General features: G+C 35.4%; 3 protein-coding genes and 1 long non-coding RNA gene across 7 annotated transcripts; 2 read left to right on the top strand and 2 right to left on the bottom strand.

Moving 5' to 3' along the window:
- Window positions 1-19918: 19918 nt before the first annotated feature.
- On the bottom strand, window positions 19919-29316 carry LOC115982241 (chaperone protein dnaJ C76, chloroplastic-like). The gene is made up of 4 exons (XM_031104783.1): window positions 28785-29316; window positions 21442-21698; window positions 20886-21069; window positions 19919-20691 (listed from the first exon to the last, which is right to left on the bottom strand). The coding sequence occupies exons 1-4, from the start codon at window positions 29142-29144 to the stop codon at window positions 20059-20061; spliced, it is 1434 nt and encodes a 477-aa protein (XP_030960643.1). The 5' UTR covers window positions 29145-29316; the 3' UTR covers window positions 19919-20058.
- A 510-nt stretch (window positions 29317-29826) lies between these two features.
- Window positions 29827-42292, bottom strand: LOC115982011 (protein KRI1 homolog). Its single transcript, XM_031104481.1, has 3 exons — window positions 42097-42292; window positions 39257-41226; window positions 29827-30179 (listed from the first exon to the last, which is right to left on the bottom strand). Exon 2 carries the CDS (start codon window positions 41221-41223, stop codon window positions 39286-39288), a length of 1938 nt encoding a protein of 645 aa, XP_030960341.1. The 5' UTR covers window positions 41224-41226; window positions 42097-42292; the 3' UTR covers window positions 29827-30179; window positions 39257-39285.
- Window positions 42293-50038: 7746 nt separating this feature from the next.
- Window positions 50039-51565, top strand: LOC115978981. The gene is made up of 2 exons (XR_004088910.1): window positions 50039-50242; window positions 50851-51565. It is a non-coding gene; the product is annotated as an uncharacterized LOC115978981 (long non-coding RNA).
- A 7099-nt stretch (window positions 51566-58664) lies between these two features.
- LOC115982881 (ATP-dependent Clp protease proteolytic subunit 2, mitochondrial-like) lies at window positions 58665-61266 on the top strand. 4 transcript variants are annotated; one of them, XM_031105618.1, is made up of 3 exons: window positions 58665-59117; window positions 59303-59736; window positions 61104-61266. In XM_031105618.1, the coding sequence occupies exons 1-2, from the start codon at window positions 58811-58813 to the stop codon at window positions 59722-59724; spliced, it is 729 nt and encodes a 242-aa protein (XP_030961478.1). In that variant the 5' UTR covers window positions 58665-58810; the 3' UTR covers window positions 59725-59736; window positions 61104-61266. The 4 variants fall into 4 exon arrangements, with proteins under 4 accessions (XP_030961478.1, XP_030961476.1, XP_030961477.1 ...); XM_031105616.1 differs by lacking the exon at window positions 61104-61266 and adding an exon at window positions 60628-61063; XM_031105617.1 differs by lacking the exon at window positions 61104-61266 and adding an exon at window positions 60613-61063.
- Window positions 61267-72089: the final 10823 nt, after the last annotated feature.

Raw genomic sequence — 72089 nt, 5'->3', positions numbered from 1 at the left:
TTCGGTTAGAAATAAAACTAGAATTACATTTTTAAATCTTTTCACTATTTTTTTGGGAACACTCCAACCTAGGTCGAGAGAAATGGTACTCGGAACGACATTTTTTTAATTTCTTTTTCTTCATATCTCAGCTCGGTTTGGTATGAAATAAAGGCAGAAAGGTGTTTTTGAATTATTTTAATATTTTTAAGAATTTTTTTGGGAATTCTCTAGCTCGAGTTAGGTTGGAATGATGTTTTTTAATTTTTTGAATTTTTATACTATTTTTTTAGGTATGAATGGAACATGGAACGAAATTTTTTTTTCCCTCTTTCTCGGCCAATATCGGCCTGGTTCAGTTAGAAACAAAACTAGAATGACGTTTTTAAATCTTTTCGCTATTTTTTTGGGAACGCTCCAACCTGGGTCGAGAGAAACGGTACCCGGAATGACATTTTTTTAATCTCTTTTTCTTCGTATCTCGACTCGGTTTGGCATGAAATAAAGGCAGAAAGGTGTTTTTAAATTTTTTGAATTATTTTAATATTTTTAAGAATTTTTTTGGGAATTCTCTAGCTTGAGTTGGGTTGGAATGGAACTCGGAACAAAATTTTTGTTGTCTCTTTCTCGGCTTGTCTTGGCCTGGTTTGCTTAGAAATAAGGCTAGAATGACGTTTTTCAGTTTTTTGACTTTTTTACAATTTTTTTGAGAACACTCTGGCCCAAGCCGAGTAGGAACGGAACTCTTAACGATTTTTTTTTAATCTCTTTTACGGCCTATCCCTACTCGGTTTGGCTAGAAATAAAGCCAAAATGATGTATTTTAATTTTTTGAATTTTATACTATGTTTTTGGAAACACTCCAACTTGGGTCGGGAGAAATAGAAGCTTAAACAAAGTTTTTTTTTGTCTCTTTTTCTTCCTATCCTGGCAAGGTTTGGCATGAAATGCAGGCAAAAAGATATTTTGAATTTTTTTAATATATTTTTTTTAATTTTTTTAGGAATGCTCCAGCTCGGGTAAGGTAGAAACTGTACTCAATATTGAAATTTTTTTATCTTTTTTTCAGCTTGTCCCGGCCTGTTTTGGCTAGAAAGAAAGCCTGATGTTTTTTTTTGTTTTTTTGAATTTTTATATTTTTTTATGGGGAATGCTCCAGCCCAGGTTGGGTAGGAAAGGAACTCAGAACGAAATTTTTTTGTCACTTTCTCGGCCTGTCCTAGCCCAATTTGCCTAGAAATATAGCCAGAATAATGTTTTTAAATTTTTTTAATTTTTACACTATTTTGTTGAGAATGCTCTAGCCTCGGTCAGGTAGGAACGGAACTTGAAACGAAATTTTTTTTTCTCTATTTCTCGTCCTATCCTGGCCCGGTTCAGCTAGAAATATAACTAAAATTATGTTTTTTAATTTTTTTACTATTTTTTTGGGAACGCTCCAACTTGGGTTGAGAGAAACAGTACCCAAAACGAAATGTTTCTAATCTCTTTTTCTTCATATCCCAACCCAGTATGGCATGAAATGAAAGTAGAAAGATGTTTTTAATCTTTTTTGAATTTTTTTAAAATGCCCCAGCCCAGGTCAGGTTGAAACTGTACTTGGTATGAAATTTTTTTATCTCTTTTTTGGCCTTTCCTCGCCCGGTTTGGCTAGAAATAAAGCCAGAGTGATTTTTTTTAATTTTTTTAAATTTTATACTATTTTTTTGGGGAATGCTCTTGCTCGGGTTGTGTAGGAAAGGAACTCGGAATGAAATTTTTTGTCTCTTTCTCGGCCTGTCCCGGCTCGATTTACCTAGAAATAAAGCAAGAATATTTTTTTTTTATTTTTTTTTTATTTTGTAATGTTGAATTTAATCAACCACCTTGTTGGCTTTATTCCGTGCCAAATTTGCTTGTATTTCAACATTTAGTAACCCTGTATTTAGGTGGGATTGTTGTAAGGGTAGTGAGTGAGATAGAGTGTTGAAATGCTTAAGAGTGTGCAAGAAAACAGAGACTCGCAACTTGATCTCACAGGTGACTCGTGGCTTCAAGCCGCCAGAAGCAGCACACGTGCCAAGCATGCCAGAAGTTGAAGCGTCATGCTAGCTGGAGCACTACAGGACAAAATAGGACAACTGGCCGTTCTGTTATCACGCAGCTGGATCTCGCGACTCAGTCAAGCCGTGAACCACCCCTGTTTTGAAAAACCTGACTCTTCACATTCCATTCTCACCCTAGTATAAATACCCCTTATACCCACATAAGAAGGAGAGCTTCTAGAGAGAATTTTGAGAGAGAAACCCTAGAGTAAAACAAGATTGATTCATCTACAATCTTTACATAAGAGTCTCTTCAAATTCCTTAACTCTCTTCCTCTCCAATGTTAAACCCTTAAGAGTTCTTTTACCAAAACCTGTTCTCACCATATCCATTACTGTGAGAGGGCTGTTTGGTGTTCTGGGAAGCACTTAGGAAGGAACCATTCTACATTAGTTGATGCTATGATCAAGTAGCGGAATCCGGGAAGCTAGAAAAGAAATAGGTTCGGCGCAACGTCGTTGGAGCAAGAAGCTTGGAGGGCTTAGGTACACTGGGTAGATTAGGCTTAGAGGGTCTATTGCTGTTCATATATCCCAACTACATTTTCTAGTGGATTACTTACCGCTTGGAGGGCGGTGGAGAGGTTTTACGCCGAAGACTTCGGTTTCCTCTTCGATAACACATCGGGTGTTGTCCTTGTGTTTGCATCTTCCTTCCCTTTTATCTTTGTCTTTTATTATCTGTTGTGGGTTGTGATTTTAATTGGCTTAGATTGTTTACCAATTCTGTTTGTAGCTTTTGTTCATTTTCCGCACACTAGTTGTTTGACATAAAGCTTGAATTGGTTATTTTGTAATTGGGGGTCTAAACGTTCAAGGGTGATATATACACTATTTGAACTTTCAAATTTTTATACTCTTTTTTGGGAATGCTCTTACTCGGGTCGGGTAGGAACAAAACTCGGAACAAAAAAATTTTTCCCTCTTTCTCGGCCAATCTCAGTCTGGTTCAGCTAGAAATAAAGCTAGAATGACGTTTTTTTAATTTTCTCAAAATTTGCACTATTTTTTTAGGAATGCTCCTACCCAGGTTAGGAGAAACAGTATCTATAATGAAATTTTTTTTATCTCTTTCTCTTCCTGTCCCGCCCCGGTTTGGCATGAAATTAAGGCAGAAATTTTTTTTTAATTTTTCTGAATTATTTTAATATTTTTTATGAATATTTTTGGAAATGCTCCAGCCCGGGTCTAGTAGAAACTGTACTTAGTACGAAATTTTTTTAACTCTTTAACAGCCTGTCCTGGCTCGGTTTGGCTAGTAATAAAGCCAAAATGATGTTTTTTAATTTTTTTAATTTTTATACTATTTTTTTGGGAACGCTCCAACTTGGGTCGAGAGGAACGGAAGTCGGAACGAAATTTTTTTTATCTCTTTTTCTTCCTATCCCAGCCAGGTTTGGCATGAAATGAAGGTAGAATGATATTTTTAGTATTTTTTTTCAATTTTTTTGGGAATGCTCCAGCTCGGGTTTGGTAGAAACTATACTCGGTACAAAAATTTTCTTATCTCTTTTTTGGCCCATCCCAACCCGATTTGGCTAGAAAGAAGGCTAGAATGATGTTTTTTTTTTTTTTTTAATTTTCATACTATTTTTTTGGGGAATGCTCTAGCCCGGTTGGGTTGGAACGGAACTCGAAACGAAAATTGTTTTGTCTCTTTCTTAGCCTATATTGGCCGGGTTTGCCTAGAAATAAAGCCAGAATAATGTTTTTGAATTTTTTGAATTTTTATAATATTTTTTTGGGAATGCACTAGACTAGGTTGAGTAGGAACGGAACTCGGAACTAAAATTTTTTTCTCTCTTTCTATGCCTATCCCGGCCTGGTTAGGCTAGAATTAAAGGAGGAATTACGTTTTTTTAATTTTTTTGATATTTTTTTGGGAACACTCCAACTTGGGTTGGGAGAAACGATACTCAGAACGAAATTTTTTTAATCTCTTTTTCTTCCTATCTCAGCCCGGTTTGGCATGAAATGAAGGTAGAAATGTTTTAGATTTTTTGAATTTTTTGAATTTTTTTTAATTTTTTTGGGAATGCCCCTGCCGGAGTCAAGTAAAAATTGTACTCGGTACAAAATTTTTTTATCTCTTTTTTGGCCTGGTTTGGCTAGAAATAAAGCAAAAGTGATGTATTTCAATTTTTAAAATTTTTATACTATTTTTTTTAGAATGCTCTAGCTTGGGTTGGGTTTGAACGGAATTCAAAACGAAAACTTTTTTGTCTCTTTCTTGGCCTTTCTTGGCTCGGTTTGCTTGGAAATAGAGCTAGAATGATGTTTTTTTAATTTTTTTAATTTTTTTGCTATTGTTTTTGGGAACACTCCAACTTGGGTCAGGAGAAACAGTATCCAAAACGAAATTTTTTTTATCTCTTTCTCTTCTTGTCCCAGCCCGGTTTGGCATGAAATGAAGGTAGAAATATGTTTTTAACTTTTTTTTAAATTTCTTTAAGAATGCTCCAGCTCGGTTAAGATAGAAACTGTACTTGGTATGGAAATTTTTTTATCTCTTTTTCAGCCTGTCCTTGCCCGGTTTGGTCAGAAAGAAAGCCAGAATGATGTTTTTTAATTTTTTGAATTTTTATGCTATTTTTTTGGGAATACTCTCGCCCGGGTTGGGTAGGAACGAAACTCGGAATGAAAATTTTTTTGTCTCTTTCTCGGCCTGTCCCAGCCCGGTTTGGCTAGAAATAAAACCAGAATGATGTTTTCTAATTTTTTGAATTTTTCTACTATTTTTTTGGGAATGCTTTAGCCTGGGTTGGAAAGGGACGGAACTTGGAACGAAATTTTTTTTGCCTCTTTCCCGGCTTATCTCTGCTCAGTTCGGCCAAGAATAAAGCTAGAATGACATTTTTTAATTTTTTTAATTTTTATACTATTTTTTTGGGAACGCTCCAACCTGGGTCGAGAGGAACGGAAGCCGGAACGAAATTTTTTTTATCTCTTTTTCTTCCTATCCCAGCCAGGTTTGGCATGAAATGAAGGTAGAATGATATTTTTAATATTTTTTTTCAATTTTTTTTGGAATGCTCCAGCTCGGGTTTGGTAGAAACGATACTCGGTACGAAAATTTTCTTATCTCTTTTTTGGCCTATCCCAACCTGGTTTGGCTAGAAAGAAGGCTAGAATGATGGTTTTTTTTTTTTTTTTTAATTTTCATACTATTTTATTGGGGAATGCTCTAGCTCGGGTTGGGTTGGAACGGAACTCGAAACGAAAATTTTTTTGTCTCTTTCTTAGCCTCTATTGGCCCGGTTTGCCTAGAAATAAAGCCAGAATAATGTTTTTGAATTTTTTGAATTTTTATAATATTTTTTTGGGAATGCTCTAGACTGGGTTGAGTAGGAACGGAACTCGAAACTAAAAATTTTTTCTCTCTTTCTAGGCCTATCCCGGCCTGGTTAGGCTAGAATTAAAAGAGGAATTACGTTTTTTTAATTTTTTTACTATTTTTTTGGGAACGCTCCAACTTGGGTTGGGAGAAACGATACCCGAAACAAAAATTTTTTAATCTCTTTTTCTTCCTATCTCTGCCCGGTTTGGCATGAAATGAAGGTAGAAATGTTTTAGATTTTTTGAATTTTTTGAATTTTTTTTAATTTTTTTGGGAATGCCCCTACCGGAGTCAAGTAAAAATTGTACTCGGTACAAAATTTTTTTATCTCTTTTTTGGCCTGGTTTGGCTAGAAATAAAGCGAAAGTGATGTATTTCAATTTTTTAAATTTTTATACTATTTTTTTGAGAATGCTCTAGCTTGGGTTGGGTTTGAACGGAATTCAAAACGAAAACTTTTTTGTCTCTTTCTTGGCCTTTCTCGACTCGGTTTGCTTGGAAATAGAGCTAGAATAATGTTTTTTAATTTTTTGAATTTTTTTGCTATTGTTTTTGGGAACGCTCCAACTTGGGTCGGGAGAAACAGTATCCAAAACGAAATTTTTTTTATCTCTTTCTCTTCTTGTCCCAGCCCGGTTTGGCATGAAATGAAGGTAGAAATATGTTTTTAACTTTTTTTAAATTTTTTTAAGAATGCTCCAGCTCAATTAAGGTAGAAACTATACTTGGTATGGAAATTTTTTTATCTCTTTTTCAGCCTGTCCTTGCCCGGTTTGGTTAGAAAGAAAGCTAGAATGATGTTTTTTAATTTTTTTAATTTTTATGCTATTTTTTTGGGAATACTCTCGCTCGGGTTGGGTAGGAACGAAACTCGGAACGAAAATTTTTTTGTCTCTTTCTCGGCCTGTCCTAGCTCGGTTTGGCTGGAAATAAAACCAAAATGATGTTTTCTAATTTTTTGAATTTTTATACTATTTTTTTGGGAATGCTTTAGCCTAGGTTGGAAATGGACGGAACTTGGAACGAAATTTTTTTTGCCTCTTTCCCGACTTATCTCTGCTCAGTTCGGCCAAGAATAAAGCTAGAATGATGTTTTTTAATTTTTTGAATTTTTATACTATTTTTTTGGGAACGCTCCAACTTTGGTCGAGAGGAACGGAAGCCGGAACGAAATTTTTTTTATCTCTTTTTCTTCCTATCCCAGCCAGGTTTGGCATGAAATGAAGGTAGAATGATATTTTTAATATTTTTTTTCAATTTTTTTTGGAATGCTCCAGCTCGGGTTTGGTAGAAACTATACTCGGTACGAAAATTTTCTTATCTCTTTTTTGGCCTATCCCAACCCGGTTTGGCTAGAAAGAAGGCTAGAATTATGGTTTTTTTTTTTTTTAATTTTCATACTATTTTTTTGGGGAATGCTCTACCCCGGATTGGGTTGGAACAGAACTCGAAACGAAAATTGTTTTGTCTCTTTCTTAGCCTATATTGGCCCAATTTGCCTAGAAATAAAGCCAGAATAATGTTTTTGAATTTTTTGAATTTTTATAATATTTTTTTGGGAATGCTCTAGACTGGGTTGAGTAGGAACGGAACTCGGAACTAAAATTTTTTTCCCTCTTTCTAGGCCTATCCTGGCCTGGTCAGGCTAGAATTAAAGGAGGAATTACGTTTTTTTAATTTTTTTACTATTTTTTTGGGAACGCTCCAACTTGGGTTGGGAGAAACAATACCCGAAACGAAATTTTTTTAATCTCTTTTTCTTCCTATCTTGGCCCGGTTTGGCATGAAATGAAGGTAGAAATGTTTTAGATTTTTTGAATTTTTTTATTTTTTTTTTTTTGTTTTTTTGGGAATGCCCCTGCCGGAGTCAAGTAAAAATTGTACTCGGTACAAAATTTTTTTATCTCTTTTTTGGCCTGGTTTGGCTAGAAATAAAGCGAAAGTGATGTATTTCAATTTTTTAAATTTTTATACTATTTTTTTGAGAATGCTCTAGCTTGGGTTGGGTTTGAACGGAATTCAAAACAAAAACCTTTTTGTCTCTTTCTTCGCCTGTCTCGGCTCGGTTTGCTTGGAAATAGAGCTAGAATGATGTCTTTTAATTTTTTGAATTTTTTTGCTATTGTTTTTGGGAACGCTCCAACTTGGGTCGGGAGAAACAGTATCCAAAACAAAATTTTTTTTATCTCTTTCTCTTCTTGTCCCAGCCCGGTTTGGCATGAAATGAAGGTAGAAATATGTTTTTAACTTTTTTTAAATTTTTTTAAGAATGCTCCAGCTCGGTTAAGGTAGAAACTGTACTCGGTATGGAAATTTTTTTATCTCTTTTTCAGCCTGTCCTTGCCCGGTTTGGTTAAAAAGAAAGCCAAAATGATGTTTTTTAATTTTTTGAATTTTTATGCTATTTTTTTGGGAATACTCTCGCCCGGGTTGGGTAGGAACGAAACTCGGAACGAAAATTTTTTTGTCTCTTTCTCGGCCTGTCCCAGCCCAGTTTGGCTGGAAATAAAACCAGAATGATATTTTCTAATTTTTTGAATTTTTATACTATTTTTTTGGGAATGCTTTTGCCTGGGTTGGAAAGGGACGGAACTTGGAACGAAATTTTTTTTGCCTCTTTCCCGGTTTATCTCTGCTTAGTTCGGCCAAGAATAAAGTTAGAATGACGTTTTTTAATTTTTTTAATTCTTTCACTATTTTTTTGGGAATGCTCCAACCTGGGTAGGGAGAAATGGTACCCAGAACAAATTTTTTTTAATCTCTTTTTCTTCCAATCCCAGCCTAGTTTGGTATGAAATAATGGCGAGAGGTGTTTTTAATTTTTTTGAATATTTTTTATGAATTTTTTTGGGAATGCTCTAGCCCTGGTTAGGTTCAAACAGAACTCAAAATGAAAATTTTTTTGTCTCTTTCTAGACCTGTCTTGGCCCGGTTTGCTAAGAAATAAGACTAGAATGACGTTTTTTTTTTTAATTTTCTGAATTTTTTTACTATTTTTTTGGGGAACACTCTAGCCTGGTTTGGGTAGGAACGAAACTCTGAACGAATTTTATTTTGTCTTGATCTAGGCCTGTCCCGGCTCGGTTTGCTTAGAAATAAAGCTAGAACGACGTTTTTAAATTTTTTTGCTATTTTTTTGGGAACGCTCCAACTTAGGTTGGGAGAAACGGTATCCAGAACGAAATTTTTTTTTTTTTATCTCTTTTTCTTCCTGTCCATGCCCAGTTTGGCATGAAATGAAGGTAGAAACATGTTTTTAATTTTTTTTGAATTTTTTTAATTTTTTTGGGAACGCTCCTGCACGAGTAAGGTAGAAACTGTGATTGGTACAAAAAAAAATTTATCTCTTTTCAACCTGTCCCGACCCGGTTTGGCTAGAAAGAGAGCCAGAATATTTTTTTTTTTTTTTGAATTTTTATACTACTCTTTTGGGTATGCTCTAGGCTGGGTTGGGTAGGAATGGAACGCGGAACGAAAATATTTTTGTCACTTTCTCAGCCTATCCTGACCCAGTTTGCCTAGAAATAAAGCCAGAATGATGTTTTTTAATTTTTTGAATTTTCTTACTATTTTTTTGGGAATGCTCTTGCCCAGGTTGGGTTGGAACGGAACTCGGAATGAAAACCTTTTTTTTCTCTTTCTCAGTGTCTTGGCTCGGTTTGCTTGTAAATAAAGCTAGAATGACATTTTTTTAATTTTTTTTATTTCTTTTTTTCTATTTTTTTTTTTGGGAACGGTCCAACTTGGGTCGGGAGAAACGATATCCGGATCGAATATTTTTTTTTTATCTCTTTCTCTTCCTATCCAAGCCTGGTTTTGGCACGAAATGAAGGTAGATTTTTTTTTTTAATTTTTTTGAATTATTTTAATATTTTTTGAATTTTTTTGGGAACGCTCCTGCTCGGGTAAGGTAGAAATTGTATTTGGTACGGAAATTTTTTTATCTCTTTTTCGGCTTATCCCAGCCTGGTTTGGCTAGAAATAAAACCAGAATGATGTTTTCTAATTTTTTGAACTTTTATACTATTTTTTGGGAATGCTCTATCCGGGTTGGGTAGGAACCGAACTTAGAACGAAAATTTTTTTCCTCTTTCTCCACCTATTCTGGCCCGGTTCGGCTAGAATGACGATTTTTAATTTTTTGAATTTTTTCACTATTTTTTTGGGAACGCTCCAACCTAGGTTGGGAGAAACAGTACCCAAAACGAATTTTTTTTAATCTCTTTTTCTTCCTATCCCGACCCAGTTTGGCATGAAATGAAGGAAAAAAGATGTTTTTAATTTTTTTTTTTTTTTTTTTTAGGGAATGCACTAGCCCGGGTTTGGTAGAAATTGTACTTGGTACAAAAAAAAATTTTATATCTTTTACGGCCTATCCCGTCCTGGTTTGGCTAGAAAGAAAGCTAGAATGATAATTTTTTTTAATTTTTATACTATTTTTTTGGGAATGCTCTAGCCCAGGTTGGGTTGGAACGGAACTCGAAACGAAATTTTTTTGTCTCTTTCTCGGCCTGTCTCGACCCGATTTGCTTGGAAATAAATCTAGAATGACGTTTTTTTTTTTTTTTGAATTTTATTGCTATTTTTTTGGGAACGCTCCAACTTGGGTCGGGAGAAACGGTATCCAGAACAAATTTTTTTTTATCTCTTTCTCTTCCCATCCCGGGTTAGGTGGAAAATTATTTTAGTATTTTTAATCTCTTTCTCTTCCTGTCCTAGCCCAATTTGGCATGAAATGAAGGCAGAAATTTGTTTTTAATTTTTTTGGATTATTTTAATATTTTTTTAATTTTTTTAGGAATGCTCCAAATCAGGTAAGGTATAAGCTATATTTGGTATGAAAAAAAAAAAATATCTCTTTTTTTGCCTGTCCCAACCCGATTTGGCTAGAAAGATGGCCAAAATGATTTTTTTTTTTTTGAATTTTTATACTTTTTTTTGGGAACCACCCCGATTAATCAGAAGTAGCTCATTGAGTATGAGATCAAATGAGTTGTAGCTTTGTGGTTGGATCTTGGAAGGGACAACCTAGAGGCTAAATTGAAATTACTAATAGTTAAGTGGAGCCACCAAAAAGAGAAAGGGCTACCAATGGGTCAATATCGCTAGAATGAGTCGTCGTGAACGTTGGCTGCAGAGCGTGGTGGTATGTTATGATCCCAGTGTCCAACATGGATTAAGAATAAGTTTAACCATGTGTTTATAAGCTCTTGGGCACCCTCCCCATGCATGTCGGTTTTTTTTTAAAGCCAGTTTTCAAGGGTGAGTTCTACCCACAGGTTGTAACAGGCTAGAGCAGACCTAAAAGATTTAAAAACATAGTAAAAAAACTTTATAAAAAAAATTATGGCTTCATTGCTAGCTGAATCGGGCAAGGACAGATTGGAAAAGCGGAAAAAAAAAAATTTGTTATGGTATCATTTCAGCTAGAACCGAGCTGGAGCATTCCTATAAAAATTTAAAAAATAGTAAAAGAATAAAAAAATATATATATTCTAGCTTCGATTCTAGCCAAACCGGGCCGGGACAAATCAAACAAGAGAAAAAAAAAATCGTTCAACAATCATTTCTACCCAAATTGAGGTGGAGCATTCCTAAAAAAAAAAAATTAAAAAATAGTTTAAAAAAAATCATTTTGGCATCATTCGTAGCCAAACTAGGTGGGGACGGACTATAAAAGAGAGAGAAAAAAAAAATTTTGTTCCGCGATCATTTTTGCCTAAACCGGGCAAAAGCATTCCAAGAAATTTTTAAATTTTGCAAAAATTTATAATTAAAAAAAAAACAAAAATAAACATTATTTTGGCTTCATTCCTAGCAAAATTGGCCTGGGACAGACCCAAAAAAAAAAAGTATCATTTCTGCCGGAACGGAGATAGAGCATTTCTAAATTTTTTTTTAAATAGTTATAAAAAAAAAAAAAAAAAAAAAAAAAAAAAAAAAAAAAAAAAAAAAAAAACAAAAAACAAAACAACATTCTAGCATCATTCCAAGCCAAACTAGGTAGGGACCAATCGAAAAAACCAAAAAAAAAAAAAAAATTTCTTGTTCCGGAATTATTTCTACACAAACCGGGCTGGAGCATTCCAAAATTTTTTTAATAAAATAGTAAAAAATTTAAATAAAAAAAATCATTTTTGCGTCATTCCTAGCCGAACGGGGGGCAGGGACAAACTAAAAAAGAGAAAAAATATATATTTTTAGTTGCGGTATCATTTCTGCTTGAACTAAACTAGAGAATTCCTAAAAAAAGGAAAATAAAATAGTAAAAAAAATCATTTTGGCTTCATTCCTAACCGAATCGGGCAGGGACAGACTCAAAAAGGGGGAAAAAAAATTTGTTCGAGTATCATTTCTACCCAAACTGGGCTGGTGCATTCCTAAAATAATTATTAAAAAAAAAAAAAAACATCATTCTGGCATCATTCCTAACTGAATCGGGGGGGGATTGACCAAGAAAGAAAAAAAAAATCGATATCGTTTCTACCCGTACCAGGCTGGAGAATTCGTAAAAAAAAATTAAAAAAATAGTTAAAAAAAATAGCTTTCTCGCTTCATTCCAAGTCGATCCAGGTAGGGAGACACCAAAAAAAACAATGTTCCAGTATCATTTCTAGCTGAACTAATTTGGAGCAATCCTAAAAAAATATTTAAAAATAGAAAAAAATTTAAAAAAAAAATCATTTTGGCTTCATTCCTAGCCAAAACCAGTAAGGACAGACCAAAAAAGAGAAAAAAAAATCGATCCGAAATCATTTCTGCCCGAACCGGGTTGGAGCATTCCTAAAAATATTTTTGAAAAGCAATTAAAAAAAATCACTCTAGCTTCATTCCTAGCCAAACCAAGCTGGGACAAACTGAAAAAGAGAAGAAAAAAATTTTCATTCCAATATCATTTTTGCCCAAATTGGGCTAGAGCATACCTAAAAATTAAAAATAAAAATAAAAATAAATCATTCTGGCTTCATTCTTAGCCCAAACCAAGCAGGAACAGACAGAAAAGTGAATTTTTTTTTGTTCTGGTATCGTTTCTGCCCGAATCGGGCAGGATCATTCCAAAAAATATTTAAAAAGTAGTAAAAAATTAGGAAAAAAAAAATATATATATATATATATCATTCTGGCTTCATTCCTAGCCGAACCGATGCCGATATCATTTCTGCCTGAATCAGGCTAGAGCATTCATAAATAAATAAAAAATGTAAAAAATTTTAAAATGTAAAATAAAAAAATTAAAAAAAAAATAAAAAATCATTTTGGCTTCATTTCAATGCAAACTGGGTGGGACAAACCAAAAAGGAAAAAAAAAATCATTCCAGTATCATTTCTGCCAAAACCAGGCTGGAGCATTCCTAAAAAAACTTTTAAAAAATTGTAAAAAAGAGAAGAAAAAAAATTTTCGTACCATTACCTTTTTTGCCCTAACCGAGCAGGAGCATTCATAAGAAAGATTTTTAAAAAAGGTTTAAAAAAAAAAAATTTTTAACATTATTATGGCTTCATTCCAAGCCAAACCAAGCCGGAACAGACTAAAAAAAAGAAGTAAAAAATTTTCGTTCAGGTATCATTTTTGCCCAAACTAGGCAAGAGTATTACTAAAAAAATTATATAAAATAGTAAAAAATTCAAAAAAAATTCAAAAAAAAAACCATACTGCCTTCATTCCTAGCCGAACTGAGTAGGGAGAAACCGAAAAAGAAAAAAAAAATCGTTCTGGTATCATTTCTACCTGAACTAGGCTGGGGCATTCCTAAATACAGTTTTTTAAAAAAGTAAAAGAATAAAATAAATAAATAAATAAATCATTCTGGCTTCATTCCTAGCCAAACAGTGTAGGGACAGACTGAAAAAGAGAAAAAAAATCATTTTGGTAACATTTTTGCCTAAACAGGGCTAGGGTATTCGTAAATAAATATTAAAAAATAGTATAAAAAAATCATTTTAGCTTCATTCCTAGCCAGAGCTAGGCATGGACAAAATGAAAAAGAGAAAAAAAAAATTATTCTGGTATCATTTCTGCACAAACCGGGCTTGAGCACTCCTAAAAAAAATTTATAAAACAGTAAAAAAAATTAAATAAATAAAAATGTTATTCTGGTTTCATTCCTAACCAAACCGAACCAGACATATCGATAAAGAGAACAAAAAAATATTTTGTTCCAGTATCATTTCTGCCCAAACTAGGCTAGAGCATTCCTAAAAAAAAAAAAATTTAATTAGTAAAAAGAAAAAATCTTTTTGGATTCGTTTCTACGCAAACCAGACAAGGATAGACCGAAAAAGAGAAAAAAAAAATTCTTTGTTCCACTACCATTTCTGCCCGAATCGGGCTAGAGCATTCCTAAAAATAAAAAATAAAAAATAAATATAAATATAAATAAAATATTATCATGGCATCATTCCTAACCAAACCAGGCAGGGACAAACCAAAAAGAGAATAAAGATTTTTTTTGTTCTGGTATCATTTTTGCCTGAATTGGACTAGAGCATTTGTAAAAAAAATTCAAAAAAAATAGTTTTAAATTTTTTTTTTTTTAAAAAAAAACATCATTTTGGCTTCATTCCTAGCCGAACCGGGTAGGGACAGACTGAAAAAGAAAAAGAAAATTCTTTTGTTCCAGTATCATTTCCGCCCAAACGGGGCAAGAGCTTTCCTTAAAATTTTTTAAAAAATTGTAAAAGAATTTATAAAAAATAAAATAAAAAGTAAAAAAAGACATCATTCTAGCTTCATTTCTAGCCAAACTAGGCCGGGACAGACCGAAAAAGTGATTAAAAAAAAAATCATTCATATATCATTTTTGCCCAAACCGGGTAGGAGCATTTCCAAAAAAATTAAAAAAAGAAAAAAATCATTCTAGCATCATTCCTAACCGAATGGGACAGGGACAAACTGAAAAAGAGAATAATTTTTTTTTCGTTCCAATATCATTTCTGCCCGAGCCAGGCTGGAGCATTCCCAAAAGAATTTTAAGAAATTGTAAAAAATAAAATAAATTAAATTAAATAGAAAAACCTCATTATGGCTTCATTTCTAGCCAAATCAGGCTGGGACAGACCGAAAAAGTGAACAAAAAAAAAATTTAGTTCTAGTATCATTTCGGCCCAAACCGGGCTAGAGCATTCCTAAAAAAGTTTAAAAAATAATACAAAAAAATCATTCTGGCATCATTTTTAGCTGAACCGGGCAGGAAAAAAAAAAAAAAAAAGAAAAACTCTTTCCGGTATCATTTTTGCCTGAACTGGGTTGGAGCATTCCTGAAAAAATTAAAAATAGTAAAAAATTAAAAAAAAAAAAAAAATCATCTGACTTCATTTTTAGCCAAACCGGGTAGGGACAGACCAAAAAATAGAAAAACATTTTTCGTTTCGGTATCATTTCTGCCCAAATCAAGCTAGAGCTTTCCTGAAAAAAATAGTAAAAAAAAGACATCATTCTAGCTTTGTTCCTAGCCGAACTGGGCAAGGACAGACTGAAAAAGAGAAAAAAAAAATTCATTCTGATATCATTTCTGCCTGAACCAGGTTGGAGAATTCCTAGCTTAATCGGGCAAGGATTGACCTAAAAAAGAGAAGAAGAAAAAAATCGTTCAGGTATCATTTCTGCCCAAACCATGTTGAAGCATTCCTAAAAAAAATTTAAAAAATAGTAAAAAAGTTAAAAATAAACATTATTCTAGCTTCATTCCTAGCCTAATTAGGCAAGGACAGACCGAAAAAGAGAAAATAAAATTTTCATTCCGATATCATTTCTCCACCAACTGGGCTGAAGCATTCCTAAAAAAATTAAAAATAAAAATAGAAAAATATCACTTTAGCTTCATTCCTAGCCAAACTAGGTAGGGACAAATCAAAAAAATAAAAATCGTCTGGTATCATTTCTGCCCGAACCAGGTTGGAGCATTCATAAAAAATTTGAATAAATAGTATTAAAAATATATATATTCTGACTTCATTCCTTGCCAAACTTGGTGGGGACATACTGAAAAAGGGGGGAAAAAATTCATTGCTGTATCATTTATGCTCAAACTGAGCTGGAGCATTCCTAAAAAAATTTAAAAAAAATAGTAAAAAATTAAATAAATAAATAAAACATCATTCCTAGCTAAACTGGGCAGGGACAGGCCGAAAAAGAGAAAAATATTTTATTCGTTCCGGTATCATTTCTACTCAAACCAAGCTGGAGCATTCTTAAAAAATTTTAAGAAAATAGTATAAAAAAAATAAAAAATAAATAAAAATCATTCTGGCTTCATTCCTAAACAAATCGGGCTGGGACAGACCAAAAAAATCGTTCCAATATCATTTCTACCTAAACCCAGCTGGAGCATTCCTAAAAGAATTAAAAAAGAAAAAAAAAAAAAGGATTGCTAGGGATGTCCTGATTTGGAATATATGCAAGAGGGTACGTGTTTTCTGTCAAAATTAAGTGCATGCATATCATCACATGACGAGAAATGATAAGGTGAGGATGAAGGCTCGTGGGTGAATCTTTCTAACTCTAGTAGCAGGAGTGGAGTTTGGCAGGACATTTTTGGAGATCAGCATGTTGTGATGCCTTACACCCAGCACATTCAAGTGCTCCTGGGGCTGGCATGCATACTTTCTCAATCAGGGACGAAATCAAGATTCGAATATGAGGGGGGCCGAATATAAACCAAAGTTAGATTGATACTTGTGCCGTGGTGATTTTTCAATTTTCTTTGAACAATTTTCAAAAATTAGGAAATTAATAATAGAGTTTGGCAATGTTTGAACATCAAACATTGGCGTGCAAATTATTTATATTAGATATTTTTTCTTTTGAAAAAAAATCAAACGTTGCAATTCACTTTTTCATAATCTATGAATACCGACAACAACAAAAAAAAAGGCAAACGTATCGCACAAGTCACAATAAAATTAATAATGATAATTTATTGGACTAATCAACAAACAAACAAACATTAAAGAAAAAAAAAACACATTGTCAATTATTAATGTTTATTATGTTGGGTGCACGGTCCATATGCAGTCTAGGCCACACTTTAATATTACTCACATAAATTAGATTGTTGGACAAGCAGTTGAAAAGCTCAATTTCTATTATTTTATAAAAAGAAGTGTGCGTGTAAATAACTTAAGCTTTTTTTTTTTTTTTTTTTTGGTGGGAGGAAAAAGCATGTAACTTAAGCTGAGGAAGAAATAAAAACTGAAAAAATGATAAAGAAAGGCTTGTGTGCAGTGAAAATTTTCACTAGACACAAGTTTGGACACGTGTCCAAGAGTGGACATGTGTCCGCAATCTAACATAAAAAATAAAAATAAAAAAAAAGAGACACCACTACACTAGTGAGAGAGGCGAAATAAACTCTAGGGTCTGTTTGGATAGAACTTATTTTGCTGAAACTGAAAACTGAAAACACTGTAGCGAAATAATTTTTAAATGTGTGAATAGTACCGTGGGACCCATTTTTAATAAAAAAGTTACTGAAAAGTGTAATTTGTGGGTCCGTAAACAGTGCATTTATATACTGTTCACAGAAGACCGATCAACAATTGCGGCTGAAAAGGCAAAAAAAAAAAAAAGAGAAAACGCGTTAGACGCAGACGCAGCACTTATAATCCGAATCCAAACTCCCTCCCAATCAGTGAAGAGAAATCAACTGAGAAGAGAAGACCATACCTTAGCCAATTCAACTCGTGTACAAGTGTGAAAAGTAGACCAGAGGATACCAACCTGAGACAGTGAGCCTGTGATATGCGACTGGTGACTAGTTTGTGGATCTAATGTCAAAGGCAGTGAGGAATGGAGGAAGAATGAGAGCAATAAGACTGAGAGAGAGAAATTAAATGGGTAAAGTTGGGAATTTCTGATTGTTTTGTTTTTGTTTAGACTGGATTTGTGATTTATTTTATAGTTAATTTTTGTTTGTCTAAAGGTTATTAATGTTGTTCTTGGGGTAATTATTTTGTTTAAACCATAAAATTTTCTACTTATTCTTGGATCAAAATCCAACGGACAAAAGGTTGGAGCAAATTTTTTATTTATTTTTGGTTTTCGTGAGATAATATGTAAATATTTGGGAGAGGGGAGCCAACATATATATCTTTTGGGTAATTTTTTTTTTTTCTAGTTTTTTTTTTGGGGGTGGGGGGGGCATGGCCCCCTCAGCCCCAACGTAGGTCTGTCTCTAGTCCCAATGCTTAATTTGCTGATGATTTTGTGGGGATGAGCCTTAGCTAGCTGTTTAAAATAGACGAAATCCAGAAAATCTTTGTTGCAGCCTGGATGATTATGATTTGGAATTCTAGAAATGATCTAGTATGGGATAGAAAAGAAGAAGAGGGCTTACCATTAACAATCATACAATTTTGGAGAGAGAATCAGAGAGGCGACCAGCACAAAGCTCTACTTGGAGTCCCCCTCCCTCATCTTCTTAGACTTACAAGATTAACATTGTAGCAGCAGAAGGGGCTCTACAAGCCTTGCATTTTGCAATCGACTTGGGCTTACAAGATGTCACTTTTGAAGGCGATTGTGCTGCATATATTATTTACTGTACTTCAACAAACTAAATCAAGTTTAGCTATTTTTGGAACATTACAACTACAAGATTTAGAATGGTCATTTTCAATTTCACCAATGGTGTTAGTAAGAGCATCCACAGCAGTGAAATTACTTTATCTATTTTACCTATACACATACTGCAGCAGCAGATCTATTTTAACTTTCAACATAATAAAATAATATAAACATCATAATAAAATAATATAACCACTACAATAAAATAATATAACCAACCACAATCACCTCTACCATCAGCCACACCCACACGCACCCACAACCACCACCAACACCACCACCACTACCACCAACACCACCACCAGTCCACAGCAGGCAAAAAAAAAAAAAAAAAACCCAAATCTCCAATCTTTTTCCTCAACCCAGACCAAACAAAATCACCAATCATAAACAAAATAAAAAATCACCAATCACAAACAAGCATAACGTCAGCGAGCTGGGTCAGCAGAAGGGGTGGGTCGGCGAGCTCCATAGGTTTTGCCAGTCAGGTACCCAATATCCACGAGCAAGCACAACCACGAGCAAGCACTCCAATCAGCAGCGTGGGTCTGAGGCTGATCGGCAACAACACCCACACCCACCACCACGAAACCCACCCGAGCCACCCACTAATGCCTACAAACCCAGCCACAGCCCACCGATACCGACGAACCCAGCCACCCACCAACGCCGATCTACCCATACAACCACAACCACCACCACCACCACCACCACCACCACCACCACACCACAGCCCACAGCAGGAAAAAAAAAAAAAACAAACAAACAAAAAAAAGACAAAACAAAACAAAAAACAAAAAAACAAAACAAAAAACAAAAAAAAAACACAACAACAACAACCAAGTAAGGGCAAGATGGTTGGTGGCATGGATCGGCGGCGGGGTCTGCAACGAGAGCCGGTGGCATGGGTCAACAACGTGGGGGTGGGCTGGCAGCGATGAGAGGAAGTTGAGAGAGAGCTAAGAGAGTTGAGAGAGAGAGAGAGAGAGAGAGAGAGAGAGAGAGAGAGAGGTGAGAGTTAAGAGATGATCAGAATTGAGAGAGAGGTAATATTTTAATCGAGGGCAAGGAATAAAAAAATAAAATAAAAAAATTTCTTTTAGCTCTAAGCTACAGTGCACATCTATGGATAGATGTGCACTATAGCAATGGAGCTAAAAAAAATAGATTTAGCTCCACTGCTGGAGCATCATTTTGGTGTTTGAGGAGGTAAAATATAGCAATATAGCTACACTGCTGCAAATGCTCTAACCATGCTTCTCATGTACTAGCCAAAGAGGCTCTCTTAAGACATTCTGTTGGAATATGGGTGGCGGACTGTCCTCCATTTCTTTTTCTTTTACCATCCTTACATTCTGATAATTTTTTTTTTTTTTTTTATTCTCATTCTGATAAATTTTAATCTTTAAAACTGCTATCGTTTTCATAAAATTTAAAAAATATAATATAATAAAAAACTTTAACAAATTAAATGTATACATGCATGGTATTACGTATTTAAGATCTTATTTCACCAAATATTCGATGATATTTAACTTTAAATGATACAATACTATACATTTTTTATATTTGTGAAAACTAAATTTTCACAAAGAATCATGACCTCTATCAATTTTGTAAGAAGTAAAAAATTTTACACACACAATAAAAATAAAATTAAAATAAAAAAATAAAAAAGACAATTAACTAGGGGAGTAATTTTACTTTACCTTTTATTCAACCACCCTTACCCACAATGGTGGAAATTTTATCAACTTCATTTAGAATTTTATATCATTTTTTTAAAGATTCATGAATATTGACTGCCTAGAAATTAATTGAGAGACAAAAATACATACTGGTGTATAGCAAATGCAAATCTTTCCTTTGTTTCTATTATTGACTAGCATAGGTTGTTCCTTTTCTCATCAAAAATAAAAATGAGAGGATTGTTTAGATGGAACATTGATTGAATTAGTGTCATGGCTTGTTGAATACTATGTGAGAACTGATCTCCAAATAATTTTCAGTACGTAGATATCATATAGTTTAATTAAGTTCTTTTGTATACAAATGGATTTACGTTTACCTTCTAAATCGTTTGAGTTCTTTCCCTATAACCTTCGTCTACTTTGAATGACTTCCACAAGTTCAATTATTACAATCCCAATGATGTACCAAGTAATCCCTGCTAACATAACCTGTGACCAAGAGCTGTTAACGATGTCCAAAGCCAAAGAGCCACCTATATGTTGTTTTAATCCACCAACAGTCCCTTCTCCAACTTGTAACCAAACTATAACTGAAGCAATTGTTGCTGTTATCATTGGAAGTACTCCCCATATTACGGGTTTCTTCTGATTGTCATCATCTACTCTATAGTTTTTATCCTTGTATTCTTTAGTAGGTGAAGAGGATTTTTGGGTAGTTGAGGCATTATAGCTGACGACTTGAGTTGAAGCTGGAAGAGCATGGATTGATGGAATCCAATAATCCTCGTGATATAAATAGTTCGATGAGATTCGACCAATCGTTCCTCCTGCTCGCTTTCTGGCAGCTACTGCTTCTCGAAGCTTGTCCATGCTTGGCTCACTAGATTTATTATGTGAAACGTATGTCAGATTATTTTGTGACGACACAGGTGTGGATCCCCCTCCTGCAATAGGTGATTGCCAGTATAACCAATTTGAGATTGATCTAATTGCTTGAATTGCTGACATTCTAGCTTCTCTTTGGAGGTCTGTTTCCTGAAGGACACACAGAAAAGCATTTTAATTGATTGAATAGTAAAATTATATTTATATATGGACCTAGTAGCTAGCATATATATATGCCATAATTTTAGTTTGTAAATAAATTTCCTTGTTACATTCTGGGAGATAGAAATGGCCTGTAGCCATTGCCCATTAATAATTAATTAGTACGTGGAAAGGAAACTAACCTTGGGGTGTCGTGTAGAAGCTTTTTCCATTGCATCCTCAAATCTGGTCTGGAATTTTTTGACATCTACAAAGATATTTGAGACTCGCGCTCCTGCTGCATTACCCATGCCCACTCTTACATTGCCGCGTGGTTGCTTCGACATTAAGAATTCTAGAGCTGCTAGGTTTGACCTCTCCACAATCCTATATATATTAGCCATTATTATTTTTTTTTTTTAAGATATTAATATTATTCTAAATATAGAAGTACACACATATATATTAATAAAGAAATTCGAATTCCTTTCTTTTCTAACTATAATCTTAATATGTACTAATATTCATCAATCACTATTAATTACAACATATACTTCTTCATCATGTATTAATTACTTCTATCTCACTCTAAAAATCATTATTAATTAATTAAGTTGGTGGAGATTATTATTTAGCCATGATATCATTAATTATCAATATAATGAATGAAAATAGATACTCCTCAAGGCTCAAGTATAAGTTAAAGATCATAACACTTGAGCAAATGAGCTAGGTAGCTGGAGTAAAATATATACTCACGAGATGCAATCAACTGGACATGCTCCTATGGCCTCTTGGATCTTGTGTTCAGAATCAGCCCACTGTGCAACAACCCTGGCTCTTCCATAAGCCGATTCAATAGCAAATGTCTTTTCAGCAAATAAGGCACATTTCAAGCAGCCTACGCACTTGACTTCATCAACAAATACTGCTCTTTGTTCGTTTTCTGATCCAAACCATGCTGAGTATATAGGTTTGCCTGTGTAACCTCTAAGTTCTGCAATTTTGGCTTGCTCCTGCACCATTCCTTTTCAAAGTCAAAAGGAATTCTTAATCATATAATTACCTAAGCATCCACACTATTGTAGACATTTAGACTAGATATACATGCTTTAAGAGTTACTGAAAGTTTCAACATGAATGAGAAATTACACACTGTTTATAGTTTCCAAGATTGTTACATTTGAACTTTTGGTGCTTTTGGCCTATGTTTTGTACAGAAATAGGGAAATGTCTAGGACTCCAGCCACCATTTGTGCTTCAACCTGGTATCTTCCAAAATTACTTCGACTTGCCGTTTCTAAAAGTCAATGTTGTTTCTCATAGATGGAGAATTGGAACATAGAGAAGATTACAAGGTTCAATTTCTCTCTCTCTCTCTCTCTCCAAAAACAACTCTGATCACTCTTTTCCCAAGCTATTTTCATTTTCAACACTTCAAGGAGGGTACTTGGTATGTTATATATATATATATATATATATATATAAAGTCTTTAGATAAAAATTAGATACAGTAATTTATGTACAATATGTTACAGTCCTCAATTAAATAACACTTAGTTATTTTAAATTTAATTATTCTTAGAAAATATTACATCATTCCCAATATAGCCAAATGTTTGAATTCAATTGCAGATCTTAATGTATTGCACCTAATTTATTGTATCTAGTTTTTACCCTTATAGTTTGGGAAAAGTTATGGTTCACAATAATTGTTTTAAATTTGACTATATATTCTCATAAAAAATAGGTTTAAATTTGATTCTTTCTAGTGCATCTTCCATTCCAAGAATAAAAATTGGTGTTTTCACATACATATCCATACCCCAAAAAAAAATTTTAAAACTGATTTTTTGTTTTTCGTGTAAATTTTCCACCAAATTTGGTTTTAACTTAAGTCTTGACAAACCATGCCTTTTGAATGGAGTTATGGTGTACCTTTGTATTAAATCCTCATTTCCCTCTCCCTTGTATGTGTGTGTTTGTTTCTAAAAAAAAAACCTTAAGTCTTGACAAACTTAACCTATAATAGAACTAATTCAATTTTAAACTATTTTTATTTTTTATTAACATTGATACAAAAAGTAGACGAGATCTATGGTTTGTCAAGATCCTTGAATATTTTGAAGCAATGACAAATTTATGAGCCAAAAATAAAAAGACAAACGCCTTGACCACCAAACTTTTGGGTCAAAGGTAAAATTGATTTTATAGACGCATTAGAATTTTTTTTTTTTTTTTTTTTTTTTAAGCGAAGCTCATGTGTAACCAAACTAAATATATAACAAAAGCATATTTTGGATTTTGGTTCTCACCATTTAAGGATAATTTCATTTTGATTCTAGAAAAATTAAGGCAAAAACTCTATTTCGGTCCCTACATTTTGAGGTCACAGTCAATTTAGTCCTTACATTTTGATAACAGTCAATTTGTTCCCTATTATTTTTAACTTATAGTCAATTTGGTCTTTATCGTCAACTCACTAATGGAAAATGCTTATGTGACTAACAGTGTACATAGTTGGTACACTTCACGCCTACGTGGCTTATAAAATATTGTTAATATTTTTTAATAAACATTAAAAAATTCCACACAAGCATTAAAATTAAAAACAAAACAAAAAATTATTTATGTATTTAAAAGATAGAAAAACAAAAATGAAAGATCAATCCCAAATTTTCTTACAATTTCTTGCTAACCAAACACAAAAACAAAAAACTCAAACTGAGATTTAGACTTGATCTGAACGAACTCAACAATTAACAGTCACTCTTGTATGTTTTGCTCAAACAAATACACAACCAATCAACTTTAACACTAAAACAAATTAAATTTATAAATCTCAGACACGAAAATCAACCAGCAACCAAATCAAATTTACCAAAAACAAAAGCAATTTTGAACAAAGCCATATCTATCCAATTGTTAGGATTAGTGACCTTAAATCATATTGTATGATGCTATGTATGACATTATGTATGACTTAATATTGTGATTAATAAAGTTGTTTTATTATTATCTAAAATAATGGTAATATGAATATCTGGACATTATCATATAGCCCATGAGATGCATAGTATGTGATTTAGTCACAGAAGATATAAATCACAACTTCTTTGTAAACTCAGAATTTTAGTTTGTAGTCAGTGATGAAATTGGGCATTTCATCTGCAAAGACTATAACATATCCACTAAGATAATTTGTCTTGATCATAGAAGCAGAAACTTCTAGTTGATATGTTAATATGTTTTAAGAGTTAAGACATATTGAACTAAACCGCTGTGAGATTTATTATTCTCTTAACAACTGTCAAATTAATAATAAATCTCACGACTTCTATCTACATGAACTCTTAATCCTGAGAGAATAATGGATCTGATCATGAAGTGTAGGTTACTTTGATATATCAAGAGTGAAATCTAAAGTCATGATCAAAACATCAGTATGTTGAGCAGCCACATTTAGCATTAATGGAATATATATTCTCAAGATGGAATTCATAATCTCTTAACAGATATGTAAAATATTCTCTTGAGATAAGTTTAATGGGTTTGGTTATTCAGAATATTAGGTCTAACTAATTTAGTAAGGAGTTACTAAAGTATATATTTATGAAATTGGATTTCATAAATATATGATGAATAACTTAAAGGATTAAACTGGGTACTCAAGGATTAAGATGTAATAATCTTCAAAGTGGCAGTCTATATTCATGACTTTGTATTACTACGAATATTATATGAAGGGGTTGCATGTATAATAAAGTCTTGAGATATAATTTATTAATAAGGCCTAGAGTGTAATTATATTTATATAGTGGTATTAAATATAATTAATAGTAACTTTGGATTTGTCAAGAGTTGACAGAAAAGCCTAAGGCTCGTTGGAGCTAGTGTCTTATTTATTCCCTTTTTGGTCCCACTCCAAGCCATATACTAAAGCCCAAATTGGAATGGCTCAAAAGACTAGCCCAATTAGATAATCAGTTATAAGGAGAGAAACATACAGAATTTTGTGATTGAATGAAATGGTTTGTATGTAAGTGTAGGACACTCTCTGATTCTCCCTTAAGCACACACATATAAACTGATTGAGAGACCACACTTCTTGGTTAGGCACAAGTGGAATCGGAGTGAAGATTAAAGTGTTCCCAAGTACTTCTAATCTTTGGTTTTGAATTTCACCGCTTCAAGGTACACTCTTTTGTTCTTATATTTTGAAATTTACATAGTACATGTTATCAATTGCAAATGAAGTAAATCTGTCATTTTTCCACTGCGTATGTCTTGTATGCGATACAAACATGTATTATTCCAACACCGACTAGGTTCGTCTTTACCTAGGGAAAGAAAGTTTGTCTTCTTCTTTGTTAGGCATAAGCACAGATGGCTTCCCTCCAACGTAACTCTCTCAAACCCTTTGTAATAGCTATATATTCTAAAACAGACATCGCACCGCTATTGGGTTCAAATCTTTGACTTGCTTGGTGAGCTCCGGACCATGTAGAGATAGAGATTGAGAGGGTGAAAAACAAAGAAGGGAAGAGAGTGAGTAAGGATTTTGGCAATGGAGGCCAATTTGTGCTGAAGCATTAGAGGGTTCAATTATGGATTATAGAGTGAGAGCTTTGGGTTTGCAAGTGAGGAAGAGAGATTAGTGAGATAAAGAAAGAGAAATAGATGGTGAAAGGAGGAAGACAAGACCTTTGGGTTTGCTGTTTGTTCAAATTTGGGTTTGAGTTTTGTGTTTGGTTGACAAGAAAGTACAAGAAAATCTGAAAATGATCCTTCAGTTTTGTTTTTCTATCTTTTTAATTTAGAAAAAAAAATTTTCATTTTTGATTTTTTTTTTCAATTCAATCACTTACATGTCATTTTTTTAATAATATTTTATAAGCCATGTAGGCATGAAGTGTGCCAACTATGCATACTATTAGCCACATAAGCATTTTTCGTTAGTGAACTAACAGAAGGGATCAAATTGACTGTAAGTTGAAAATAATAAGGACCAAATTGACTGCTACCAAAATATAGAGACCAAATTGACTATGACCCTAAATTGGAGGGACCGAAATGGTGTTTTCGTCAAAAATTAATTGTCTAAATTTAAACTAATTTTTTGGATACGTCCTATTGTTATCCTTGCTATGCCATCATCTAACTCACATAAATTACTAATGTACCTTTTCAGGTCAAATTTATTTTGATTCTCAAAAAAAAATTAAATGTGTGAATTCAGTCTTTGACACATTTTATTGTTATCCTTGTCATTATCTGATTCATTGAAATTACTATTGTAATTAACAAATGCTTACATATCACTCAATTACAATAAAAATATTTAACTGGCTTAAATGGACACACTATCCAATGACTTGAAAGTAATTTGTTTGGCCTTATTTTTTTAGATTTTTAGAACTCAACAAAATTATAAATATGTTGTTTTATGTGTCGTAACAACCATGTTTGATGGAGATGAAAAAGGGGAAAATTTGAAAACAAAATAAAAGATGGACAAAATTGGGAAAATTTTGAAAATATAGAGACAAAAATGAAACGAACAAAACTTAAAGTTTGTACTATGTTTTTGAACCAATAACCTACCATATCAATTTGAAAATTATATGGTAAATTACATTAACTAACCTCAAGGTTTTAAAAAATGTCACGGAAGTTTGGTTAGTACCTATTTTATCTGAAATTACTTTGGAAGTTTAATTTGAAAAAATAATTACAGTTTTTAGTGGGACGCGGTTACAAGTAAGAGGAATCTTACCACTACCCTGGCCTATCCCAATATACCAACTTATAGTTGAACCTTCGCTTACCCAATTGAACTTGATCTTGTAGCAGAATTATTTCCTTTATTGCATAAATCTCCAATCTGTGACTAACTCGTTTACACAAATCTCAATACATGACTAACTTCAGCAACTTGATTCATTGTTGTTGGCTGCAAAGTTCTTCACTTCATAAATGATGAATATCATGAAGCACTTGGTTACAAAACTCTAAGGCGCACAAATGTAATAGCTTCTCATAGAGTGTATATGTTCTAGGTCTCTGTTTCCATGTATACTTTATAAGCCTTATATATGACTAGGGTTGTAAGAAGAGAAACTCTAATCATTCAAGTCATCATGGGCCAAATTCAGATTTGATATTTCTAAAATCGTAGATCTCAGTAAATCAAGCTTGTGTCGAGCTTCTCCATTAATCTTCGATAGCAACATCTGTCGAGTTAGTGTTGAGATTTAATGAAACAGTTTTTCTTCACTTGTTTTTTGGATCAACCTTCATGTCTTTAATGATACCACTTGATATGTTTGAACAACATACTACTTGATACATTAAATCCAACTTAGATCTACCCAATTACAAGTAAATTGCGTTTTGTCAAAAGATTAGTCAATTACATAGAAAATATGACCTTAACAATTACAATCCTCATAGAACAAATTACATGACTTTATTATAGCCAACCTTCTTTCTGTTTTACTCTCTCTCTCCCTTTCTTTGCCGTTTCTATTAATTTGTTTTCACAAACCGTTCGCCCTTAAGCCTCAAAGCATCTTTTACATGATTTTTTCGTTCATAGTAATTTTTGTTTTTCATTTTTTTTTCTTTAATATTCTATGTTTGGGTATCTTTTTCATATTTTTAATTCCATTGTCCATGTGTTTGTGTAATATTTTATTAAGAACCAAATTTCTAGACACCATATTTGATTATAGAGTTTTTACGGATTGAATAAATCATAAAAGAAAGTTAAAAGTATTAACCCATGGTGAACTACCTTTCATCTCAAAAGTTACGGTAAATTAAATTGACTTGAAAATATGGGATTTTTTTCAAAATAACCATTTTTCTAACAATTTCGTTAGTTAACAATGTTTTCAAACTATTTAATTTAGAAAACTAACATCTCAAGTCTATTAGACTCAAGTTCACTATAGCAACTCGAGTTTTATGGACTCAAGTTCAATGTTTCCTTAACTTCAACAAACCGAAGAAAACCCAAAGACCAAAGAAGAAAATGAAGGAACATACAAAACTTCAACAAACCCAAAGACCAGAGAAGAAAGCAAAGGAACATCAACAAACCCACAGACTAGAGAAGAAAATGAAGCCTTCGTCGCCGCTACTGGAGCCTTCGTTGCTGCCACTGGAGCCTTTGCCGTCATGGTTTGATCTTCATTGTTTGGAAACGATCTTTGTTGTTTGGGTTTGATCTTCATGGTTTGATCTTCCTAGAGCTTTTGTTGTTTCTTCTTCGTTGTTATTTTCGTAGGTTTGATCTTCATAGTTCATGGGTTTGATTTACGTGGTTTGTGGGTTGTTTGGGTTTGATCTTCCCAGAGTCTTTGTTGTTTCTTCTTTGTTGTGATTCTATTGTTTCTTCTTCGTGGATTTGATGTCTTTAGGGAACTCAAGCCTTTAAGACTTGAGTTCAGCTTTGCTAGCACATAGAAGTCGAGTTGCTACAGTGAACTCGAGTCTAGGAGAGACAAGATGCTAGTTTTCTAAATAGTTTAGAAACGTTGCTAACTAATGAAATTGTTAGCAAAATGGTGTCATTTTGCAAAAAAAATCCTGAAATTCTTTCCTCTTAAAAGTAACCCACGTTTTTACCAAATAAAACAAAATCAACACCATGTTAATAGGCTTGAAAATCTTTCGAAATGGTTGGTTACACATAATGACAGATCTTGATGGCATATAATCAAGTATAACAAATAGTCATATTAAACAAAACTAAATTGACTCTAAAAATAATAATAAAAAACTAGATTAAGCTAATGAAGTAAACCTTGCAATGATATATATTACAAAGAAACTATGGATGGTAATTTTTAAAAATAATTTATTTGGAATTAACAAATAAAAAAATAAAAAATAAAAATAATAATAAAGCAAAACAAAAGTCTTCAAACTAAAGGAGCCATATTTTAGTGAATCGCTATAATTAATAATCTCATGCTAGATTATAATCAATGATATTATTATTTGTTGTTGTTGTTGTTGTTGTTAGTTTGGATAAAATGACAAAAACAAAAGTTCAAACCTTATCATAAAAGCTGAACATAATTTACCACACAAACCTTATCATAAGCTGAACGTAAGTTAGGATCAGAGAGGATGGAGTAAACTTCATTGAGTATGATAGCCATATCATGTCCTGCTGGCCCAGCAATGTCAGGGTGGCACCGCTTCTGCAGCGTCCGATACGCCAGTTTTATCTGCGACTGATGAGAAGAGCTATCTACGCCAAGAAGATCATAGAGATCAAAGTCCATGATTGAACTTGAAGAGGAAGCAGCAGCAGCAGCTTTGCATGTCATTGAATTTCCGTACAGCTTTCTAGCAGTTGCATTGAACGGACTGATTTTTTTTTGGGTTAATTTCTTTGTTGCGATTGAAGGAGTACTGACAGCGAACAGAGGAAGGCATGCCGTAGACATTTTTTTTTTTTTTTTTTTTTTACTCCTCTTCCTCTTCCTCGAAGAATATAATAATAAAATAATAATATAGAGATTTCTGATTTAAGAACATGAGATGATGGAATGGGAGATATTTTTGAGATACAATTGAAGGATTGACAAAAGATATTATTTATATTGACAAAAGAACTCCTCCTCCTCCTCAAAAAAAAAAAAAAAGATATTTGAATATATTGACAAAAAGATATTTGTGTTCCCACTTAAAAAGATCCAGTGTCAGCTGTAAAATTGCTAAAGATGGTCCTTTTTTTTTTTTTTTCCTACCCCCAAAAATTTAAAATAAATAAACAAAGTTGGAGCATTGTTTGGGCGACTGCCCACCATTTCTCACAAACAGTCATCATTTGACATGCACTACGCATGCCTATATAGTATATTCTTTCTAAGTCAAAATTTTTATTATAGTTTTTTCCCTTTTCCTTCTTATCATTTACTTTTTATGAACATATTTTCCCTTTCCAACCATCTTATTATTATTATTATTATTATTTTAGAGAAATCTTATTAGTATTAAAATGGTTATGATTCATGACCAGTATAAATCCATGTCAGTGAAATTCGTATTTACAAATATAAATTAATTAAAAAAAGAAATACTATCTGTAAAGATTTAAATATATGAAAAAATGAGCGACACCGTGTCTCTTCCAATCCAAGATTAATATATTAAAACCTTCAGTTTTACAAGATAAAAGAAAATAATAAATAACAAAAAAATACCAGCTATAATACACCAGCATTTCTCTTTAGTTCTTCCAATCTGCTGTCGATTCCAAAATTTATCGGATAGCAGCAACTCATGTCTATCCATAAAGAAACTTGCAGCAGTTGTCAATAATGCACCCCCACCCCCATCCCCTCCTCTTTCTTCTCTTCTTCAAATCACACAAAAACAAAACCTTTATAGAATAATGAATGTCTTCATTCCTACTCCCCTAGTCTTCTCGTTGTTTGTTCATGTCGTCCTCCATGTGACAAATATTAAATCACTAACTCCTGCAATTTAAAACCCAATTATCAACACAAGTATACCAATCTTGGGCCTCATTTTTACAACATTCAAGCTAACAATACCATGTTCAATGTAACTAGAGTTCAAAATGGCATGAAAATAGACCTATGTGCGTGTGTGTGTACATGCGAGTGTCCGGGCAGACATGTAATTCCCAAAATCAGGCTTGTTTACAATTTCTTTTTTATAATTCGATAATTACAACAATAGGGGAGAATGGATTTGAACCTTGGCTCTCCTCATAAAGGAGAGCAAGCATCACCATTGAGTCAAGGCTCTTGCAGCTTTTTTGTTTACACTTATATTCATTAGCTTTTATTCATGAATTAGTTCGCAAACTTTGTTTGCAAGACCAAACAAGCTGAACTTTGCCTTTGCTCAAGCTGGCTCATTTATTAAACAAAACTTAATTTCCAGCTTGAGCTTGTTTATTTAGTAAATAAATAAACATATTCAAGCTGCTTATGACCTCAAGCCTAATTTGACTCGGAACCTACGACTATTTTGTTTTTGGAACCTTAAACTAGCTCATATAAATAATTGTACGCTGTAAAGGTAATACATACCAAAAAAAAAAGGTCTTTTATTGTTTTAGTTTTCTGGTAAACAGGGGTGAGTTGAACTAATAATGATAAGGCATTAAAGAAGAATCCTATAGAAAGACATGTACTCAACTCTCAGCTAAGTAAGCTGGCATTACACACGGATTAACTTCCTAGATTTTTTTCTCTATACACATGCTAAACCATTCACTAACGTTCTCTTTATTTTGTAGTTATAAATATATTACAGCAAACATTGAACCTTCCTAATTTCACATCTTTTCATAAACAATGAAAAAACTAGAGAGGGAGAGGGAGAGGAAGAGGATTGACCGGATAATGAAATTATTTGAGCAAGCCTGTAAGAGACTGTGGAAAATGTTTCCCAAGCAGCATTGATCTCTACAGATGAGATCTTTTGCTTGGAAACATGGCATAAGATCAACCATTGTGACTTAAGAGAGAGAGAGTAGCAAGGGATAGGAGAATGGTCAACCTCATAAGTTATTTGGACAGAGTAGAATAGTAGGTCAGGAGCATTTAGTTTCTTCAGAATATTTAACATACCAAACCAACTGTTGACTATATTTCAGCGTAATAAGTTTGAAGAGGCCAATAATACATTCAAATAGGGCATAAAGTTTGCACTTGAGAAAAAGTGAAAAAATACTAAAAACAAAAACAAATATACTCCCATAAATCCAACAACCATAGAGAAACTTTCAGCTTTTCATTCTTAGACATTTCCAACTTTCCTTGTGCTGGATCAGTTTGTCTTTTCATATTAGAAAAAGAGCCTAGTTCGGGACTCACATGAAAATCTTCTCCACATTATTAAAGTTGTATGCATCAGTTTTCAAACAGTGTGCCTGAGTTTTGTATAAAAGACCATAATATAACCTAGGATTATAATACCAATGAGCTCTAACACAATTGGCACCTCCTCCCTATATAAGTCCTAGGTGAATGATGAAGTTGTGGGGTTCAAAACCCATCAAGTGTGAGTATAACTTATCAAATAAAACACTTGGATTATAATTACAGGGGTCTGGTTAATGTATACCATACATTAATCATCCATTTTAGAAAACTCTTTATGGGAAATTGAAAAAACTGTCCAAAAGGTCAAGTCACATTTTCATTTTCCCATAAAACATTTCCAAAAATGGTGTACACATATGTCCTAAGGGCATATGTTAGTAAAATCCTAATTACAAACATCACGAAATTTCACCCTTACAAAAAGCCAACTAACTCTTGAACCCAAAAGGAAGGAAAATAAAGTGAGTGCAATTCCACTCTATGAGATGCCCTAAGGGTCTATTTGGTTGGGGGTAAAATGATAGAGGAGGAGAAAAAAGGGGAGAGGAGAGGAGGGTGTTTGGTTTTTTTTTTTTTTTGGGGGGGGGGGGGGGGGGTAGTTTTCTCCATGGGCCCACCATTTAAGAGGAAAAAGTTATCTCCCCAATTTAGGGAGAAAACTAGAGAGAAAAGTGGGAGGGAGTGGGTTTGATGTGAAATTACCCATCTGCCCTCCCTATTAATGTTGCTGCTGCTTTTTTTTTGGGGGAAATTTTACTGCTGCTACTGCCTCTTTCTTTCCTTTTTACCTTTGTTCTTTTTTTGCCTTTTCCTAGGTATAGCGCACATGTTGGTTAGCTCTTTTTCTTTCTTTCTTTCATATCAAACACAACTTTTTTATTTTTTATTTTTTTTGCTCAATTTTTGTTAGTTGTGTTAGTTTGTAGTAACTAAAAAAATTGTTTTTATGCACTAGGGGCATGAGAGTAAATTTATACAAATTACATTTTTTATTCTCTCACTTTTCTACTCAACTAAACAAAAAAGTTTTTCATCTCTCCACTTTTCCACTCCCTCAACCAAACACAGAGGAAAAACTAAATTTTTTCTATCCACCTACTTTTCCATGCTCTCCCCATTTTCCATCCTCCCAACCAAATGGACCCTAAAGCTTAGCCAATCACTATTAATCATAATTACTTCAGCCACAAATGACATCTCCTCCTCTTTTAAGTAAAAAGGACAGTCAAGTCACAAGTTCGACCCAGTACAGCGGCGGCTGCACATTCACTTCAAGGGGTTCAAATGAACCCCTAACTTGAAAAAAAAAAAATATTTATATATATAAAATATTGCTTTACTAATTTAATTTACTCTTAAAAATATTTGTGTGCACTCTATTCTAAATCTTGCAAACCCTAAATCACATATAAGCTTATTCCACAATCAAACAACAATTTAGTGTATTATTTATGTATTGATGAGTGTGATTGTGTGGGTTAATAATTATCTAGTGCAAGTGGGGTTGAGTTTTGTCATTTAGTTTAAAATATTTTTTATAAAAACAATGATAAATATATAACCACAAGTGTGTAAAAAAATATATATTATACAAACTTAACAAAATAAAATGGTCATACTTACATTGACTATAGATAATAACAACTAATAATAAATTATTATAAGACGATTTCAAAATATAAAAACTCATAAAAAGAAATTGTAAAGCTTCATGTATTTGTGTGTGTGTTTTTTTATTTCAATAACTCAATATATTCAAATTCTTTTTTTTATTAAATTTGTTTAATTTAATTTTCTTAATGACCCCTTAGAAAAAAAAAGTCCTAAAGCCACCACTGATCAGTATAGGTGCACAAGTTAGAGTTAACTATAAAAAGAAACCATCATAATTAATTCTAAATGACATCTCCTCCTCTTTTAAGTAAAAAGGACAGTCAAGTCACAAGTTCATTCCAGTATAGGTGCACAAGTTATAGTTAACTATAAAAAGAAACCATCATAATTAATTCCATCTATTGTGTTGCTCCCAAAAGATGACTGAGGGAAATTAGGGTAATCCGTCTAGGTGAACTTGTGGTGGGCTTCAGGATAGGAAACTCTTTAGTATATATAGTGAGAGAAAAGTCGTAGGATTTATAGGATAGTTGAGGATTTATTTGGTTTCAAATTTGAAAGCAAAAGGATATGTTTTTCTAAAGGGAAACGGGATGAGAAGTTTCTGGAAAGCAACTGTGTTTGGGATTTAAAGTTATAGAAAACTTGGGGGTTTTAGGGTTCCAAAGTGTATAAAAAAAAATGGGTAAAAATATTTAGGTACAGTACCTTAGGTGTCGTACATTAAGTTCTCTTATTAAATTCAAACACATAACTGCATTAAAATTAATTGTACTCGAAAAAGATAAAATGATTTTTGTTTTATTAGTAAATATAACCATGCATGAATTTAATTGGGGAATCTAACATACCACACCTAAGGAACTGTTACTAAACTTTTCCCAAAAAAAAAGGAACATGGCTTGGAGTTTAAAAACAAAAAAAAAAGAATATAGAAATCAAGTTCTGCATATCCGCATATATAAACAGTGCACTAAGAAAAAATTAAATTAATGAATTTTTGAACCACGTTGAAGCAAATATATAGTCACTTTTTCTTGTCCTACTACATTAGAAGCCCCCCTAACTTGACTAGCAAACTAAAAGACCTAAAAAGTAAAACCCGATAAAAGACTAATTTGGACTTAAAGAAATTAGAACTAAGAAGCTTAAGAGGCTGTTTGGTTGCCAAATTTAAAAACAAGTTTCCTGTTTTAAAAAACAAAAGGTAATGGGTCCCAGTAAAAAAAAAAATCTTGTTTCACAATCACCAGGTGTTTTCACAAAACAAAACTTAAAAATGCTTACTCAAGTTGCAGTGTACAAAAAACAAAAGCCAAAACATCTTTTGGGTGTTTTCATATTTCATTTTATTGTGGAGAGGCAGCAACAACGATTGTGACCCAGTGCCATGGATTTTTTTTTTCCATAGTTGGGCGATTTGGGTGACCATTGGAAGAAGCAGAGGGAATAATCCTAAGGTGGAACTCAGATCTTGTTTGGTGATTAAAATTGGCAGGGTTCCCTTTTTTTCTTTTCTTTTTGCCTATGGGTGTGTATTGTTGGGTGGATGGGTGGTCATGAAGGTCGTGGGTTTGGGTAGATGATCACTGACTTTGAGTGCCATTGATTCTATTGGGTGTTGCCAATTGTGTGTGTGTGTGTGTGTGTGTGTGTGTGTGTGTGTGTGTGTGGGGGGGGGGGGGGGGGAATAGAAACACATTGCCAAACAGTTTCCATCATGTTTTTTGGGGTTAGAAAACACCTAGAAAAATAATTTTGAGAATTAATTCTTAAAACACATTTGTAGTTAACCAAACAATCCCTTAAAGCTTCTAAAAAGTTCTAGATTTAATTATCAAAGTGCTTGCTTTGCAGAGGTTACAGAAAATTATATGACCCTCATTATAAAAATCTTTTTTTTTTTTTTTTAATGAATACGAATGAGTTTCAACCTATAGCGTCTAAAGGGCTGTCAACAAGCAAAGTTTTTCCAAGTAGTGCATGTTTAAGCTTGGCTCCTCAATAAAAATCAAATGCTCAAGCGTGGCTCGAGCTTGAGACAAACCTAAAAACAATGTTTGAACTCGAGCTCATGAGAATGCCAAAAAGCTTGAGCTTGGCTTAACTTGGCTTGATTAATTAGTCAAGCCAAGCTCAAGCTTAATATCAAACTCAAACTCGAGCTCAAGTCAAGCTTTTTAGCTTAAGATCCAAAAAAATTGCTTTATCAAATAATCATATCACCAAATATCAAGTAAACAAAAAAGAAAAGAAAAAAAAATAATATACTCATTTTATCATGCTTCTAATTCCATCCGTTATTAGAAATTGTTTAAATTACAACTTTACATAATTAAATCCATCCATTCATCATTCATTGACTATAGCTTGAGTAATTAAAAAAAAAATGTAACTTAAGTCTAAAAGTGTTCCATGGTCAATTTAGAGGCAGTGTTAAAAAAAATTAGAGGAAAGAAGAAAAATTAATGGGTAGTGATATGTTTAATGTCATAATAATGAGTTTATTTGGTAAACATATATCAAACTATAAACAAGCCTAAGCTCGGCATGTTTTGTATTAAGTCCTATTGTTCATGAGCTTGTTCACAAACAATTTTTTTTGCTTAGGCTCGACTTGTTTATCAAACAAGCCTAAAACTAAGGCTCAAGCTTGACTTATTTATAAATAAACGAACATGAACGAGCTTTTTATCGAATCGAGCCCGAGTTGTTCATGAACAACTTAGTTTGTTTACAGCCTTAGGTCACGTCCGTCCGCTCCTGATGATTGCTATGCATCATCAGACTAAGACATCAATTGGTTTTTGGTGTAGGCAGCAATCGAACTTCTGATCTCTTATTAGAAAACAAAAGACTTTACAAATTGAACTAATTGGAACTCACACAAAACTTCATCTTTTTTGTCTCATTACAAAATTAACATAACCTATGAAATAATAATTCAAATTTAAAATTTTTTAAACCTAGACTCCTTACAATGTGATCTTCAAAACAACATAGGACTCATTTAAATCCAATATTGCATATGAACGCCACAGAATAAAATCTGGAGGTAGGTAAAACTGAAAAATTACAATAATTAGAGCAGCTTGGCCCTTCTTCTATGGAATCAAAAAGATCACTTTACTTAAGGAAAAAGCTTGAAACTTTACTTTAAAAAAAAGGAAAGAACATGAAACTTTAAATTAACTCCACAATTTATAAAGAGAGCTCCTAAGCATGATCATAAATTTCTTAGCCCATCAGGGGTGAACTCCCCTTGATTACCCAACAATTGGTTCTGGCAGGTGGGATCAATTGCCTGTAGGTTATACTGGCTAGAGGTGAGTCCAAAGGGCTCCTTTTTAGAAAAGTTTCATACGTATCAAAAAATAAATAAAGAGAAAATGATGCTCCAACATGGAGAAGGCAGTGACAAATTATGTCACAAGGATTACCATCTAAAGTAAAATTAAGCTTTGAGTAAGGAGGAAAATAAAAATTAAGTCAACTTTCACTGTTTCAGTGACATTACTTTAAAAGAAGAACAAATAAGAGGGGGGGAAAGGGAATATGGTCCCAGATTTGAACCAATCAATGTCAAAACTCAAATAAGAGGTCATTATATCAAATTACATATGAGAAAAAAGACCAAAGAAGATCAAATTTTAAACTTGGAAGGGAACAGAAACACAAAAAACCAGAAACAAATACAATGGAAAGGTTTTCTTTCAGGAGCACATAAAAGTAGTTCACATTCATTTAAATGGAAGTCCTATATTAAAGAAATTCCCAAGATTTCTTGGTTATAATTGTTACTTCCTTTATATTAATTAGGCCCTACTAAAAATGTTTCCAAAAGAAGTCCTAAACCAGCTCAAACTTCATTAGAGAGAACACAAGCTTAGAACGAATTCAAAATAAAAATTTAAAAAAAAAAAAAAAAAAAAATCCCATGACAATTAATGCTAGGATTAGAAGACCTTGACTATATTCTTAACTTCATTATAAGATAAAATGTTTTTATAGCTATCCATCACTCTAGCATCCCTATAAGTTTTTTTGGAATAGTCTCCAGTAGCCCTATAAGATCCCATAAGCTTCCAAACTTGCTCATAATTAGTATTTAAAGAACATGAAATTTAAACAAGAACTGGACCAGACTGGCCAATCCAACTGGTTGAATTGAGAACCATCCTAATTCTGATCTAGTCATATCCCATTAACCATCTTGGGTCAACTTCTGGATTGGACAATGATTGCATGCAGCATGACTTCACCCCTAATGTGGGGGAATTTTCCAGAGCCTTTTCCATCAAGCTAAAGAGAAGACTTTGCATGCAATGCTATGTAAAGCTTTTCAAAATCAAAGTCAAGATTGAAAAATATATAAAAATTTTGAATTGAAACACTATAAACAACAAAATTATCAACATACTAACTTTCCTCGTCAATAATTTATATTTACTTTAACCAAGAGCCTTGTAACTCAACTGTCACTCTGGCACTGTTCCAAGTTTTAAATCCACCCTTCCCCAACAACAAAATTATCAAAAAAATAAAAGTAAAAATAATTCATCTTTAATTAAAAATTTTATTACTAACCTTGATCCTAGTAACTTTTTCTTATACAACACACACGAATACACACAAGTTGATTATTATTAACATATAATTTTTTTAATACATATTTATGACATCACATTCAAACGTCAATTGAACCCATGACCTCTAAACCTGTCACTTTTGAGGCTCGTTGAATGACCAGTATTAAAACATTGGTTTCATCCATGCGTCTTTCCAGTCCCCATGGTACCAACATTTTATACATATTCATGAAATCGTTAAACAGAAATCTTTCACAAAACAAGGAAACAGTACCTTATTCCTTATTATCAAAAAAAAAAAAGTACCTTATTCCTTGAACCTCAGGTTGATTGTATAAAAACAAAAATGGTAATAACCATGTAAAGATTATAAAAAAGACCACAAAGCTCTAACAAAACATGAAAAATTAATAAATCACATCAGTTCAAGCAAAAAAAAAGAACAAAAGCACAGAACTTGTCTTTGCACTCAAACCTACCACATTCTTTTTCTTTTTAATTGGTAAGCTACACATACACGTAGTGGTCTTTGAACCCACAACCTAACCCTCCACTAATTTTTATAGGTGAAGGACCTGCCATTTGACCTAGAGCTCATTGGCATAATATAGGGCATTTTAGCAGCAGCCTACATGGCTCACAAACATTTATCAAGTACTTCCTATGGTGCAATTTATAAATCATGTTGAATCCAACCAGGGGCATAGTTAGTCTGATCCAGATCCCATAACACCCAATCTAATATCTTCTCTATACAGTCAACCAATTCACACTTTTGTTTGCAGCGATCAAATGGAGGAAAAAGGATAGAGAATAGGGATAAAAGAATAACCCACAAGTAAGGAAAAAGCATTGTCTCAAATCAATTGAACTCTGTAAAGCCACTCAAATACATTCAGCATCCAAAGACTCCTACTTAAACCCATATGATGCATAAGTTCATCATACCCCAATAACTCTTTCATGTATACCCAGAAGGGCAGACAATTAACAGAATGGTTTATTAATTAAAAAAAAAAAAAAAAACAAAACATAAATAGAACAGCTGCTAGTCAAGCTTGAAGTACCCCAGAGAAAAGAAAAAGGAGGGGGGGGGGGGGGGGGATTCCAAGTACTACTTCACTTTTTCATAACTTACTGCATCACTATGCAAAACCTATGAACTCTAACTCAAATAGCAAAAAGATGTACTCTATGCGAAAAATCAAGGCTCAAGGTAATAACATCAAATGGGTCATAGAAGCCGTGAATCTTAGAAATTAATCTTACTGAAATTATACAGAGGAATTAACAAGTACTAAAAAGGCATTAAAAAAAAAACCAAAAAAAAAAAGTTTCAACATATCATACTATTAAGATTTTCTTTTCTGTGTTTATTTCATTTAATTGTTTCCAGCGACAATTAATGCAAATTAGTCACAAAGAAACAAGCAACAAGAAATAATATATGCTTCATCTCAATGTTGAAAAACTATATACTCCAAAAAGAATTACCTGTCTACTGCCTAAATCACAGCTGAGGTTCAGTGCTTCACTTTACTTTTAGATTTAGAAGGTATCTTTCCATATGCGAGAAGCCTTGAAAGCGATAGTTTAACTTCAGCTTGGTGTCGTTTTCTCTTAGCTTTCCTGGATGAATTGCTCATATCACCATTCGATCTCACAGATTTTACTTTCCCAGTTTCCATGGTACCCATCGATGAAGTTGATTTTTCTGCTTTATCCTTTGTCCTCTTCTTCTCACCAACCTTCTGGTCATACACTTGCCCACGTCGGAGAAGTTCTTTAGTCCTCATTTTTAGTTGGTATCTCTTTTGCTCATTTAACTTCCACTCCTCCCTATAAGGAACAATTTTTTTCAAAGAAACATACTGATTTAACTCCTTCTCATTCATCAACAACAACTCTGCTGGACTCAATCCAAATCTATTGGGTTTTATTTTCGCATACTTGAACCTTGTCTTTAAGTCTCCAATTGTATCCTCATAATCCAACTTATAATACTCCTCCATCATCGCCTCTTTAGCTTTCTCCAAAAGAGCAATGCTTTTACGCATCCGCTTCCTCTTCCGCTTACCTTCCTCAACTTTCTCTTTCTTCGCCTCCTCCTCCTCCTCTTCTTCTTCTTCTTCTTCTTGGACATTTTCATTAGCATTTTCTGCCTTACTCTTCAAAACCCTTTCCCTCATAGACCAAAACCCATCACCAGACCCACACTCATCCAAACCTTTTGGAAGCCCAAGAAAATCATCCTCCTCAAAATTTGGCTTCTCAATCTCACCCCCATCTTCATCGTCATCCCCACCACTTCCAAACTTTGGGTCCATGTCATCATTTGCATAATACTCCTCCCCAAACGCCTTCTCCATGATCCTATCATACTCCTCCGGATCAAACTCCTCCTCCAACTCCTTCCTACTCAACGCCATAACCTCATCCTCCCTAATCCCTGCTGTCCTCATTATCATCCTCACCTTCTCATCCATCTCTTCCTTCTTTAAATTCTTCAAATGTTTCAACTCTTCCTCCCTTTCTACCCTTGCTGTCTCCATCCTCTCCTTCTTACTCATCCTCTGGTCCTTTCTTGCATTTGCCTTCTTCCTAACTGACCCCTCTACCTTCCTTGAATGCCCCATCACCCTATCCCCAACATTCTCTTGAAACCTAAACTCATACTCCTCCTGTCTCTCTATCTCCCTCTCATCCTCTGAAATGTGCTCCAACTCCTCCTCCCTGACCTCCCTACTCTTCCCTTCCTTACCCATCCACATCCTACTCCGAAAAAACTCCTTCAAGAACTTGTTCCCCTCATCCTCCACTTCCTCATCACCTCCAAAATACTCATCCAATTTCCTCACAAACTCGCCACTCTCCTCTTCCTCCTTATCCTGATCACCATTCTCCTTCATTCTCAATAACTGCTCTTCTCCAACTTCCTCTCTCTCTGCTGCCTCTGCTGCTTTCAAAAAGTCTCTCCTTATCTCCTCTTGCTCCTCCTCATAACTCTTCTTTTTCTCCATCTCACCATCCTCTTCTTCAAACTCTGGACCCTCCTCTATCAATTGCTTTGCCACCACATCTTTCAAATACATTGCCTTCTTTTTTTTATAATTATTATTCTTATCATCATCACATTCTGATTCTTCAGATTCGAAGAACTTGACGTCTTCGTTTATGATCATAGGGTCTTGCTTCTTGACCTTGATCAGCATGTCAAAGAATTCTCTATCTCTCTTGCTGGAATTGATGAAATCGTCGTCATCATCATCTGATTCGGAGACAGAAGAGTCGGAGGATTGGATGAGGCCTTTCTTCTCGAGCTCATGGAGGCGCTCAAGGGCCACACGCTTCTTGTTGTGCTCATACCTCTTGGCATACTGCTCGTCAACCTCAATATTCGAGATCTTTGATACATCATCATTTTCAGAGTCACTGCCTTCAAACAGTTTTTTAAGACCCATCTTCTGGAAAAAGGAGATACATTCTTAGTGCTCTTTTTCCAAACAAATTCACCATCTTTTATTATTAGCATGCTATTATTAAATAATAATAATAAGTTTAGAGACAAATCAGACCTCTAAAATAAATATAAAGTATATTGGTTCAGCTAAGCTAAAATAAAACTTCCATGTAAATACAACAACTCTACAACAAAGCCTTAGCAACCACTATATCTACAAAATCGGATCAAAAACCTATACTATTTATTTATAATTGAACAATTATGATTCAAGAAAGCACGGACACTTAGGGATGGACACAGGATTTCAAGTTAGGGGGCCAAAGATAAGCGAAAAATCAAAAAACTTCAAATAAACATCCATATAGTATTAACAAACTATCTAATTTAAAAATACGAGTTATAGAATTATGAATTAGCAATGTAGACAAGTCCTAATTTTATTTTGTCAAATTTGTGCGACATTTTTATTATATTAGTTTTTCACTTTGTCTCTTTTATCTCTGTCAGACTGTCACTCACCTGCTGCCCCAAACACACTATTTTAACCTATTACAATGAACTTATAATGCACTACTTTTTCTAACCTTACCCTTTTCTTTTTTTACCTCTGTCTGTCATTTCATTTGTTCCGTATTATTGCCTACTACCAACAACCAGTCAAATTCTATATATTCACTGCATACTCTCTCTCTCTTATAACTTTATTCAAAAACCACAACTCACTTCTCACTGCAAAAACAAATAATACAGAGACTCCCACAGATTCACAATCACAACCACAGATTCACAAACATTATGGAGTATGGAGAGAGGAAAATCATATCAAAATCAATGTTCGGTTTTGAAGTTGAAGGAGAGAAAAAAAAAATACTTGAAGCAGATCGAGATACGGGATGCCGCTAGAGGCTGAAACGGCTGGCGTTGGAGGTGGGGTGGGCAGATCAAGCGGCGACTAGAGGCGTTCGTTAACCTCTTCTTCTTCTTTTTCTCTGGCCGATCTCTTCTTCTTCTTCTTCTTCTGTGTAAGAGCTGATCAGCCGATCTTCTTCCCTCTTCTTCTTCTTCTAAATATGCCGTTATATATATTTTAGTGTTTTCCGCTTTTGCCCCACTTGGGAATTGGGTACTTTGGGGGATTTCTTTTCAAAATAACCAAATCACTTAGGCTGCGTTTGGTTCGCGTAAAAGTATTTCCGGAAAATATTTCATTTTCCGGAAATGCTATTTTCCGGAAAGGAAAATGTATTCAAGTGTTTGGCTGCGTTGGAATTCGTTTTACGGAAAATCAATTCCGGTGTTTGGTTCGTACAAACATTTTACGAAAAATGACTTCCTTTTACAGCACCAACATTATCAAGTTCACAACACCAACATTTCCCAACATTATTCTTCAACATCACAGCAAAATTCTACACAGAACAGTGGTTCCATCACAGCAAAATCACAATACCAAGTTCTACACATTGATCCCCTTAAACATCCATGAACATAGTTTAAATAAAAAATGGATAATTAAAAATATATATATATATATATAAAATGCACATCGGATCCGATGTGCATGTGGATCGGACTTGTGTGTTTTACGGAGGTGGGGGTTCGGTGACAGTGCATCGGCGGTGAGGTGATGTGTGGATCGGAGCTTGAATCGGTCAAAGGTGGAAGGAAAAGTCATCGTGGGTCTTCCTAAAGCTCGGTGATCGGACTACCGTGAAGGATCGGTGGTGAGGTGAGCTCGACATGATCGGAATGGGACGAAATCGGCGTTTGCTTCGCAGTGGTGGATTGGCATTTGCTTCGCAGTGGTGGATCGGCGTTTGATTCGCTGATCGGCGTTTGGTTCGCTTTGTAATCGGCGATGATCGTTCTTTCTCTGGCTCGCTCTCTCTCTCTTCTGTTCGCTGAGTTCTTTCTTTCTGTGGCTCTCTCTCTCTTTTGCGCGTGTGAGGAAAATGTTTGAAGGTAAAATGATTCTGTAAAATGATTTCCGGGTCAAATGAGGCAAATTTTGGTCAAACGGAAATTATTTTCCGAAAATTCTATTTTCCTTAGCTGCCAAACGCGTGGGTTTTACGGAAAATGATTTCCGGAAATGGTTTTCAGCCAATTCAAACACAGCCTTAGGTGCGCTTGTTTCGGTGTAAAACACTTTCAGGATATTATTTTACTGCGTGTTTGGTAGCTACGGAAAATACAGTCAATGGAAAACTATTTACGCTTTGACTGAAAAATAAGCCACTTTGAGCGTAAAATCATGTACGCTTTGATTTTACCTTCAAACCATTTTATAAGAGCATTTGTAACAGTGGTGCTATATAGATATAATAGTATTTTTTTAGCTCTTTATCACAAAAAACACCATGTAGCAGTGGAGCTAAATCTAAAAGATTTAGCTCCTCATCTACGGTGCACATCTATATTTAGATGTGCATTGTAACTCACAAGTAAAAAAAAAATACTTTTTTATTACAATTCTCTCTCCTCTCTCATTAAATATACATTTCCTATTCTCTCTCTCTCTCTCTCTCTCTCTCTCTCTCTCCGGCTTCTCTTCTTTCTTCTTTCTTCCTCAATTTTTTTTTCTCTCTAGCTCGCCGACCAGCTCCCTCATCCCTCAGCTTGCCGGCCAACTCCCACATCGCCGATCTGTTCCGCCGACCCAGCTCGCCGACCCACCCCAAGCCCCATCGCCCACATTGATTCTAACAACAATTCCGATGAGGAAGCCCCCGAAGCCGCAAACACTGAAACTCCGATGAAGACGACTCCTCCATTCGCACCTTCACCACAACTCGCCTCGACGCCGCCAACGCGGGTGGAGGCTCCGGTTCGGCTCAGCTCGAAACACGAAGATCAAGACGGAGAATCTGAGCTCCTCCGCCACGGTTAAGATCAAGAATCTGGGTCCCACAGCTCAGGCCGGGAGCTCGGTGCCTGGAATCGTTGTTTAGAAGTGATTGATTCAAAGAATTGAGAATAGAAATGGTGTTTGTGGAATTTGTGAATGTGGTTGTGGTTTTCTTTTTGTTTTTTTTTCTATGTTGTGTTGTGGTTGCCAAAGTAGAGTGGTGGTTGTGGCCGATGGTGGTGGTGGTGGTGGTGGTTGTGGGTGTGGCTGATGGTAGAGGTGGTTGTGGATGGTTTTTTGGTAGTGGGATATATTATTTTATTGTAGTGGTTATATTATTTTATTGTGATGTTTATATTATTTTATTGGGTTGAAAGCTAAAATAAATCCACTGTTGCAGCATGTGTGAAGGTAAAATAGATAAAGTGACTTTTTGTATAGCTAAAAAGCTAAAAATTTAGATCCACTGCTGTGGATGCTCTAACAAGGTTTTAAAACTATTTAGCAATCTAACAAATCGAGTGCAAAGGACTCGATTTTGTTGTGCTAGTTTCTGCTATGGAACTTGAGTGTGAGACACTCGATTTCTAAGTGCGATTTCAAGGAGCAAAATTGAATCTAAGGCTGTGTTTGTTTTGGCTTCAAACTAATTTCAGAAATGTTTTTCCGTAAAATAGGCTGTTTGGTTGGTCCGAAAAATTGGGTCAAACTGAAAATATTTTCAGTGTTGACCGTAAAATAAGGGACCCAAGGCGTAAAACAATTGCCGTTCTCATTTTCACTTCAAACAATTTCCGTCTGAGCTCTCTCACACGCACTCGAAGCAGAAAGTGCTCTCCAAGCTCCGATCCACACACCGAGCTCCACCATCTCCCTCACGCCAAATGCTCAAGATCCTCTCCCTCACGCAACCGATCCTCTCCATGCACGGTGAGTTTCTCTTTTCCATTTCTCAGTCCGATCCATATAGCTCATTTCTCAGTCTGATCCCCTCATTTCTCAATCCGATCCACCCTCATTTCTCAGTCCGATCCACTCTTTCAGTTCATTTCTCAGTCCGATCCACACAGCTCCGATCCACACACCAAATATACAAAGAATGAAAAAGCCAACCCACCCTCAAACCCATAAACAACCCAACCTTCATCCCTCCCTCATCTCTTTTTGAAACCCAACTCCATAGCAGTCTTGTCTCTATGCCTCTATCATCTTGCTCTCTTAGTACTGGGCTAAGCCATGGCTGAGACCCATTGGCCTTCCACCGCCGGCAACCATGTTGCACGAGAGGTCCACCACCGCTGAAGCCACCAGTGCCATTTATTCCTCTTTTTGTCCCTTTTTATTTTCCCCTTATTTAGCTTCTTTATTATTATTATTATTATTATTATTATATATACTTTTTTTTTGGGCTATGACTGAAATTTTCCCATTTTTATTTGGTTGATAATGAGTATTGGGTGTAGCTGATGTTGAGTGGGTTGCAAAAATTTGATGTGGGTACTGTGGGTTTGGATACAAATTTGATGTAAAAATAGTTGTTGTGGTGAGAGTTGGTTATTGGGTACAAATTTGATATGGCTATTGTTGTTCTGTGAGTTGTGAAATTTGATGTTGGTTGTTGGGTTTGAGTTTGGATTGTTTAAGTTTGATGATATGAGCATAAAATATTATTGTTCAAGTTTGATGGTATGAGCAGAGAAGATTAAGTCTATCTTCTTTTTTTCTTTTTTCTTTTTATCAATACAACCAATATATATATATATATATATATATATGGCAATCACCAAAATTAGAAGGTTTTGAACCCAAAAATCTCTTCCTTGAGATGCATGCATACAAATGCTGTAATATATCGGATTTGTTTTATACTCATATATTTATTTGTTTATTTATTTATTTATATAATTATTTACTTCATATAATTATTTATTTATTTATATAATTATTTATCTATTTATATAATTATTTATTTATTTATTTACTTTTTTTAATTATCCATTCTTTATTTAAGAAATAAACAAATAAATTATCCATTTTTTTAATTATCCATTTTTTATTTAAATATTGATTTAAGAATTTAATTTTGTTGGTGTTACAATTATATAGAAATAGAATGCTGTGATTTGTTGGTGTAAATATTGATTGTGATGGTATTATATTGTGTACGTTGTTGATGTTACAGTTATACAGAAATAAAATGCAATGTGATTTGTTCATAGGTGTAAATATCGATTGTGATGGTATTATATTGTGTACGTTGTTGATGTTACAATTATACAAAAATATATGTGCATAAAAATTTTGATACTCGTTATCAATGTGGTTTGAATGTTTTCTGTTTTTGGCTGTTTTTATTTACTGTGTAATCAATAGCATGCTTGTTTACATACCTCTTAGACCACAGTGTTTGTGATTTTTTAGATGAAGAAAAAAACCAAAGCTGCAATTCTTGCCTCAGTTGCATCTGTCCTCCTTGTGGGGGTTGCATTGTTAAGGAAATTGCGGCGTAGACGTAGACGATTGCCTAGGGCACCTTATGTTAATCATGCAGTCGAGAGAGAGGAATACATAAATAGTATTCTGCATGGAAGTGAGAGACATTGTGTGAATCAAATTAGGATGAAGCTATAATCTACAATAATCTTTGGTTTATTTAATTTGATGGGGGCAAAACTCACCTTTTTGCTTAAGCTAGTTTTTTTTTTTTTTTTTTTTTTCATAGTACACTAGAGGTTTGGTTTGTTTTTCTTTAAATATTTATTTGTGCGAGCACAATATTGCTATATTGATTATAGATGCAAAATATTCTTACAATATTTTCACAATTATTGACGTGTTAATTCCTTACAGCTCAAAATAAAATAATAAAATATGAGACTGAGACCAACTACAACTGAAAATAAATGTATTGTAAAAATGTTACAACATCTTGTTACTGTCACAATATTTTTACAATTGTTGAGATCTCAGTTCCTTATAGATCAAAATAAAATAAAATAAAAAGAAATGCTAAGTTCATAATATTTTCATAATAATTTCACAGCAAATTCTAAATGGCAAGGTATTATTGATGAATAAAAAAGTGATATCAGTAACGGGCCCAGTTTAAAACCAGTAACGTTTTTTCATCTAAAATTTATTGTGAATGTAACATTTTTCCAAAATGAAATAATAAAAAATCAAATTGGGAATGGTCACAACCAAAAATAAAAGTATTGTGAAAATATTATGCTATTTTGTTGTGTTCCTAGACTTTTTTTTTTTTTTTTAAGTCAGATTGGGTGAGTCAAAATTCATTATTTTCATGCATAGTTTTCTTGTGCTAGCTTTTTATTTTTTGTTTTTAAACACAATTTAAAGTGGTGGTTCTAGTTTAAAACTAGTAGCAATTTGCCACCTAAGATTTGTTGTGTTTCTAGGCTTCTTTTTTGGTTTAGTCAAACTTGGTGAGTCAAAATTCACTACTTTAGGCACAATTTTCTTCAATTGGCTTTTTGTTTCTTTGTTTGTTTTTTTTTTTTTAATGCACAATTTTAAACCAATTACAATTTACCATATAAGTTTTGTTGTGAAGATGTTGTGGACATGCATTAGTCTAAAATAAAATAATAAAATATTATACTAAGACCCCACCATAGATAAAAGTAAAAGTATTGTAAAAATATCATAAATTTTTTTTTGTATTTCTAGTCTTTTTTTTTTTTTTTGGATTAGTCAATTTGTTGAGCCATAATTCATTGTTTCATGCACAATTTTCTTAGGTTGACTTTTTTTTATTTAGCATATTGTGTAAAGTAAATAAATAAAAAAAACACATACACACATGCTCACAAAAAAAAAATAAATAAAAAATAAAAAAGGCAAAAAATCACTATCACCCTTTATATTTGGGGTAGTTTCATTCCTTCCCTAAACTAAAGTTGAAAATTTTCCTCAATTTATATTTTGTAAAGGAGCATACACCCCTACTTTTACACTCTTAAATATACCCTAACGAAATCTTATGATTTCTAAAATATTTTATTGTGCAATGACTAAAATACATCACACTAGATTTTAATGTCCCAACAATTTTCTTCATGTATTTTGAATTTTATGTGGTAGTCATGCTTGGAAAGTGAGAATGGTGATATATGGTGTTCTATTTATAACCTAGAAAACACTAATTTATTAAGTTTAAATCTTCTATACTTGTAATTTTTTCAAATGAAAACTTTGATGACATATTTCTTTTGTTATCTTGTTCTTTTTTAATTTATTTTTCTTGGGTAAAAGGGTTTTTTCATATTAAAAATTAAGCTAAACATCGTAATTCTGCTCATAAAATAAGATAACAAAGAAGGAAGTATGGATAACAAAATCTCCATTGTAGATGGTTGCATGTATTTCATTTGATGAATAGTTTCAATTGTAGCATATATCATCGTTCATTGCAAAATTTTATATATTGTGACAATGTCTTATCAAAACTTAGTTGTTTATTGTTGGAAGATAATGACATTCATTATCATTCTTAGTATAATTTTTTAGTGAGTAGGTATTACCTTTAGTAAATAGGTTCTAAGAAATTGTCATAGTAAATATATATTCATATGTTAAATAGATATTTTAAATTTAAGTACTTCTTCCAAACAAACAAAAAATACATCTTAATTTTCTCACTAAATGGGCGGCATGTGCCTTGCACGTGCAATCCAAACTAGTTATTTATAATGATAAAAAATAAAAATAAAAACTTAAATAACAAATTACCTGCAAGTGTCACATTGTAGAAGAACCAAATTAGAGTGCTGACTATGCAAGTTGCGATCAGCCAAGTCGCAACAAGTTTATGAACAACACAATCAGACTATTCTATTTTCTGATCTTTTTCTATCCACTGTGATTTTGTCAAGACACATTTTGTGTATGTTGAACGTGGCAAGAGAGAATAATTAAAGAACAAAAGCAAAGCAACCCCTCTTTCAACATACACTGAATGTGTGTGTTGGCATAATTGTATTTGTAGTAGAAAGTACCTCAGCCCTGTGATCTTTGTGAAAGCAGCATCATGGGCCAATTCTCTACCTCAGACAATTTGCTTAGCCCACGATGTCACATTGCAGAAGAACCAAATTAAAGTACTGACTAGGCAAGTCGTGACCAGTTAGGTCAAGACAACGTCATGAACTGCACGATCAAACTGCTCTTTTTTATGATCTTTTTCTCTCCACTACAATTATGTCAACACGCACATTTTGTTATAAAAATGTTTTACAAGCTTTGAACTACTTTAGGAACTTCAAGATGTAATACCAAGGGGTCTCTTTTTCCTCTATGGCTAGGATGACTAGGTCTTCCTTCTCCTATCTACAAATTGGTTTTGAGCTTTAGGAATGATGGTGTACTCGATCTTATCAAATGTTTCTATCAATTCTTCTAAATATTGTTGATGTAGCTTTAGATGTTCCTCTTTTACATTCCACAACTTTTGAGCTTGGGCTATAACAAACATTGAATCCCCAAAAACCTCAACCTCCCTTGCCCTTAGTTCATGTAGGACTTCCATTCCGGTGATTGTAGACACCTCATTTTGTACCCCTTACGACTCGGGTCCCCGTTCCCTTATGATGGAAGTACTCTGAGGCCCAAGGTTGGTTTAGGGCCAATCTCATGAAAATTGACTTGAGGAAGTATTTATGGATAAATAAAATTATTTTTGGAAAAGAAAGGTTGTTGGAAAACCTTAAGTGTGCGTACGCATACACGCGTATGCACTCACACACTCAAGCCATGAGTACGCATGCTTAGGGTATGTGCACGCATAACCCTAGCATGTGTACGCAGTTAGGGTTCTAGAAAACTATGAAAGGAAAGATTTTTGCACATAAATCTGTGTGGAACGAATCCCACATCGTCTGAGAGCCGCCCCACCCCTATTTTATCACTATATAAAGCCATAAAAGGCACTTTTTCAAGAGGAGGCGAATATACACAAGATTCACTAGAAAATAGTGAATCAAAGAGGGAGCTTTTCACAAAATATCCTTAAGTCAAATTTTACTTGGTTGGGACCTATTCTGGTCTTAGCCTTTAAGTTTTAAAGTTTACAAACCTTTTGGTTTGTTGCTGATTAGATTGATTGAGGGAAACGATCAAAATCAAGCTCTAGGAGAGTTCTTGTGTTAAGGTAAAGGTTCTAATTTTGGCTCTTCACTTTTCCATGTTTTTTTTTTATATGTTTATGTGATCATAATATGTTTGTATAGTTTAGGTTTACCCCAAGTTCGTATTATAAGCACGATAGGTTGTTAGATTTTCTATTTTTCTTTGTTTTCTGTTCTGAGTTGCTAGGTTAAGGTTTTGGGAGTGTATGTGTATGCATACTCGAAGTATGCGTATGCATACCCTATGTATGCGCATACACACTTATGCCTAGAAACCCTAATCCACTTATGTTTGTTTTTCTCTGCTTTCTTTTACATGTTTAGCCTCTGTTTAACCTTGTTTTTCATATCTTTGAGTATTTGTTCTTTTGTTTTGTCTTGTCTTGTTTTGTTTTTTTTATCTTCTTAATGCTTATTGGGGTTTAGATTGTGTGAATACCCTAAACTGCCCTTGGAAGAGCTCATAATGTCGTCACTGACGACGAGCTTAAGGGTCTCTAGTCCATTTCTTCTCACAAACTAGTCAGTCATCATATTTACAAGCTAGTGCAGGTATTTTACTCAACGTTTCTTCATTACTCGTTAAGTAGTTACACCTATTAAAAATTACTAACCCTTTTATTTTTTCAAGTTCTTGGTGAGTCCCTTCATTTAACGATAGACTACTTAAGCAGTGAAGAGAAGGTAGTGGTGGCCAACTCCAAGGTTGATTCTGTTGAGGCTGAAAACTCAAGGTTGAGGAAGGATCTGATTGAAGCTATGGATCAGTTGACCAAGGCCAAGGAGAAGGTGAAAGAACTTAAAGAAGTACTAAAGGTTGAGAAAAAACTTGTCATTCAAAAAGACGAGGAAGTTCAAGCTACCCTCCTAAGAACGGACAAAGAATGTGAGAAAGTGATTTCTAGGTTCCCGGAGTTTGATCACTTCTCCAACATGCAATTCGAGCAATACTTTAAGGGCTAGAGCTTCTTCATCAGTGGATGATGAAGCACCGTAGCCATGTAGCTGATTTTGCGAATCTGGACTTTGAAGCTAATGATACTGAGATCCTTGCGGACGAGGCTAATGAGAAGGAAGGTGAAACCATTGCTGAAGCTACCGAGGTTGTTGAGGGAGAAGGTGCTGCTACAGGAGGAGCTAATGACGAGGCTCACACAAAGGCGAGCCGAGTTGAGGAGATCGTCAATGCTCCTTGAAGTAAAAATTTAAGTTTTTTTTTTTTTTTTTTGGGTTCCATTTTAAAGACAATGAATGCCTCCTATTTTGAGGCTTTAAATTTAGAAACGATGGGTGCCTCCTGTTTTGAGGCTTTTATTTTAGAAACAACACACTTATCTTGTTTTGAACTTTGAATTTCTTATGATTCATGCTTGCTCTTTTATTACCCTGCTTAATAATTTAACTCGTCATTTGATTTTTCACTATGTTCTATGATTTCAACTCATTGTTAGAGTTATTACCACGTCTATGATTTTCAACTCGTCATTTTGAGTTTTTACCATATGCTATGATTTTAACTCATCTTGTGAGTTTTTACACATTTGTGATTTTAACTTATCTTGTAAGTTTTTACCACATCTATGATTTTAACTCTTCATTTTGAGTTTTTACCATATTTTGTGATTTTAACTCATTTTTTGAGTTTTTACAATATTTATGATTTTCACTCGTCATTTGAGCTTTTACCATTCATGTTCTTATCACGTTTGTGATTTGAACTTGTTGCTAGATTTCAGGTACTTCCTTTTCATCATTAAACTTAGCTTTGACACTTTGTCAAACTTTATTGAAAAAAAAGGATGGCTGAACAAACCTTATTATTTCATGCATTTCTCATTTATGAGGAAATTACAAGGAAACAGCAAACTGAAAATAGCTTTAACAAAACACTTGAAGGAAAAGAAATACTTAGAAAAAACAATTAAATCTCGCTTGTCTGATGTGTCATCAGGCGAGGTGCTCTTGCAAACAGAGCTTATTAGACCAAACAATAGCTTTTACTAATGGTACTTCTTGAGATGTTCCACGTTCTAAGGACAAGGAAGTGGATTGCCTTCCAAATCCTTCAAATAATAGCTGCCTTGTCTGGAGTAACAGACAACCTTGTATGGACCTTTCCAAGTAGGCCCTAACTTCCCCTACGCTGGATCCTTAGTAGCTTAGGAGACTTTTCACAGCACCATGTCATCGGGGTTGAACCTTCTGAGTTTTACCCCTTGATTGTAGTACTTCTGCATTTTTTGTTGGTACCGAGCCATTCTCAAGGCTGCCTCATCTCTGACTTCAGCTAAACAATCCAAGCTGAGCCTCAGTTCGTCATTGTTTGTACCTTCGTCGTAATAAGCTTGCCTAAAACTGGAGACTCCTATCTCAGCTAGAATAACTACTTCAGTGTCAAAAGCCAACTTGAATGGAATTTCTCCTGTTGATGTTCTCGTTGTTGTCCTGTAAGCTCATAATACCCCAGGCAACTCTTCAAGTCATGCACCCTTTGCCCCCTCAAGTCGCGCTTTGATGAGTTTAAGCAAAGTACGATTTGTTACTTCTGTTTTCCCATTAGCTTGTGGATGCCCAGGTGACGAGCAGTGATTTTGTATCCCAGCTCTGCGTAAAACTCCTTGAATTTTTGACTATCAAACTAACAACCATTATCAGATATGATCATCCTAGGGATCCCAAACCTACAGACGATGTTTTTCCAAACGAAGGTCTGTATCTTGTCTTCGACGATTACTGCTAATGGTTCTACTTCGACCCATTTGGTGAAGTAGTCAATGGCTACGAACAGAAACTTCACTTGCCATTTTCCCAAAGGGAGTGGGCCGACGATGTCTATTCCCCACGTAGAAAATGGCCAAGGTGAGGAGATGCTCATCAGTAATCCCCCAGGAATATGCTGCACGTTGCTGAACCATTGACATTTTTCACATTTCTTCACAAGTTCAGTTGCATCCTTCTACATAGTTGGCCAAAAGTAGCCTGCCCTAATCGTCTTTCCCACCAGAGATCGAGGTTCGAAATGGTTACCACAAACACTTTCATGTATTTCTCGTAGTACATACGTCACTTCATCGGGGGCCAAACACTTTAGGTATGGCATCAAGAATCCTCTTTTGTAGAGTTCTCCGTTCAAAACAGTGAACCTTGCTGCTTGGACTTTGACCTTCTTTGCCTCTGATGAGTCAAATGGGAGTTGGCCGTCTCTGATGTAGGATATGATTGGTTCCATCTAGTTACTTTGTTGTTAGATCGAAAGGGCTTGCAATCTGTCAATACTAGGGGTTGTTTAAACCTCCATGAGCAAGCCTTTTGTTACTTAAGTGTCTTTGGTTGAGGCAAGTCTAGCAATCATATCAGCAGTATATTTTGCTTCCCTTAGGATTAGCTCGAGTTTAACGTTATCAAACTCCTCAATGAGTTGGCTCATTAGTTGTAGGTATTTCTTCATTCTTTCCTTATTTGCTTCATATTTGTTAGTTATTTGTCCAACAATCAGTTTAGAATCAGACCTCAATCTCGCATTCTTGACTCCCAAGGCTCTTGCAACCCTTAAGCTGGCAAGGACTGCTTCATACTTTGCCTCATTATTTGTTGCTGGAAACTGGAGCCGAACCCAATATTTAAGGACGTCATTCTCTGGTGATGTCATTATGACACCAACGCCTTCGAGTCCTGTTAAAGACGAGCCATCTGAACAAACTATCCAATATTCTGCTTCTTAAGTAGGGTCTAGAAGAGTAAATTCGGCAATGAAATCCACTAAATCTTGTGCCTTGATTGCTATTCTTGGCTTGTATTCAATGTCGAATTGGCTTAGCTCAACCGCCCACTAGACCATACGACCTACGGCATCTAGTTTGCTTATTGCTTTTTGGATTGGTTAGTCCATCATAACTACAATGGTATGAGCCTGAAAGTATGGACGAAACTTTCTTGAAGCCACGATTAATGAAAAGGCCATCTTCTCCATGCGTGGATACTTTACTTTGGCACACTGAAAGGCCTGACTTGTATAATACACTAGCCTTTGTATCTTGGATTCCTCGTGGATCAAAGCTGAACTGATGGCTGTTTGTGATACAGCTAAGTATAAAAACAAATCTTCTCCTTTTATTGACGAGCTTAGTAATAGAGGCTTGGCCAAATACTCCTTAAGGTTCTGGAAGGTTGCTTCACACTAGTCTGTCCACTGAAAAGCCTATTTAAAAACTTTAAAGAAGGGAAGACACTTGTCAGTGGCCTTTGAGACAAACCTATTTAATGCTGCTACGCACCCTGTCAGTCTTTGCACTTTCTTGACTGTTTTGCGAGATACCATGTCAAGTATGGCTTTGACCTTCTCTGGGTTCACCTCAATTCCTCGTTGAGATACCATGAAGCCTAGGAATTTTCCTAAGGAGACTCCAAAAAGGCACTTTGCAAGGTTGAGCTTCATCTTATACCTTCTCAAAGTATCGAACGCCTCTTGAAGGTCTGCAAGATGGGTTTTAGCTTCCCTGCTTTTCACAAGCATATCGTCTACTTAGACTTCCATATTCCTCCCTATCTGCTTGCTGAACATTTGATTCACCAATCTTTGATAGGTGGCGCCTTCGTTCTTCAGTCTAAACGGCATGACTTTATAGCAATATAGGCCCTGGCAAGTGACGAACGCAGTTTTCTCCTGATCTTCTTCCTTCATTAGGATTTGGTTATAACCTGAAAAAGCATCCATGAAAGTCAGTAGCTCATGGCCAGCTATTGAATTAACAAGTTGGTCAATTCTAGGAAAGGGAAAACTGTCTTTGGGACATGCGTTGTTCAAAGTAGTGAAGTCGACACACATTCTCCATTTGCCATTGGACTTCTTTACCATAACAATGTTAGCAAGCCATTTTGGATAGTAGACTTCTCTAATGAACCCAGCAGTTAAAAGCTTTTCCACCTCTTCCATGATTGCTTTATTGTGCTCTGGAGCGAATACTTGTCTTTTTTGTTAGACGAGCTTCTTTGTTAGGTTGACATTAAGACTGTGCTTTATCACTCATCTGTCGATCCCTGGCACGTCCATAAGTCTCCATACAAAGACATCCAAGTTCTTTTTCAAAAACTTCACCAACTCTTCCTTCAAAATCTGTTGAAGTTCCTTTCCTATCTTGGTGGTTTTGGATGGATCTCTTTCTACTAGCACTACATTTTCCGCCTCCTCCATCGGTTTGGATGGTTCTTCTTCTACCATCCAAGTGTGATTTTCTCTAGATGCTAGGACTGCTTGGTAACATTCCCGAGCCAAAAGTTGGTCTCCTATGATTTCTCTAGTTCCATGGGGGGTCGAGAATTTCACTTTCAAGCAATATGTGGAAGTTACTACCTTAAGGCGATTAAGGGTCGGTCACCCAAGAATCACATTGTAAGACAAAGGGCAATTGACGATCAAGAAGTCTACCATCCTCGTCACTTGAGCAGGATAGGTCCCTGCTGTAATCTATAATGAAATAATGCCTTTTAGATATACAATCTCCGCTGAAGCTAACTAATGGAGATCCAAAAGGCTTGAGGCGTTTTGGATCCAACTTCATCTGTTGGAAAACTGTCATATACATCATGTCTACCGAGCTCCCATTATCCACCAACACTCTTCGGGTGTTGAACCCCTCAATGGCTAGCATAATGACTAGGGGGTCATCATAGAGCTGCCTGATCCCCTTCACATCTTGCTTAGAGAAGACAATGTTGTCATTCCTAGTGCGACGATGTTTTGCCATTGGGTGATTGACATGGACGCTATTCACCTGCCTCTGCACCGCCTTCCTCAGGGACATGTATGATCCTCCAATGACTAGTCCTGTAGTGATCATCCTTATCTCTCCTACAATGGGTTTGAAATTGTCCCGATCTTCCTGTAGTGATCATCATCAGTGGGTTTCTCTTCTGTTCGTTGGTGAGCTTGATAGTCTTTCTTAACAAACTTTTGGAGCTTCCCCCTTTGGATTGATTTTTCTATCTGTTCTTTCAAATCCCTACATTCGTCTGTAAAATGACCATGATCCTTATGAAAGCGGCAGTACTTCTTCAGATCTCTTCACTTTGAGGACGAGCTCAATGGCTTAGGCCATTTCAAGGCAAGGTCGTCCTTTATCTGCATGAGAATCTTGTCTACAGGAATTATCAATGGGGTGAAATTTAGCTTCTTATTTGATGATGCCTCCAAACTACTTTTGCTAGCCTTAGCTTCTGTAAGACTATCTTTGCGCTCCTTCTTCTTACTTTGGGACTCTACGCCTTCGTCTTTCTTTCGTTTGCCCGTCAATCCCTTTACTGTCAGCGCGTCTTCCCCATTCATGTATTTTTGCAATTTAAACAGCAGATCTGTCATTGAGGTCAGAGGAGTTTTGCCTAAGGAGAAAACGAGGTCAGGGTTGATCAGCTCGGCTTGGAAGGTCGTCATTATCACCTGCTCGTTAGCCTCATCAATTTCTAGGACTGCCTTGTTGAATCACTTTACATATTCCCTCAAGTCTCTCCTTCCTGCTGTTTCACAGTTAGCATATAGGAAGTGAGCCTCTTATGACATTGGCCTCCAATGAAGTGACGGACGAAGGAGTCACTTAGCTAGTTAAAGTTTGCAATGGACGCTATTGGCAGTTTACTGAACCATACCCGTGCTACTCCCATAAGGGTTGCTGGGAATGTCCTGCAAATAACTTCATCTGGGGTCTACTGGAGACTCAAAATTGTATTGAATGCTCCTATGTGGCCCAGAGGGTCCTTAGTGCCATCGTAGACCTCCAGCTGAGATAGATGAAATTTGGGAGGCAAGGGGCACTCCAGGACACTAGCTGTGAAGGGTGAGTCGGTCCTCTTGATCATGCCATCCAGGTTCATCGCTATCTTTCCCTTCATGGCATTCTTGACCTCGTCCAACTCATTTCTCATGTTTTTCATCATTTGATCACTACCACGAGTTGACTGCGCGGTATGTTCAGAAGTATTCCTTCTGCTATTCTCTGGACTATGGGCCTCATCATCATTGTCATTGCGATTGCGTCGAGACTACAACATAGTCGGAGTCCCAAGGTGCGCCCTTCGCTTCAATTCTTCATTCTGTTCATCAATTCTTGCACGTTAGCAATGAATGCTTGAATTTGTTGGGCCATTACGGTTGGGTTCGTAAGAGGTGATGAAATGGAAGTGTCCATGTGTTTTAAGGAACTTTGTTGGTAAAGATACGATGATTTGCCTGAGAAAATTGCAACTCAGTTGGTCCCTATAGACAGCGCCAAACTAATGAAGCAGAAAACTGTAGCTCGTCAGTATGTTCCTCGTCAGTATAATGGATGACCTGTAAAACTTGTGTTACAAAAAGCATTCAATAGATAAGGGCACTGGTTTGGGGCCTGCCAATGACCCTCTAATGCTTAAGTGAGTTTATTCTCTCTGGAAAAACTGTAATTTGTATAGCAGTTGTGTGTTCGTGTCCTTTTACCTATTTTTCTTGGCTATATATAACCTTAGGCTGAGTTAATTCTTAGTAAATCGTTCTATTGCAACTAGGTAATCAATGCTTAATAATTGCAATTTAACTCAAACGTTTTTTGTTCGTAACTAGTCCTTAATTCTGCATTATTGGACGATGGTAATGGTTTTGCGCTATTCATTGCTCAGTTATTGATTACTGCCTAGAGTTAATGCACATACGCTCGTCCATACCCTTACTCGTCACTGTCACTGACGATTTGCAAGTAATGGACGACCATTTATATGCTACTCGTCACAAACACATAAATCTCATCGCACTATTATGTATTTTTGTGATTAAAAAAATATAACAATCTCAGAAAAAATGGAAGAGGACTATGAGCATGCAAGTGCAAAAATACTAGAACAAAGGAAGCAATAGATGTGACAATGGTATGATAACTACGTATGATCTAGTGGTACTTTGTTGAAATCTGACTAAAGAAAATTTAATAAATGTAGTTTTTATTTATTATTATTTTTTACATTAATTGAATTAAAAGAGAAAGAGCATTTACATTCGCTTTTTCGGAACTATTCTATTTTACCATCTTAATAGCTACTATATTAATTATACCATACTATTTTATAAAACATCCAACATCCCAACTTTTATTTAGCTCATCTATTCACTAAAATATTAATTTTACCAACTTTTTCTCTCTCCTTCTCTTCATAAAATATAATTAAAAATACCCACCCACAACCATAAAATACAATATAAACCTTTTACAAGTTGCTACAGTGCCATCATAAAAATGATGGCACTGTAGCACAATTGCAAATTTTTTTTGTAATTGCAAGATTTTGCAAGACCGGGTAATAGGAGGTTTTGGGACTTTAATACTAAATATTACCAATATATAGCATTTATAAGACCCCATGTGAATGTCCTAACCGGTGAAGCAGAACTCTTATCTTAACATTCTTAAAAAAAAAAAAATACGGAGTAATAATAATAATAAAATAAATAACCCAATCAAAAAAAAAACCTCTCATCTTAATTCATAAACCCTAGGCGGTTGTTCCCAAATCAAAGATCTTCTACTACTAGTCTCATATTTTGGAAATCTCTCTATAGCATTGGCATTAGGATGAGGAGTCTAATATCAAGCGCGAGACTGGTGGGCAGGGCGACATGGTGTCAACAGGTGCAGCAGCAGCAGCCAATGATGCGCAGCTACAGCCTGATCCCGATGGTGATAGAGCACTCGTCGCGAGGCGAACGCGCCTACGACATCTTCTCCCGTCTCCTCAAGGAACGAATTGTCTGCATCAACGGACCCATCTCCGACGACACTGCCCACGTTGTCGTCGCCCAGCTCCTATTCCTCGAGTCTGAAAACCCCTCCAAACCCATCCACATGTACCTCAACTCCCCCGGCGGCGCCGTCACCGCAGGTACATTCTATTCCACCTTTTCAAATTCCATTCTTACTTAGTTCAAAGGATCTAGAGATTCAAGATGTATTTTTGTCAAAACATAACAACTTAAAATTTGTAGAAAAAAACATTTGTGATGCATATGTATTGAGCTTAGTTTCTCTGTTGTACATATTTAAAGACTTGGAAATTGAATTATACAGGTCTTGCAATTTATGATACAATGCAATACATCCGGTCTCCAATCAATACAATTTGTTTGGGGCAAGCTGCTTCGATGGCTTCTCTCCTCTTAGCTGCAGGAGCCAAGGGTGAGAGGCGGGCACTTCCCAATGCCACAATTATGATTCATCAGCCTTCCGGTGGATACAGTGGGCAGGCCAAGGATCTCACAATTCACACGAAGCAGATTGTTCGGGTTTGGGATTCTCTGAATGCACTGTATGTGAAGCACACAGGGCAGTCATTAGAGGTTATTCAGACGAACATGGACAGGGATTATTTCATGACACCAGGTGAGGCCAAGGAGTTTGGGATTATCGATGAGGTTATTGATCAAAGACCGATGGCTTTGGTGACTGATGCTATTGGTGGTAATGAAGGGAAGGACAAAGGTTCGGGTTAGAGTTACAAGAGGGTAAGATTTTAGCAAGAACTCTTCTTCTTCTTCTTTTTTGGGAAAATTCTAATTAATCCTGCTAGAATCTTTTGATAGTTGTTATCATTTCTGGATTCAACATGATTCTTGCCTTGTTTATGAAGAGTTTTAGGTTTGTCTGCGTAAATTATGATTATTATTTATTTGGTTTCAGTTTAAGTTTAATGAATAATGTCTTTTCAAATGAGCTGTGCTTCTAGACACTCAAAATTGAAGATGTTAATTATCTTGCAAGTTTTTTGTGTTGGAGCTGTCAATTCCTTTTACATTTGACAACTATATTAATGCAGTTGTGACTTGTGTCGTAACATATATTTGCATAAACATAAAAGTTAGAATCAAGCAGCGATTGAACATGGTAGTCTCCACAATTTTCAGGCACAATGTGATTCTTTAGAAATTTCTCATTTAAAAGCCCATGAGTGAGTTATTTGTTTGGTAGATGGTTTTAGTGCTTCTACAATGAAACAAAGGGCAGCTTGTGAGCTATATTTGGATGTTATTCTTTTATCTATATATCTATATAAAACCGAAGCTATTGAAGCTCCCACAATTTTCCACGTCATCATTACTTAAATAAATATTATAATTAACTCTATATATATATATATAAATCCGAAGCTTTTGAAGCTCCCACAATTTTCCACGTCATCATTACTTAAATAAATATTATAATTAATTAATGAAAAAAAGACTCTAACACAAGTTAGACTTCTAGCCAAATACAATAACACTCTCCCACCGCCTCTACTCTCTCCTATTTAAGAATTGCTTGTATAGAAGACCTAAAACCCAAAATACAAACGTGTAAACCAAAAACTATTTGTGGAGAAAGATGATGTTTGATCAAAGCAGATGCGTGGCATACAGGAGCAAGATGGTTCAACAATATCGTAAACGTCCCTTTTTCATCCGAACCTTTTGTTGCTGGCTGTGTGGCGTATTTCCTGGACAACACACTGCATCGAGACCCTACAGTTAGGAAAGATAGAGGTAAACATTGGTGGGACAATTTCCGGTCCTTCAAGGGTGACACAAGGAGTGAAGAATTTTATTCCCTGCCCTTCAATCTGGTCCTTCAAGGGTGACACAAGAAGTGAAGAATTTTATTCCCTGCCCTTCAATCTAACAAGTATTTCTCATCTGTCTGATATTATACGGCCCTCTATCAGATATTGCTTTTTTGAAGGTTTAAAAGCTCTTTGCGAGATCATGTTATAAATCATTGTTATCTCTATTACTTGTGAATCTTATTACAGTCTACATCAGTATAAGATTGTCTCTTCCTTTATAGGATGCCTTAGAACATTTATTTAATTGTTTCTTTGTTGTAAATCCAATGGCAGAACTGGATTTAAACTACTAATGAGATCCAAAAGCAACAATTGATGAACCAATTCATGGCTCCCGATCCCAACACGATGAACTTCTCCAGAGCTAACTTCATGTAAGATCAGGAAACAAATTAAGAAAAAAACAAATCTTTTTAGTTCGTAGGTGTTAATAAGACCATATGCAGTTCCGATTTTTATTGCTTTGGGTTTAAGATTTGCTTACAAATTTAAGATTTTGATCATGTGCTATCCAATATTAGTTGTGTGTGTTTTTAGATCTATCATATGACGAATCTTTGTAGTTCGTAGGTTTTTATGGCTAACAAGACTATATGCAATTCCAATTTTTATTGCTTTGGTTTTAAGATTGTTTACAAATTTAAGTTTTTTGATCATGTGCTATCCAATGTTAGTTGTGGGTGCTTTTAGATCTATCAAACTTCAATTTTTGGTTGAATTTATAACAATATAGTCACATATTTTTTTGTTTTGTTTCTATAATTTGTAAGTTTTGAATCTTTTAATTCTTAACTCTTTTTGCCTTTGGGAAGTTTTAACATATGTATTTTTGGGTTCATTTTTTTTTTGGTAATATTTGAAATTGTTGGGAAAATTTCAACAATTATAGCCATGTATTATTTTTTTTAAGGTAACCCGTATTTTTCTTATATTTTTCTATTGTGTAGTTACATATACATTTTTTTTTTGCTTCAATAATTTCTAAATAATGAATCTTCTGATTCTTTAATATTTTTGGCATTTCAGAAATTTTAACATATGAATTTTTGAGATATTATTTTGCAATATTGAAACTATTTGATAGATTTCCACGACTATAGTGACTTTTTTTTATGTTGTTTCTATAATTTGTAGGTTTTGACTATTTTTGTAATATTTGAAACAATTTGGCAAATTTCAACAGTTATAACCATGGATCATTCTTTTGAAGATAACATATATTTCTCTTATATTTCTCTATTGTGTAGTCACATATATATTTTGTTTTGTTTCAATAATTTCTAGACAGTGAATCTTTTGATTCTTTAATATTTTTTGACATTTTGAAAGTTTTTATATTTGAATTTTCGATTTTTTTTTTTTTTGCAATATTTGAATTTTTTGCAAGCCCTTCTTTATCAAATTTGAACATAAAAGACTAAGGTAATATGTGATGGTATGGTTTCATAATCAAGTTCGGATTTTATAAAAATTATTTTAGTTTGCTACACAAATAGGTAGGTTCCCGTGCGTAGCACGGGTTTATGACTCTGCACAGTTCAACTCATTCTTTTCTTGAGTACTTATGATCATAAATGCACAGTACATGGCGTCTTTCAATGTTTTCCTCTTCCCCCCTCCCCCCTCTCCTTCCCTTTATTCTTTTTTCTTGGTTCATACTTTTTGGTTATTTGTTCTCCTTGTGTAATATGAAACAACACCCCATTGCCCTTTTTTCTATTTTTCGCTTCTCTAGGTGAGTATTCACTTCTTGTAATTATTTTTTTGTTGTTTGCTTCAAGAAAGTTTCAGCATCTCACTAGTATAACAGAAGTTGGTTAGGTAATGATAGTTATTGCGCTTGTAAATTGACCTAAATGTAAACCTTATTTTAGGAATTCAAAATATGTTTCCATTGATCTTACACACGAGCTTTCACATAGGTGTAGTGGTTGTTAATATTTGTCAAGTTTTCATGCCTCACATGCCTTGGGCAACACACATGCTACAATGGCCAGGACAAAGGTTGCACAAATCGTAGCTACTGGTAGTTGACACATTGTGCCTATAATTTTATGCTCATATGTAGAACATATATTTCCTTAGCCTAATGACTGATAATGTTCTGATGTGTGTCTTAACTTGTGAATTGTCATTAATCTTTGAGCATCACTTTCATAGGAATATGAAAGTCTGCATCCGTGTCTTATTATCTTAGGTTTGGAAATTGAGTAAATTAAGAAGTTTGAGAAACGTTGCTTGATTCTGAGGCTTGTATTAGGTGTTGATCTGCCATGGTAGGAAGTATTACACTGGGGTGTTTAGTATTTACAAACCTCAATAATGATCTTAGAGTGGCATCATAAAAATACTCTTTCTCCAGGTGCAAGTCGAGGATCTCCACATACCATCTCGTTGTGTTCTTTTTTGTTTCCCCTCGTTTAGTGCATTTCTGTTTTTTTTTTTTTTTTCTGGTCCTCCATCATTTGCAGGTCATCAAGGTTGTTGTGTAGAATAGTTTTTGGAGGAGATATATGAAGTGTATACAATATTTTTACTATTATATTTCCTTATGGTGTTGATGATGGGATATAGAAGAGCCATGAGCCAAGAAGTTCCATGGATGTGCCTGTGGAATAAGGAATGAAGGTGCATTTGGTTTTTGCCTCCTCATAGCCTGCTTACTAAGTCTGTTGATTGGTTTTTTACCCCTCTTTTGAGAGGGTGGATGGTTTATGGTGGGAGATATATATATTCATATATATATATATATATATATATATATATAAAGAAGGGAAAATGCTGGGAGATACTAGCGTTTGGTGCTTAGAGTTATATTTAGCAAATGCAGTTGATGAATTGTATGATGTGGTAGAGAAAGATTTGGGGTGTTTGCTTTTAGGATATATATATATATATAGCTTCCAAAAATTTCTAGCCCAACCTGTCTTTTCTCTTTAATGAAAAAGGAAGGTTCATGTGGGACGTGCCTCTAGATGAGGGTTCCGAGTATGTTTGATTCTTTTTTTGGAGTTGATAGTCTTTTGGTACAGTGGTTGGTACTCATTAATCCGTCTGGAGACCATGAAGGCAGTCATCAACCTGTATAGAGTGACAAAGAAAGGGAGCAATTTTAGTATTTTATTTAGGTTGGGGAAGGGAGGCGAGCCATAATGGGAAAGTTAATTTCTCAATTAGAATATGTATAAGGTGAGCTGGAATTACATTGATTTTTTTTTTGGTTAAAATACATTTTACACCCCTTAACTTTAGTGTTGTTGTCATTATGATCCTTTAAAGTATCAAAACTTGCAATTAACCACAAACTTTTGCATTGTTGTCAGTTTGACCATCCCATCATGTTTTGTTAACTATATCTAAATGAAGTCGTTTGTTTTGAAAATTAAAAAAAAAAAAAAGTTTAAACTTGACTGACGAAAATGATAGTATTTTGAAAGTTCATGGGGTTAATTGCAAATTTGGAAACTTGAGGCACCAAAATGGCAACAGTTCAAATGTTCAAAGGATTAATTGCAATTTTTGAAACTTGAAGGAATAAAATGACAACACCACCAGAGTTAGAGGGACTAAAGTGTATTTCAGCCTTTACATTTTCTCATGTCAAAAGATCTTGACTTTTCTTTCTTTTTGAATGTTTTAACTTATAGTTGTTGCTTGCTTTGGGAGAACTATTTAGACATAATTAGGTATTTTAGAATTGTAACAACAATGTTGGATGCATTAGTTATTGGTGATTCCAAGATAGTACTAGGAACCTCTATTTGTTTTTGAAATGGAGAGGGACCATTCAATGCCAAAGATTTAGCTTTTCAAAAATTTGAAGGTATACACGATCTCACTTCATTTAACATCAATTATCAATTTTTATTTGGTGGAATGAGATTTTAAATGACATAATGCCATTAACCTGATTAGATTTATGAAAAAAATGAAATTCTTACCATGAAATGAACCCTCTCTATTTCAAAGCAAATGTAGAGGGGATCAAGATCTAGTAAATTATTAAAAATCACAGGGTTTTTTTTTTAAAAAAAAAATAATAATTATTTCAGTTCTTTGGTGTGGCAATTTTAGAGTCTCTGCCTTGCTGCTGATAAAAGTTTGTATTAGGTAAAATAGGTATAATAATATGATAATCTCACTACTAATGTATTTTAGTGCTTTTGTTTTTGACGTTATTTGCTTATAACTACAATTGTTATTTCGTATATCAGCAGCTAATGACCTCTGGGTGAAGTTGTAGGTATAAGACCGATTGGACGCATATAACTTACCCAAAAAACAAACAAAAAAACACAAAGAAAATTGGTATTTGATATGGCTTTGTTTAAAGAAGACTCGGACTAGTTGACAAGATACTTGTACTTGTTGTCTGTGCCTTGAACAAAAACAGATAGTAAGAAATCATACGCATTGGGATGTTACATTTTCACATTATAATTCAAAATACCATTTTTATTATTATTATTGTTTATAGATAATTCAAAAGTTGTGAGAGGGGGTATTTGAACACCAGGAAGTGTGATTACTAGGGCTTTTGGCTTCGTCTATTAATGGTTGGGACAGTATGAACACTGCTTGTTAGTGAGGCATAAATAGGGAATAGATGAGTTTGAATTCCTAAGTTTCAGTTGAAGTCAACTGAAAAGACTAGATGTGCACCACCTGTAATGCAAGGTTCACAATTCGGGTGCATCCTCGTTCACCTTGGGTTGGGATGTCATCATATATATATATATATATATAAAAGATGAGTTTAAGATACATCATTTTTAGACGGTAGATTTTAAAGAAATCTAATGGTTAGAAAATCACTATAATCCATGTCATCTTTAAAATTAATTGCCATATTAGAGCATCCAAAGCAATGAAGCTATTTTGCACTACAAAAATCACTTTATCTATTTTACCTACTCATTTTACAAAACATCTCGCAGCAATGGATCTATTTTAGCTTTCAACACAATCAAATAATATAAACATCACAATAAAATAATATATCTACTACAATAAAATAATTGCAAAAAAAAAAAAAAAAAAAACCACAAACTGATCATCTGAAGATTCTTAAAAATAATAAGCAAACCCAAAACCCCAGCCACCTCCACTGCCACCCACAATCCAAAACCACCTCCACTGTCCACAGGCCACCATTAACACAACCCAAATCCATCAAATTTGCAATAAAATCATCTCAAGAACCAACCAAAATCACACATAAAAACAACCAAAATTCAACAAACCCACAAATCTAGCAACAAAAAAACCTAGGGACAACCAACAAAAAAAACCCACACCACCGCCACAGCCAACAACAACCGTCCACAGTAATGGCTTGGGACAACCCACCACCACCATGAACACAGACCACAAACACAACTCAATCAACAACCCACCACCACCACCACAAACCCACCTCAACAACCACCACCCACAACTCTGATTTAAATAATAATAATAATAAAAAAAAATAATAAAAAAAACCACCACCACCACCACCAAGCTTAGGTCACCGGCAGCTTGGGACTTGTGTCGGCAATGGCTTAGGACTTGGGTCGCTGGTGGCTTGGCGGGTAGTGGCTAAGGAGTGGTGAGGAGTTGGAGGAAGAAAGAAATAAAAAAATGAAGGTGGAGAAGAGAAGAGTTGGGTTCAGTGAAGAAGAAAGGTGAAGTAGAAAGAAAAAATGGCTGGAGGAAGAAACAAAAAAAAAAAAAAAATGAAAGGGAGAAGTGCTGGGTTTGGTTCGGTGAAGAAGAAACAGTGAATGTGAAAAAGAAAGAGAGAGAAAAGCTCAATTTCATAAAAGAAGAGAGAGAAACTTTTTTTTTTTTCCTTTGAGCTACAGTGCACATCTATCTTTATATGTGCACTGTAGCTGAGAAGCCAAATTTTTTGGTTATAGCTCCACTGCTGCAGCTCTACTTTTGTGATTAGTGATGCTAAAAATAGCAATATAACTATTTAGCACCATTGCTGTGAGTGCTCTTAGCTAACCTAATTAATTTGAATGAATATTATATTATTCTTTTCTACTTTATTTCTCTTTCTTAATTAATTCATCCCTAACCTTGCATAAGTGCCTATTCTTAATTTTTGAGTTGCAGATTTTCTTCCTCATAGCCTTATATTACTCTGGTATTTACGTATTGATTATTTGATATGTGAGGCCGTTTGGCAAATGATTATTTGGGTCTAGATTTAGATTTCTTTATTTTGGATTCACAAATCATGTGGTGGAATGTGAAAATCAACGAAAGGTAGATGCTCTTAATAAGGGAGATATTTATCTTAGTGTGGAAAAGTTACTGTTAAATGATCTTAGGCTCCTAGATATTGTTTTTATAAGGGGAAAAACAAATGAAACCAAATCCGATCCTTAGAGTTAAAATAAAATTATCAAATTGTAAAGATTATGATGAGATTAAACTATCAAAATTTGATCTGTAGTGAATAGAATTTGTTTATATTTCAAATTCTAATCCCTATCGTATTAAATATCTCTCTCTCTCTTTCTCTCTCTCTCTCTAAATGTTTATTATCTAAACTTCACGTAATACCAGATAAGAATAAGTCCATGAGAAAGAAAATCTGTAACTCAATAACATTGAGAATATGCATTTTGTGTAGAGGTTAGGGATGAATTAATTAGGAGCGAGAAAGAAAGAAGGAAAAAAATACTAGTATAATATTCTCTCAAATTGATTAGGTTAGCTGATGTGGTCAGCAGTAAATTTTAAGAATGACATGGATTTTAGTTAATTTTTAACTATTAGATCTATTTGAAATCTACGGTTTAAAAAAAATGTTCATTTTTGTGGAGTTACACTATGTGTAACTTGAATCTATCTCATATATATATATATATATATATAAATTAATTAATAGTTTTAGATTGTATTAGCAGTTTTGGCTACTTGTGTCGACAGTGTTAATTCTCTCCTAATTCTGGTTTGGAGACTTCATCATGGCCAAATACTTCCTGATTGTAGGGGTAATAAGGATTAGTATTAGCAACAGAGGCTTCTGAGGAAGCCCCTAATTCTTGGCCATCTTCTTCTTCTTCACTAGCATTTGCAGCTTCTTCTTCATCCTTCTACTGCTGTTTTAGCAGGGCAATTAGGGCAAATTTGCTGAGACCATCAAAAGTAGACTTCTTCTTTTTGGTCTTGGCAGAAGGCTTAGCAAGTTTAGTAGTGGATGTGGTAGTAGGTGTAGTTGTAGTGGGCTGAGGCATAGCTATCTGCACAAGGGGGTAAGCTGGAGCTTGAGCTTTATCATGAGTAATAGTGTTAACAGCAAGAAATTCTAGGGTAACATTATCAATAACATCTTGGGTGTGGAAAAACTTGTCCCACCATTTAACATACCATTGCCGAGTAAGAACATCCATTTCCTTTACATACATCCATTTCAAGATCCAAGGGACCTTGTATTTTTTAACAAAGTGAAGTGTCACAGGAAACTTAGCACCATATGGATCTGTTTTGTAGACACTTGTAAAATACTTGAAGGAGCCAGTCAGAGGTCTTGAAAAAAAATATCAGTAATAGGGCCAAATTGCGTCCACCAACGGGCAAACCCAAGAGATAGGTGAGAACTGAAATTTTTATCAAAATTAACAAACAAGGAATGAGTCATATTTTCATCTTGGTATAGCATGAACTTGAACCAAGCATGGAGATATATATATTGTAGTTGCACGATTTTCCTGGCCCAAATTCGATTGATCAGGCCCTGGCCCAAAGCGCAACCCACAATAAATATTTGTAGAGGATGGGTCAAAGAACTTGGTCTTAGTGAGTCTATTCGGTCTGATATATGGACAGCATTGTTGCAGAAAATAAAAACACCAGAATGGATCTCTCACGTATAAGTTTATTTCTTTAGTTCCTCATACAAAATTTTTCCCCCCATTCTCTGAGGGACTCCACTACATTATATAGTTCCCTTCTCTCATCTCAACCCTACACTTGTTGACCATCTAAGCACCTACTTGAGTGGCTGTCCCATCAGACGCCTTCATCTCTCCCCATGTGAGTTGCAGAGGCCAAGGCGGTACTGTTCAGGGGTCATTTCCTCATTAATGCGGCCAAGAGGGTGGTTGGGGCGCAATTAATGTGGTGGTAGCTCTCCATGGGATATTTTGGATTTTATTCATTTTATATGTTGGGAGGATGAACTGAAGTGGCTGGGGAGAGTTCCTCGTCTGGGCTTCGTGATGTCCGAGGAGGAGTTACTCCTCGGACAGGTTTCCTTGGCGTTTATTGGGATTGAGTAATGCTTCATACGTGGTTTCTCTTCGGACAGGACGTTCCTCGGACGGGCCTGAATTTGGAATAGCCCATTATTTCTGGGCCGGGCCCCACATTAGCCCCTCAAAACTCCGGTTTCTATCTCCCTCTGAGGAGGAAAAAACGGGGTTTTGATATTTGGGAGAGGGTGGAAATAAGGAGAGCGTATGGCGCGCGTGCAAACCGTTACTTTTTGACGCGCTACAATTTACGAGGCGCGGCCATTAACTTCTGGAGGCGTTATGTTCCCTCATCCAACGGTGTGGCGTAGATCGAACGGCCATCGTTTTTTCTCGTATTTTTAGGCAGGAGTGATTTTTCTCTCTCCTCCTGGCTATTTAAGACGTCAGAGGGTTCAGTTCCTTCTTTTTATCTGCGTTTCATAAACCTTAGAGGCTTCCAGAGAACTCCATCGAACCCCAGAGATACACGAACACTTGCATCCGTTACGCCATCGTAGCCGTTTTTGTGAAGCGTTTCGTCCACGAGAGATTCCCAGGCGTCTCATTGAACGTTTTGTGAAGGTACCAGTACATTTCGTTCATCTTGCTGTTTCAATTTCCTCTTCGAACTCTACTTTTTTTTTCTGAGTCTTTACTTTTGTTCCCTGGTTCAGTCCAGATGGGTAGATTTGAGAAATTAGTAAACACCCCAGCCGCTATGGAGGCCTTTAGGGCTAAATATCACATTCCCCCAGGGGTTGGGCTGCGGTACTGTCCTCTTGAAGGAGTATTGACAGATAGAGGTGAGTGAGAAGTCGTTATCCCCATGATTGCTTTCATAGAGGGAGAGATGACACTTCCCATGCGTAGGATCACAAGAGAATACTTGTTCAACCATAGGTTGACGCCGTATCAATGTGCCCCGAATATGTTCAAGATACTAGGCTGTGTAGATGTCTTAGACGAGCGGATGAACCTAGGCCTTACTTGGCATGATGTGGCTTATCTGTACGAATGTCACCGCCTCGGGGATGAGGGGTATTATCTTAAATCCCGGAACGAGGACGTTAGATTGATCTCTTGCGTCCCAATATCCAATAAGACCGTGAAGAATGACTTCCTGATTGCTTCTGGGGAGTGGTTCGACGGTATTCATTGTCCAACTCGGGCAGGAAACCCAGGTGCGGCGTTTTTAGGATCGATCCTTTTTTGGGAAAGGATTTAGTATTGAGGGTTTATTTTTCTTGCTTTCTTTGTAATTGGAAAATTTTGTGAACTAACCCCGCTTTCCTTGATTGCTTGCAGATAAAGTTCACGTCGCTCCTCGGCTAAACTTTGTGAACGTGCCAGCGTTAAACTACCTTCTTAGATCGGAGATTTACGTCTCCGAGGACGGACAGTTGCATGCGGCCCATCTGGTTCTGGGCTATCAACCCCTGAGCAGCTCTTTCCAGGCTATCGGTCACGCTATAAGGGCGGCAGTCCGAGGTTGGCTAGGATTGACGTGTCCCGGGACGGGTTCCTAGCTGAACACGATCTGCCATCAGTTGTATTGCCCGGTGTTAGGAATCCCTACTTAGCAGAGCAGCTACCTCCGCTAAACGAGCCTGGTGTTGCCGTTCAGGCTGAAGAGGAGGCCGAATCATCTCGTCTTTCCCTTGAAGAAGAGATAGACGAGTTTTATTTTGAGGAGGAAGTCCAGCAGACCCCCTTGGTGGAACTTTCCGATCCCGAAGGAGAGCGGGACTGACATTCTGCAGTAGGTGTTCCTTCCATCGTTATCTGTTCAGACGACACTTCGGACGAAGAGATAGAGCCCATGGCAGGAAAAGGAAAAACTCTAAAGGAGTTGATGGCCTCCCGAGGGAAAGGCCAGTCGTTGAAAGGACAGTCCTCGAAGGCGCCAGCCCCACCACAGGGCAAGACCCTCCCTCCTGTGGCCCCTACGGACACCTCGGATCTTGGCCTTAAGGTTAATCCGGACATAAAGAAGAAAAGGCCGGCTGACACTCCTGAGGAGGGCGAGGTGGTTGCCCAGCCGACCAAGCAGCAAAAAACCACTCGCGCGCCAAGGAGCAGAAGGGGTAACTCCTCGGAGAGTCAGGACGAGGAGAATCTTGCGGAGGTACGTGCTACCCCGCGTGTATGGAGCCCCAGATTGGAGCTGGATGGGGTGGCCATTCCCTACAATGCTTCGATCCGAGAGTACAATCGAGGCCGGGCGGGGTACGTGGCCGAGGCCTTAGAGCAGCCCCTGCTCCTTCCTCGGGATATTTTGGCTTATAGGCGGTTCTCTTAGCCCGAGATCTTCCTCTCCCTTAAAAGAGATCTTGCGATGGTAAGTAATCCTTTTACTGTTTCATTAATTTATTTGACCTTGTTAGATTAAAGCAATCTTGTTTCGTTTGTAGATTACCCAGCAGGTATTCGTGGCTGAGGAATTTTGCCGCGGTAACAGTAGTCGGGCTGAGGTCGAGAACCAGGCGCGGGCGGAGGTAGAGAAAACCTTGGGGTCCCTCCAACACGATTACGCTGAACTCATGGACAAGTTCAAGGAGTCGGAGAACCGGCGCAAATCCGCAGACGCTGGTTTGAAGAGTGCTAAGGCCCAGGCGGAGGACCAGCGCAAGGAGCTGTTCTCGACCCAGATTAACCTCGCCACCGAGAAACAGGCAGTGCAGGACCTCAAGACTGCTCTGCAAAGGGTCGAGGATGAGCTGCGACGGGTCAAAGAGGAGGCCCAACTGATCCGAGAGGCCACAGAGGCTGAGAAGAGTGCCGCTCGCCAGCTCGGGGCCGAAGAGATGGAGGCTAGGCTATCCGAGGAGATCCCCGAGGTGTGCAGGGATTACTGCAGTATTTCATGGGCTCATGCTTTCGATGCTGCAGGAGTTCCTGCGGATTCAGCGCTAAGACTGCCCGAGAACATCTTCTATCCTCAGGAGATCCGAGAGAAGCTTGATGACGCCCAAATGGCTTCAGAGCAGGATCTGGCGACGCCTGATGCTGTCCTTGTGCCCGATAT

This window comes from Quercus lobata, chromosome 3 (genome assembly GCF_001633185.2).
Source record: "Quercus lobata isolate SW786 chromosome 3, ValleyOak3.0 Primary Assembly, whole genome shotgun sequence".
NCBI lineage: Eukaryota > Viridiplantae > Streptophyta > Magnoliopsida > Fagales > Fagaceae > Quercus > Quercus lobata.
Note: the sequence above shows the minus strand (reverse complement) of the source record. Positions and strands in the feature narration are given on the sequence as shown.

Excerpts from the sequence above, each read along its gene's own strand:
- LOC115982241 (XM_031104783.1), bottom strand. The coding sequence starts at position 29,144 with ATGTCTACGGCATGCCTTCCTCTGTTCGCTGTCAGTACTCCTTCAATC. Across the intron at positions 21,699-28,784 it reads TACGTTCAGCTTATGATAAG|GAGCAAGCCAAAATTGCAGA; the intron begins GTTTGTGTGGTA and ends GGAATGGTGCAG. Across the intron at positions 21,070-21,441 it reads TGTCCAGTTGATTGCATCTC|GATTGTGGAGAGGTCAAACC; the intron begins GTGAGTATATAT and ends TAATATATATAG.
- LOC115982011 (XM_031104481.1), bottom strand. The coding sequence starts at position 41,223 with ATGGGTCTTAAAAAACTGTTTGAAGGCAGTGACTCTGAAAATGATGAT.
- LOC115982881 (XM_031105618.1), top strand. The coding sequence starts at position 58,811 with ATGAGGAGTCTAATATCAAGCGCGAGACTGGTGGGCAGGGCGACATGG. Across the intron at positions 59,118-59,302 it reads CGGCGGCGCCGTCACCGCAG|GTCTTGCAATTTATGATACA; the intron begins GTACATTCTATT and ends TGAATTATACAG.